We start from the raw sequence: 60948 nt of genomic DNA, 5'->3' as shown, positions 1-60948 counted from the left end.
TAGCTTCGCTTGGCGCAAACTGTATTGAAAAGTAAGGATAATTTAAAAAATGTAAATCAGCGATTGTATTAAGAATTAAATTGTCTATCAATCGCTGTCCACCCTATATTTTTTAGTCACGTTTATGAGTATTTATGTATACGACTAGATCACTGTCTAATATGGCGCACGACATTGTCTGACCAGCTGGGCAACTTTTGTCATTGTCTAACCATGATTTTGGTGGCTAAATATGCACATTTTCGAACAAACTGTATATGTATGTTGTAATGTGATGTTATGTATGTAAATATATATATGTAAATGTTACAGGAGTGTCATTGAAGAATTCTGAGAAGGTTAGTGAAATTTTTTTTTAAATATATTTTGGCGATGTTTACGTTATCGCTCTCTTTGGCTAGAATCAATGCTCTGGTAACGTTTGCATATGTGGTATGCTAATATAACGATTTATTGTGTTTTCGCTGTAAGACACTTAGAAAATCTGAAATATTGTCTGTATTCACAGGATCTGTGTCTTTCGATTAGTGTATGCTGTGTATTTTTACGAAATGTTTGATGATTAGTAATTAGGTAAACACGTTGCTCCATGTATTTATTCTATTCCATTTGTGACGGTGGGTGCAATTGTAACCTATGCCATCTACCTGAAATATGCACTTTTTTCTAACAAAACCTATCCCATACCATAAATATGTTATCAGACTGTCATCTAATGAGTTTTTTTCTTGGTTAGGGGCTATAAATATCTTAGTTTAGCCGAATTGGTGATAGCTACTGGTGTTGGTGGACAAATAAAAGATGGTGGATTATGCTAATGTGTTTTTAGGTAATAGATGTACATCTTTACATATTGTGTCTTCCCTGTAAAACATTTTAAAAATCGGACATGTTGACTGGATTCACAAGATCTGTGTCTTTCATTAGCTGTATTGGACTTTAATGTGTGAAAGTTAAATATTTTAAAAAAATATTTTTTTTGAATTTCGCGGCACTGGTTTTTCAGTGGGGGTGGGGGGGAGTGCCGCTAGCGGCACACTCATCCTAGACAGGTTAATAGACATTTTAATGACTCCACCTACATGTACATATTACCTCCATTACCTCAACACTGATGCTCTCGCACATCGACTCTGTACCGGTACCCACTGTATATAGCCCTGCTATTCTTATTTACTGCTGCTCTTTAATAATTTGTTATTCTTATCTCTTACTGTTTTTGTATTTTCTTAAAACTGCATTGTTGTTTAAGGGCTTGTAAGTAAGCATTTCACTGTAAGGTCTACACGTGTTGTATTCGGCGCATGTGACAGATCAAATTTGATTTGATATCTGTCCAGCCAAGCTTGGGTGAGGTTCCAGTTGAGTTGGATGGCACTCCTGGCTCTGGCCCACTTCATGTACCAGATGGTGGGAGCCACCATTTTCCAGATGCTGGAGAAAGAAGCAGTGGGCCACAACCACTTCCAGCTAGAGAAGCTGCACTTCCTGGCAAACTGCACCTGTTTGGATGGACTGCACATGGAGAGATTTGTGCAGGTCTCAATCAGATGAAAAAATGTATAATTGTGTTCTCCTTGACTATTTCCACTTCTTTTCTTTTCTTTCGATTTCCACGTACTTTCTGTTATATTTCTATTTCTGTTTATTTTCAAGGTTAAAACATCATGGGATATATAGCCTCGATATTGTATTTTTTTACTTTAGTTTATTTAGTAAATATTTTCTTAACTCTATTGTATTATAACTGCATTGCTGGTTAAGGCCTTGTAAGTAGGCATGCCTTATGCCAGGTTAATATGATACCTGAGTGAGAGTGACTAACAAAATCAATGGGGCTCCCGGAGGTCAGGGCCCATAGGCACGTGCCCGGTCGTTAATTCAGCCAAGTTTAGATCGCTTGCTAGAATACTTTAAAATTTCTTCAGGCGAAGGTCTATTTTTCTCAATTTCCGCCTGACTGACGTTCCCAAAGTAAAGGGCCTGTTGCTCAGGCCCTGAAGCCAGGATATGCATAAAATTTGTACCATAAAACACTCTGACATTTGTAGAAATGTTAAAATAATGTAGGAGACTATAACACAATAGATATGGTAGGAGAAAATCCAAAGAAAAACCAAATGGATTTCTTTTTTTTTTTTTGAGGGCCCATGCTCTTCCAATGGAAATGATTTAGAAAAATGCAATTCCTATGGCTTCCACTGGGTGTCAGTAGTCTTTGTTCAAGGTTTCAGGCTTGTTTCTTCCAAAATGAGGAAGAATAATGAGTTTTGATACAGGGACACAGACTTGGAAATGCATGTATGCGCACGCGAGGAAGAGGACACGCACATGCTAATATCGTTTTCCTCTTGAACATACTTCTTTCCGTATGAAATGTTATAGTTTAATTACATTTTAGGGCATCTGAGGATTGAATAGAAATGTATTTTGACTTGTTTTAACAAAGTTTAAAGGTAGCTTTTTGGATTCCTTTTTCTGCATGTTGAACGAGTGGATTACTCAAATTGATGGCGCCAACTAAACAGACTTTTTGGGATATAAAGAAGGACACTACACTACATGTTGTAGCTGGGACGCTTTGGATGACAAATCAGAGGAAGATTTTCAAAAAGTAAGTGAATATTTAATCGCTATTTGTGAATTTATGAAACCTGTGCCGGCGGATCTTTTTTTGTTGATGTGGTGCGCCGTCCTCAAACACTCGCATGGCATGCTTTCGCTGTAATGCCTACTGTAAATTGGACAGTGCAGTTAGATTAACAAGAATGTAATCTTTTAACCGATATAAGACACTTGTATGTATTTAAATGTTTAATATCCACAATTTTTATGATTATTTGAATTGCGCGCCCTCCAGTTTCACCGGAAGTAGTCCCGCTAGCAGGACACCTAGCCTTATTAACAATACATTTTTTTTTACTGGGGCTAATTGAGTGACTGTCAGTAAGTGACATAAAATTATTAAAACCGCTGCAACCAAGTTTTGAAATTGCACCTTGTGTATTCTACTATTCTAACTCTCAACAGTAAGTTGACCCTCCGACTGACTTCCCCCCCCAAAAATGCTTTACATTTGATAAAATTACAGCGGTTCGGACCGCACTGTCCTCATTTGTAGCTACAGCCCTGGTTGCTTTAGATCCAAAGCATTAATCTGTTTCTTAGACAGGCCAGTAGCAAGTACATTCAATGGCAAGTATGATTATCAGTAATTGTGGTTTAATCAATGCTTTTTATAATGTATAAATTGTTTATAACACACAAGTAATAGGCCTACAGTGGTGGATTTTAGCATGTAAATCTTGGTGAGTCAAAGCCACTACACAACACTAAACAATATATTAATTGCAATATAACGGTGACAAACGGTGCCCACAAACTGTTAGGACCTACATAACCTCTCTTGGGTAGGGGGCAGTATTTTCACCTCTGGATGAAAAGCGTGCCCAAAGTAAACTGCCTGTTACTCAGGCCCAGAAGCTAGGATATGCATATAATTGGTAGATTTGGATAAAAAACTCTAAAGTTTCCAAAACTGTTAACCTGTTGGGGATGGGGGCGCTGTTTAGACTATTTATGCTAATTTGGCAAATTTTTGAAACGGCTTCCCACAAAATCCTTGATCGTACAATATGCATATTATTATTATTATTGGATAGAAAACAGTCTATAGTTTCTATAGGAGTTGAAATTTTGTCTCTAAGTGGAACAGAGCCCATTCTACAGCAATTTCCCTGACATGGAGTCAGATTTGAGAAATGTTGGCCACTTTTCTGAAGTCAGTTAAAAGGGCACTGTCGTTGCTATGACTATACGGACACTTCTTACGTCTTCCCCTGGATGCCTTTACGTGATGACGATTCCAATGGGGTCGATTGCGCGTTCACAGGCCCTACAAATGAAAAAACCCTGAAGCTAGTCATTCTTTGGGAGCTGCGTCATGCGCCTAGAGGACATCGGCGCGCACCTGTTCCAAGCGTTAGTTTAGCCTGTTATATTTCTCCGGTCATCTTTTCACTCGTTATAGGAGTTAAAAACATCATAAGGTAGTTAATTTAAAGCGTTTTATAGCAATTTATATCCGTTTAGTGCGATTTTGGGACATTTATTTTTGCAACGATGTGAAAAGTTGGGCATGCTTTTCAGTTCATCCCGAACGCAGTTGACATTTCCACATGGCAAGAGGACAGCTTTCCACCAAAAGACGATTTCTCCCAAGAAAGGATCCTTTGCCCAAGATACTGATGGAAGAACAGCTCAAGGTAGGACATTTTTATTATGATAAATCGTGTTTCTGTCGAAACATTTTAGTGGCTTAGGACGCCATGTTTTTTGACGTAGCTTCGCTTGGCGCAAACTGTATTGAAAAGTAAGGATAAATTAAAAAATGTAATAACGCAATTGTATTAAGAATTAAATCGTCTATCAATCCCTGTCCACCCTATATTTTTTAGTCACGTTTATGAGTATTTATGTATAAGAGTAGATCACTGTCTAAGTGGCGCAAGGACTTTTTCTTTACCAGCTTGTCTACATTTCACATTGTCTAACCATGATTTTGGTGGCTAAATATAAACATTTTCGATCAAACTGTATATGCATGTTGTAATGTGATGTTACAGGAGTGTCATCGGAAGAATTCTGAGAAGGTTAGTGAAAAAATTAATATCTTTTGGCGATGTTGACTTTTATCGCTCACTTTGGCTAGAATCAATGCTGGGCTGCTAATTGCTATGTGCTAAGCTAATATAACGATTTATTGTGTTTTCGCTGTAAGACACCTAGAAAATCTGAAATATTGTCTGTATTCACAGGTTCTGTGTCTTTCGATTCGTGTATGCTGTGTATTTTTACGAAATGTTTGATGATTAGTAGTTAGGTAAACACGTTGCTCATTGTAATTATTCTAGTCCATTTGTGACGGTGGGTGCAATTGTAAACTATGCCATATACCTGAAATATGCACTTTTTTCTAACAAAACCTATCCCATACCATAAATATGTTATCAGACTGTCATCTAATGAGTTTTTTTGTTGGTTAGGGGCTATAAATATCTTAGTTTAGCCGAATTGGTGATGGCTACTGGTGTTGGTGGACAAATAAAAGATGGTGGATTATGCTAATGTGTTTTTAGGTAATAGATGTACATCTTTACATATTGTGTCTTCCCTGTAAAACATTTTAAAAATCGGAAATGTTGACTGGATTCACAAGATCTGTGTCTTTCATTAGCTGTATTGGACTTTAATGTGTGAAAGTTAAATATTTTAAAAAAATATTTTTTTTGAATTTCGCGGCACTGGTTTTTCAGTGGGGGGGGGGGGGGGTGTGCCGCTAGCGCCACGCTGATCCTAGACAGGTTAACCTCTTGACACTAGGGGGGCGCCATTTCGACTTTGTAAAAATTCGTTCCCAAATTAAACTGCCTCGTACTCAATTCTTGCTCGTACAATATGCATATTATTATTACTATTGGATAGAAAACACTCTCTAGTTTCTAAAACCGTTTGAATTATTTCTCTGAGTGAAACAGAACTCATTCTGCAGCACATTTCCTGTCAGGGAGTGAGATTTCAGAAATCGAGGTCCCTGTTCTGAGGTCAGTTTATAAGTCCCCATGTAAGGCATCGGCTACATGCACTGCATACGCCTTCCTCTAGATGTCAGTAAGCGGGGAGAATTTGAATGGAGTGGATTGCGCAATCTGGGGCCCTATATATGACCGTGGAACGGAAGTACCGTTCTTTTCAACGGGGCGCCTGGCGTATCAGGGACATCACAATGGCCTCCTGCAAAGCTTTCGTTTTAGCAGTTCTGTATCTCCGGTCATGTTTTTATTCATTATAGTTGTTAAAGACATCATAAGGTAGTTAATTTAAACCGACTTATAGCAGTTTATCTTCTTCTGGCTGCAAGCCCGAGGCCGCCCACAATATGACAACAGCCACTTCAAGTGCAGGGCGCGAAATTCAAAATATATATTTTTTAAATATTTAACTTTCACACATTAACAAGTCCAATACAGCATATGAAAGGTACACATCTTGTGAATCCAGCCAACATGTCCGATTTTTAAAATGTTTTACAGCGAAAACACCACGTATATTTATGTTAGCTCACCACCAAATACAAAAAAGGACAGACATTTTTCACAGCACAGGTAGCATGCACAAAGCCAACCTAACTAACCAAGAACCAACCAAACTAACCAACAAACAACTTCATCAGATGACAGTCTTATAACATGTTATTCAATAAATCTATGTTTTGTTCGAAAAATGTGCATATTTCAGGTATAAATCATAGTTTACATTGCAGCTACAATCAGAAATTGCACCGAAAGCAGACAGAATAATTACAGACACCAACGCCAAATAACTAAATACTCATCATAAAACATTTCTGAAAAATACATAGTGTACAGCAAATGAAAGACAGGCATCTTGTGATTCCAGACAATATTTCCGATTTATCAAGTGTTTTACAGCGAAAACACAATATAGCGTTATATTAGCTTACCACAATAGCCAGAAACACATGCCATTTCCCAGTAGCAAAAGGTTAGCGATCGTAACAAACCAGTTAAAGATATATAATTTTTGACTAACCTTGATTTTCTCCATCAGATGACAGTCCTATAACATCAGGTTATACATACACTTATGTTTTGTTCGAAAATGTGCATATTTAGAGCTGAAATCAATGGTTATACATTCTGCTAACTTAGCTACTTTCCCCCCCATGCCCGGATATTTTTCGGACACTTTTTCTGACACACATATTCTGACCAAATAGCTATTCATAAACATAACTAAAAAATACATGTTGTATAGGAAATGATAGATCCATTAGTTCTTAATGAAATCTCAGTGTTAGAATTCTAAAAATAACTTCATTACGATATGCAGCTTCGGTATAGCTAGAGTATCCAAACGTTGGGCGTCGGCGACTAGTTCACATGTACGACATATATATGAAATAGCATCATAAAATGTTTCTTACTTTTGCTGATCTTTCATCAGAATGTTGGACAAGGTGTCCTTTGTCAAGAACAATCGTTGTTTGGATTTAGAACGTCCATTTTCCCTCTCGATTTAGCAAGCGCACTAGCCAAGTGGCACGACTCTCTCCATGTCAACAAACGGAAGAGAACGGAACACGGCAAAACTCCCGAAAAATTTTCAATAATCTGATGAAACTATATTGAAAAAACATACTTTACGATGATATGGTCACATGTATCAAATAAAATCAAAGCCGGAGATATTAGTCGCCTATAACGACAGCTTTTCAAAAGGCAAATCCATGTCCCTCTTCGCGCCTGCCTGAAAACAGGAAATGGAGGACACGTCATTCCAGGAGCTGTAATACGAGTCCAGATCAAGTTACACAGTCCATTTCTTCTCTCACTCCTTGTCGCCATCTAGTGGAAGACGTATGAAGTGCATCTAAACTAATAAATAACATGGACTTGAATAGGCAGCCCCTGGAACAGAGACTCAATTTCAGACTTTCCACTTCCTGTCAGGAAGTTTGCTGCAGAATGAGTTCTGTTTCACTCACAGATATAATTCAAACGGTTTTAGAAACTAGAGAGTGTTTTCTATCCAATAGTAATAATAATATGCATATTGTACGAGCAAGAATTGAGAATTGAAATGGGCACCTTTTATCTGGCTACTCAATACTGCCCCTTCAGCCCAAACAGGTTATATCAGTTTATTGCGATTTTCCTGGATTTCTTTGTGATGCACTTTCACGAGTTGGACACCTCTCCAGTGGGTGGCTAACGTTAGCGGCTATTTCGACAGGACAATAGGATATCTTTCAACCAAAAGACGATTGTTCTGGAGAAAGGACACCATGCCCAAGATTCTGATGGAAGCTCAGCTAATAGTAAGCAGTCTTTATGCTGTTAATTCGTACTTATGTTGACAAATGTCAAATAATAATTCCGCCATGAATTATGGTGCGGTCTCGCTTTGGCGCACGCTGTATTGCGCAGTAACGTTAATTTTAAAAATCTAACACAGTGATTGTATTAAGAACTAATTTATCTTTCATTTGCTGTCCAATCTTTATTTTTTTGTCAAGTTTATGAATAGTTTTCGATTAGATTAGGTGCCTCTCCAAGATGGCGCAGGACAGATTGCTTGAAGTTTTGGCCACTAATCACATTGTATAACCACGATTTGTGCCGCTAAATATGCACATTTTCGAACAAACTCTATATGCATTGTGTAATATGATGTTATAGGGCTTCACGCCCCTTGGTAGACAAATATTAGGCAATTGAATAGGCAGGCCCTGAAACAGAGCCTCGTTTTCAGATTTTTCACTTCCTGTCTGGAAGTTTGTTGCAAAATGAGTTCTGTTTTACTCACAGATATAATTCAAACAGTTTTAGAAACTTGAGAGTGTTTTCTATCAATAGTAATAATAATATGCATATTGTCAGAATAGAGTACGAGGCAGTTTAATTTGGGCACAATTTTTTCCAAAGTGAAAACAGCGCCCCCCTATTGACAAGAAGTTTTAACCACTGATTCCTCGTCTGGTCTCTTCTCTGCACCTGGGTCCAATCTTACCATATCACACTTAGAAAAAAAGGTGCTAAGTAGAACCATACAGGGTTCTTTGGTTTGTCCCCGTAGGTGAACCCTTTTTGGTGCTGTGTAGAACCCTTTGCAGAGTGTTCGATCTAGAACCATCTATGTAGGGTTTTTCAAAGAACCTCTTGTATATGGTTCAACCAAGAACCATTTTATCATCTAAAGGTTCTTCCTAGAACCATCTGTGAACAGTTCTACCAAGAACCCTTTTATCCTTGGAGGGTTCTTCCTAGAACTAATTTCTATTGGAACTCAGCCAGAGTTAGGATATCCAACAAGTGGAATTGTTAATCGCCTGCAACCTGCATTCAGAATAAATGCCAGGGTAGGAAAGATTGAATACTGAGACTACCTCAATCATCTAAACTGGAACAACCATCTCAGTAACGGTTGCAATAAATCCAATTACTAACAGATTGGATTAGTTTAGAAGACGTATCAACCAAGCAATGTTCATGCAAAAACACATATATTACAATGAAACAAACAATTCTGAGAATCGCCCTGCAACAGAGTATGCTGGGAAATATTATATATTGTAGAACACCTTCTTGACTTTGTCACGACTTCCGAAGTTGGCTCCCCTGCCTGTTCGGGCGGTGCTCGGCGGTCGTCGTCACCGTCCTACTAGCCGCCACCGATCCCTTTTTCGTTTGTCTGTTTGTTTTGTCTTATTAGTTTCACCTGTGTTTCTGTTGTTTTCGTAAATGAGCTTCCCTATATTTAGTAGGTAGACCCGCCCTTGTTTTGTGCGGGATTGTCTTTATGTTACGCGTGTGTGTTTTGGGTTATCAAGTTGTTCTCTGCGCCGTGGATGTTTGGGCTTATCATTTTTTGTGCATTAGTAAAAGGAATATTTTTTCCAAGTGGATCTCTCTCTGCGTCTGATTCCTTCACCCACCTAGTCCCGCGTGACAGACTTCCAATGAATACTTCTTGTCTTCCAAAGAATCCTCAAAGAAACCTTTCTTCAAAAAACTATTCTTAGGATGATAAAGGTTCTAGGTAGAACCCTTTGCCTTACAAAGAACCCTTGATTTCCAAAAAAGGTTATTCTGATCAAAACACTTCTTGGTAGAACCCTATTCCCCCAAAAATAACCCTTTTGGAACCCTTTGCTCTAAGATTGTGGTGATGCTCTGCTAATCATCAGATGGGAGGAGTTAGGGGGCACACGTAGGTAAAAGTGGGGCCCTGCCTTGATTGGGTAACTGATTAATAAAAAAATTAAATAAAATGCATAATAAATACGTGACTGGTCTAATCAATTGTGTGAGTCATATTCCCAAGAACAGAAAACATATATATATATATATATATATTTTACCTTTATTTAACTAGTCAGTTAAGAACAAATTCTTATTTTCAATGACGGCCTAGGAACAGTGGGTTAACTGCCAGTACCATTAAAAAGTTTGAACACACCTACTTATTCCAGGGTTTTTCTTTGTTTACTATTTTCTACATTGTAGAATAATAGTGAAGACATCAAAACTATGAAATAACACATATGGAATCACGCAGTAACCAAAAAAGTGTTAAACAAATCAAAATATATTTTATTGTTTTGCATACACTTGGCATTCTCACACTTGGCATCAGCTTTGCACACACTTGGCATTCTCTCAACCAGCTTCATGAGGTAGTCACCTGGAATGCATTTCAATTAACACGTGTGCCTTGTTCAAAGTTAATTTGTTGAATTTCTTTCCTTCTTAATGAGTTTGAGTCAATCGGGTGTGTTGTGACAAGGTAGGGGTGGTATACAGAAGATGGCCCTATTTAGTAAAAAACCAAGTCCTTATTATGGCAAGAACAGCTCAAATAAGCAAAGAGAAATGACAGTCCATCATTACTTTAAGACAAGAAGGTCAGTCAATCCAGAACATTTGAAAACTTTGAAAGTTTATTCAAGTGTAGTCGCAAAAACCATCAAGTGCTATGATGAAACTGGCTCTCATGAGAACCGCCACAGGAAAGGATCACCCAGAGTTACCTCTGCTGCAAAGGGTAAGTTAATTAGAGTTACCAGCCTCACAAATTGCAGCCCAAATAAATGCTTCAGAGTTCAAGTAACAGGCACATCTCATCATCAACTGTTCAGAGGAAACTACGTGAATCAGGCCTTCATGGTTGATTTGCTGCAAAGAAACCACAACTAAAGGACACTAATAATAATTAGAGACTTGCTTGGGTCAAGAAACACAAGGAATGGACATTAGACCGGTGGAAATCTGTCCTTTGGTCTGATGAGTCCAAATATGAAATTTTTGGTTCCAGCCTCCATGTCTTTGTGAGATGCAGAGTAGGTGAACGGATGATCTCCACATGTGTGGTTCCCACCGTGATGCATGAAGGAAGTGTGAATGTGTGGAGGTGCTTTGCTGGTGACACTGTCAGTGACTTATTTAGAATTCAAGGCACACTTAACCTGTCTAGGATGAGGGTGCCGCTAGCGGCACTCCCCCCCCACCCCCACTGAAAAACCAGTGCCGCGAAATTCAAAAAAAATATTTTTTTTAAATATTTAACTTTCACACATTAAAGTCCAATACAGCTAATGAAAGACACAGATCTTGTGAATCCAGCCAACATGTCCGATTTTTAAAATGTTTTACAGGGAAGACACAATATGTAAAGATGTACATCTATTACCTAAAAATACATTAGCATAATCCACCATCTTTTATTTGTCCACCAACACCAGTAGCCATCACCAATTCGGCTAAACTAAGATATTTATAGCCCCTAACCAAGAAAAAAAATCATCAGATGACAGTCTGATAACATATTTATGGTATGGGATAGGTTTTGTTAGAAAAAAGTGCATATTTCAGGTAGATGGCATAGGTTACAATTGCACCCACCGTCACAAATGGACTAGAATAAATACATAGAGCAACGTGTTTACCTACTTACTAATCATCAAACATTTCGTAAAAATACACAGCATACACTAATCGAAAGACACAGATCCTGTGAATACAGACAATATTTCAGATTTTCTAAGTGTCTTACAGCGAAAACACAATAAATCGTTATATTAGCATAGCACATAGCACATAGCAGCCCAGCATTGATTCTAGCCAAAGTGAGCGATAACGTCAACATCTCCAAAATATATTAATTTTTTCACTAACCTTCTCAGAATTCTTCAGATGACACTCCTGTAACATCATATTACACAATCCATATAGAGTTTGATCGAAAATGTTTATATTTAGCCACCAAAATCATGGTTAGACAATGTGAAATGTAGCCCAGCTGGTGAGAAAATGTCCGTGCGTCATATTAGACAGTGATCTACTCTTATACATAAATACTCATAAACGTGACTAAAAAATATAGGGTGGACAGGGATTGATAGACAATTTAATTCTTAATACAATCGCGGAATTACATTTTTTAAATTATCCTTACTTTTCAATACAGTTTGCGCCAAGCGAAGCTACGTCAAAAAACATGGCGTCCTAAGCCACTAACATTTTTCGACAGAAACACGATTTATCATAATAAAAATGTCCTACTTTGAGCTGTTCTTCCATCAGTATCTTGGGCAAAGGATCCTTTCTTGGGTCTAATCGTCTTTTGGTGGAAAGCTGTCCTCTTGCCATGTGGAAATGCCAACTGCGTTCGGGATGAACTGGAAGCGTGCCCAGCAATTCACAGCGTTTCAGAAATAAATGTCCCAAAATCGCACTAAACGGTTATAAATTGCTATAAAACGCTTTAAATTAACTACCTTATGATGTTTTTAACTCCCATAACGAGTAGAAACATGACCAGAGTAATATTACTCCCTCCACTAATGCTTGGAACAAGTGCGGGTCGATGTCCTCCAGGCGCATTACGCAGCAAGAAAAAAGTTCCTAGCTACAGGGTTTTTTAATTTGTAGTGCCTGTGAACGCGCAATCGACCCCATTCAAATCGTCATCACGTAAAGGCATCCAGGGGAAGACGTAAGCAGTGTCCGTATACTCATAGCAATAACTGCGGCCTTTTAACTGACTCCAGATCAGGGGCCAACATTTCTGAAATCTGACTCCATGTCAGGGAAATTGCTGTAGAATGGGTTCTGTTCCACTTAGAGCCAAAATTTCAACTCCTATAGAAACTATAGACTGTTTTCTATCCAATAATAATAATAATATGCATATTGTACGATCAAGAATTTTGTGGGAAGCCGTTTCAAAAATTACACAATTAGCATAAATAGTGACAACAGCGCCCCCATCCTCAACAGGTTAACCAGCATGGCTACCACAGCGTTCTGCAGCTGTACGCCAACCCATCTGGTTTGTGCTTAGTGGGTCTACCATTTGTTTTTCAACAGGACAATGACTCAACACACCTCCAGGCTGTGTAAAGGATATTTGACCAAGAAGGAGAGTTATGGAAGGCTGCATTAGATGACCTGGCCTCCACAATCACCTGACCTCAACCCAATTGAGATGGTTTGGGATGGGTTGGACCGTAGAGTGAAGGAAAAGCAGCCAACAAGTGCTCAGCATATGTGAGAACTCCCTCAAGACTGTTGGAAAAGCATTCCAGTTGAAGCTGGTTGAGAGAATGCCAAGAGTGTGCAAAGTTGTATGTCGTCAAGTCAAAGGTTGGCTACTTTGAAGAATCTCAAATATAAAATATATTTTAGTTGTTTAACACTTTCTTAGGTTACTACATGATTACATATGTTTTATTTCATTGTTTTGATGTCTTCATTATTATTCTACAATGTAGAAAATAGTAAAAAAATAAAGAAATACCCTTGAATGAGTAGGTGTTTTTTTAATTTAATTTTTTTAAATGTGAGCATCACACAACAGAACACTTCAACTGGAACGACACTCTCAGTATTGGTTGCACAAAAATAACTGTGAGCCAATAGGGTCATTTTTCTGGGATCCGTGTCTTGACCTTTTTACTATTGAGCCTCCTTTCCCCTAACCTGCAACACATGCCCCTGTATATCCCTACATCTCTTCTCTCTTTATTTCCCTCACTCTGCGTCTGTCTACCTGGTCAGATTTGCATGCTAAACCTTTGGAGGTTGAAACAGGAGTGCGTGCGGGTGGGGATTAATTTGCCTGCAACGCATGGAAGGGGAAGGGAGAGCCAGGCCGGCTTGATTCTCACCACTTGTCTTTTAAGTTTGTTCGCTGAGGTAGAAGAACCCTGTCAGAAGTCTGAGGCAGTCCCAAGCCCTTGGTGTCAACATGGCTTGTCTCAGTGGGTTTAGCCTGTCTCGCATCCCCTCTATCCTGATGTTGGCGGTACTGTACGTGGCCTATGTGTTGATCGGAGGACTGATCTTCTGGAAGCTGGAAGGAGGTCTGGTCCGGCAGGATATAGCCCGTTTACTTGAGGTGAAGAGATCACTACTAGACACATACCCCTGTCTGAACCAAGAGGCCCTGGATGCTATGGCTCAGGTGAGTCAGTGTGAGAGCGAGTTGGTGCTAACATGTGTCCTTTGTCCTGATCTTCTCCACATTCTGATTGTGCACAAGTTTTTAGACAGTTAAAAAATGCATTGTGATCTGATTGAGATTGAGACCATTTAAAGCATAATTATCTTGACCTCTAAAATCATTGACAGGGGGAAAAATTTATGTATGGCATCAATATGTCTTTACATAAATAAATACATATTAATTTGAAAGAATATCTGTCAATAAATTTGAATACAGGAAGGGACCAGAAAATCTGGTCACAATGTGGACCAGAGTATACAACTGTTGTCTACGAAATATGTGACAAATACAATTTTATTTGACAGAGTGGACGGATAAGAGAGACATTTTAGTACCATGTGCAAATGTGACAAAACTTGATCACATAGTAATTGGATCACCTTGATCAGATCACAAAAACCATATGTTAGCATAAGGTGTAAACAAGACTTTAGAGTTAATGGCATATGTGTTTGGGAGAATATTCAACCTCCAATTAAGATTTTTTGATGTAGCCTTTTTCCATATTGCATTTATTTTTAAATTATTCCTTTTGTTAATATTATTATTTATTTATTTATAGACATAAAGGGGAGACATAAAGGGGAGACAGACATAAAGGGGAGACAGACTAGGCACATTATGAGAGGCAGGTAATAAATGACTAATGAAAGCAGAGTAGAGTTGTGGCAGTGTAACCCACTCAGCCACACTAAGACACCTTATTTACATTTCTACATACTGCCAAATGTCGACAAAACAAATTACGATAGACAAGATGGGATCTTTTTGTGTAAAATTAATGATGTGAGAAATGTCGGTGGAAATTGCAATATTGATATAAATAACCATCATATTGAACTTGGTGTTTATTATACTACAAATTAAGTAACTTATGATGAACTTTACAGGGTGGTGAAAGTGAAATGTGATGAGATTGATTGATGCTCCTTTCCAATAAATATCCAAGGTCTTATTCTGGTGACATGATGACCGATGCTTGGCTGCCGTTTGACAAATAAAAATAATCTTCCTCTTTTGTCCGTCGTAATCGCATCATATTGGCTATCCTATCCGCACTGTGTCTGCAAGCTGTTGGCTGGAGCATACTTGCCAATGCCTGAGTGGGCACACTCGCTATACATCACAACTTTTTGTCTGTGAGAAAACCATCAATAGAGTTGAAAATGCGAATTTAAAAGGTATTTTTATGTGCACTACGTCATCACGCACAGCCTTTTATCCGCAACAAGTCAAAATTGAATCTGAATCTCTGGTGGAAAAATGTGCATAGTGTTTTTATGCAGATTTTAGAACATTCAATATTCACATGAGAATCTGTTGCCAATTGGATGGAAACCTAGCTACTGGCCCATTTACAAGTTAAATTGAGGATAATACTAGTCTGTCAAGAGGTGCTGACTCACTGCTGGATTGTTGACTGATGTTTAAAAGGCAAGGAGGCAATCCTTTCCCATGCAAATTGAGGTACTTTTAACAATGCACTGCTTTGCCTGAGTGTCATCCCTTGACCTACATGGTCCGTGTTAAGATTTATTTAAGTTGTTCCAAAGTTCGCCTGGGTGTTCCCAAGTAATCCATTTTGTGATGGAAGAACTCTCTCAAACTTTATAGAAGGTTACAAAATGTTCTTGAATTGTCATTTTTTTATTCAACTTTTGTGCATTTATGTAAAGTGGCGGGTAGTTTTAAGGGGATTGATGTTGGGCATCTGTGGACAGGTATGTCAGTCTGCAGTCCTCTGGCAGCGGGTTCAAGCAGTGGCACATATGTGTGCAGTAGCGGGGCGTAGGTAAAATCAATAGGGAAGCCATATTACAACCTATGTGTTGTGATAATTGCATTGTTTGCTCGATAACCTGTTAGTTCATATGCCACCGTGATATACAGTGCCTTCGGAAAGTATTCAGACCCCTTGACTTTTTCCACATTTTGTTAGGTTACAGACAAACTAAATTATATATATTTTTTATTTCCTCATCAATCTACCCACAATACCCCATAATGACGAAGCAAAAACAGGTTCTTAGACATTTTGCTAATTTAGAAAAAAAAAAAAAAAAGATATTACATTTACATAAGTATTCAGACCCTTTACTCAGTACTTTGCTGAAGCACCTTTCGTAGCGATTATAGCCTACATTATTTTTGGGTAGGACGCTACAAGCTGGCATACCTGTATTTGGGGAGTTTCTCCCGTTCATTTCTGCAGATAGTCTCAAGCTCTTTCAGGTTGGATGGAGAGCGTTGCTGCACAGATATTTTCAGGTCTCTCCAGATGTTCGATCAGGTTTAAGTCTGGGCTCTGGCTAGGCCACTCAAGGACATTCAGAGACTTGTCCCGAAGCCTTTCCTGTGTTGTCTTGGCTGTGTGCTTAGGGTCGTTGTCCTGTTGGAAGGTGAACCTTCGCCCTAGTGTGAGGTCCTGAGAGCTCTGGAGCAGGTTTTCATCAAGGATCTCTTTGTACTTTGCTCTATTCATCTTTGCATCAAACCTGAGTCTCTCAGTCCCTGCTGATGAAAAACATCCCCACAGCATGATTCTTACACCATCATGCTTCGCCATAGGGATGGTGCCAGGTTTCCTCCAGATGTGACGCTTGGCATTCAGGCCAAAGAGTTCAATCTTGGTTTAATCAGACCATAGAAACTTGTTTTTCATGGTCTGAGATTATTTTAGTGAGGAGTGGCTTCTGTCTGGCCACCCTACCATAAAGGCCTGATTGGTGGAGTGCTGCAGAGATGGTTGTCTTTCTGGAAGGTTCTCCCATCTCCACAGAGGAACTCTAGAGCTCTGTCAGAGTGACCATCGGGTTCTTAGTCACCTCCTTGACCAAGGCCCTTCTCCCCCGATTGCTCAGTCTGACCAGGAGTCCAGCTCTAGGAAGAGTCTTGGTGGTTCCAAACTTCTTCCACTTAAGAATGATGGAGGCCACTGTGTTTTTGGGGACCTTCAATGCTGCAGACATTTTTTGGTACCCTTCCCCAGATCTGTCCCTTAACACAATCCTGTCTCGGCGCTCCACGGACAATTCTTTCGAACTCATGGCTTGGTTTTTGCTCTAACATTTTTATATTTCATCTATTTTAGAGTAAGGCTGTAACGTAACAAAATGTGTAAAAAGTCAAGGTCTGAATACTTCCCGAAGGCACTGTATAGGCCTAAGGTCTAGACAACAAGAAGACAACAGTCACACAGTGGCAGAATAAAAACGCTTGTTTCATCCCAAAACAGGAAGGCATCATCTGTCCAGTAATATCCACAAAGCATATTGTATGTAACAAACTGTTACATAACCTACAGCATGGTCAAACAAGTTCATGTTTCCGAAATGTTCAGACTACTAAATAACTGTTGAACCATGAAGAGTTACCGCAAGTCTCAAAGGAAACAGGAGCTGCTTCCACTATTCCAGCACTATTTCAACGTTAACATCATCACCTACGTTTAATCTAATACCAAAAAACAATTGCGTCCAATCAACGTAAGCTAAATATAAATGTGAGTGTGTGTGTGCGTGCAGGTAGAAAAAAACATGTTGACTCACCCTACTTGTAGAGGAACACTAATGCCTTCCTCCTCTCTTTCATGTGACCAAAACAGTCTATGACTGTCATACAGTACACACTTTTATTTTTGTTGTCCTAGGTTACCTGGTAAAAATGATGGCTCGCTAGCCTAACTTCCTTTCATGGGCAACGATGTGCCGGCTAGTTAACATTAGCCTACTACATCTAGGTACATATTGATCATCCATCCTCTCAGGCCAGGGGCACAATGTATGAATTTATAGTTGGATCAGAATCACTGTTATCATCATTGGCCAGTATGTTGAATTAAGTAAAACCACAAGTCCAAATCCCTATCTCCATCCAGGGCTAATTTAGTGAAGGGACAATTTTAGCTGCCTAGCTTGCCACCAGAGGACAGCAACACAACAATTTACGTTTTTCTTGTCAATGACGTTTTGCTTTTGATGTGAAGACAAATCCAAAATGGCTTCTCTTGACACTTTATTTTGATGCGTCAGGACCATTCACAGTTGATCCCACTCAATTTAGCTCAAAGCTGATTGGCTATTATTTTATTGTTTTTATTATCAAGGGAGGCTAAATGCTCCCTGGCTTCCCTTACTATTGAATTCAATGCTACAGGCATCAATAATGTCATATATTCAGCTTCTTGCAAATTGAAGGAAAAATATTTTTTTCTTGTTAACATCTTTGGGGAAGCCTGGCTTTCCTTGGCCTCCATGAATATACACCACTGTATGTGTGTACGGTATATGTGGAGTAACTGTCAAATTTGTGATGCTCCCTGCGAAGACGTTTATGTAATAGGCTGTGTCAACATCTTCATTCTGACACAGCTCTGAGACATACCTCACTGCAAGGGATTTTCAGGTCTAATGTACATCATCTTCTTGACAACTGTGGTCCATTGACCTAAAAGCCCAGAATGTAAAGAGATGAAACGGTGGTTACAGTCTGTCCAGCAAGTAAGCAAACTGTTATATAACCTTGACTTACAACAGAGTTAGCGTGGCTGTCTCGAGTAGGGGCCTTGAAAGTTGACCACTAGATTGCAGGGTTAAATTCTAGCTTTTCTTACCTAAGCAGGATGTGTTTGCTCTGTAAAGGGGAGACTGTTTACACTAGTTGACCTAGTGCCTTAGACTTTGGTAAGTAGACAAAATACTTTACTCCCACTTTGCCCCCTACTTCCATTTGCCCCTGGAGGCATAGAACTTGAACATATCTGAAATATGTTTTTTCTTTATTTTTACTATTTTCTACAATGTGGAATAATAGTGAAGACATCACAACTATGAAATAACACATATGGAATCATCTAGTAACCGAAAAAAAGGGTTAAACAAATTCAATTATATTTTATACTTGAGATTCTTGAAAGTAGCCACCATTTTCCTTGATGACAGCTTTGCACACTCTTGGCATTCTCTCAACCAGCTTCATGAGGTAGTCACCTGGAATGCATTTCAATTAACAGGTGTGCTTTGTTAAAAGTTAGTTGGTAAAAGACCAAATAAGTCCATATTATGGCAAGAACAGCTCAAATAAGCAAAGCGAAACGACAGTCCATCATTACTTTAAGACACAAAGGTCTTTGAAAGTTTCTTCAAGTGCAGTCGCAAAAACCATGAAGCGCTATGATGAAACTGGTTCAAATGAGGACCGCCACAGGAAAGGATCACCCAGAGTTACCTCTGCTGCAGAGGATAAGTTCATTAGAGTTACCAGCCTCAGAAATTGCAGCCCAAATAAATGCTTCAGAGTTCAAGTAACAGTATTCGTCGCCAGACCCATTGGCTCCAGGTCATCTATAAGTCTTTGCTAGGTAAAGATCCGCCTTATCTCAGCTCACTGGTCACGATAATAACATCCACCTGTAGCACACGCTCCAGCAGGTATATCTCACTGGTCATCCCTAAAGCCAACCCCTCCTTTGGCCGCCTTTCCTTCCAGTTCTCTGCTGCCAATGACTGGAACGAATTGCAAATATCGCTGAAGTTGGAGACTTATATCTCCCTCACTAACTTTAAACATCAGCTATCTGAGCAGCTAACCGATAGCTGCAGCTGTACACAGCCCATCCAATCTACCTACCTCATCCCCATATTGTTTTATTTACTTTTTGCTCTTTTGCACACCTGTATTTCTACTTGCACATCATCATCTACACATCTATCACTCCAGTGTTAATTTGCTAAATTGTAATTACTTCGCTACTATGGCCTATTTATTGCCTTACCTCCTCACGCCATTTGCACACACTGTATATAGACTTGTTTTCTATTGTGTTATTGACTGTACGTTTGTTTATTCCATGTGTCATTCTGTGTTGTTGTTTGTGTCGCACTGCTTTGCTTTATCTTGGCCAGGTCGCAGTTGTAAATGATAACTTGTTCTCAACTGGCCTACCTGGTTAAACAAAGGTGAAATAAAAAAACATTAAAAAACAGACATTTCAACATCAACTGTTCAGAGGAGACTGCTTGAATCAGGCCTTCGTGGTCAAATTGCTGCAAAGAAACCACTACTAAAGGACAGAAATAATAAGTAGAGACTTGCTTGGGCCAAGAACCACGAGCAATGGACATTAGACCGGTGGAAATCTGTCCTTTGGTCTGATGAGTTCAAATTTGAGATTTTTGGTTCCAAACGCTGTGTCTTTGTGAGACGCAGAGTAGGTGAACGGATGATCTCCGTATGTGTGGTTCCCATTGTGAAGCATGGAGGAGGAGGTGTGATGGTGTGGGTGTGCTTTGCTGGTGACACAGTCAGGGATTTATTTAGAATTCAAGGCAAACTTAACCAGCATGGCTACCAACGCATTCTGTAGCAATACGCTATCCCATCTGGTTTGTGCTTAGTGGGACTATGATTTGTTTTTCAACAGGACAATGACCCAACACACCTCAAGGCTGTGTAAGGGCTATTTGACCAAGAAGGATAGTTATGGAGTGCTGCAGCAGATGATCTGGCCTCCACAATCACCCGACCTCAACCCAATTGAGATGGTTTGGGATGAGTTGGACCGCAGATTGAAGGAAAAGCAGCCAACAAGTGCTCAGCATATGTGAGAACTCTTTCAAGACTGTTGGAAAGCCTTCCAGGTGAAGCTGGTTGAGTGAATGCCAAGATTTTGCAAAGCTGTCATCAAGGCAATGGCAGGCTACTTTGAATAATCTAAAACATCAAATAGACTTTTTTGGTTACTGCGTGATTCCATATGTGTTATTTCATAGTTTTGATGTCTTCACTATTATTCTACAATGTAAAAACTAGTACAAATAAAGAAAAACCCTTGAATGAGTAGGTGTGTCCAAACTTTTGACTGGTACTGTTTATATAGGCTGGGATTCAATCAGATCCTCGTTAGAACCACATTATGGCATACTTGACATTTAGAAAGTGATTTCCGATTGAGCTCTACAGGGTTTACCGAGAATGCAATCTCCACAAACGTCAGGGATGATGCCTTTAAAAGTCACGTTGTCAGCTGTCCAGTGAGCTGCACTAGGAATTAAATCCCACCCATAGTGGTTATGAAATTCTCTCGTATGTCCATATGTATTGTTCTAGGTAATTCGAGATTCTTCCAAGGTTGGGCTTAGTCTGAAAGGGAACCAGACCATGGACAGCTTCTGGAAGTTCACTAGCTCTGCTGTGTTTGCTGCCACTGTGGTCACCACTATAGGTGAGTTTTAAAGGGACAGTTCACCCAAATTAAAAATGTATCTGACATCTTAAATGGATAGTTCACCCAAATTACTAATGCACCTCATCTTATAGGGATAGTACCCCAAAAGATAAATTATTGATTTAATTTATTAGATAATTAAAAGTAGTAGGCTGCTCTAGCCGGAGACAACATCACATACATTTTAAAGGGAAAGTTTACCCAAAGTTCACACAAATTACAAATCTACCTAATTTTAAAGGAGTAGTTCACACCAGTTAGAAATGTACCTAATATTAGAAAAATAGTTGACCCCAAATTACAAATGTACCTCATCATGTAGCGTCTGCAAGTTCTTCATGCCTTGTCTTTATTTATGCCTCACATTCATCATCGCCAGGATATTCCTGTGCTATGTGCTTCTGCCTGTATTATAATTGAATATTACAATTGTTGGTCTCATTGTGTGTTCATCATAGAAACACACAGACCAAATAATTCCCAATGGTTGAGCCCCTTTGTTCTCCCTGTTCTAGGCTATGGCAACATGAGCCCCAGTACAACGGCAGGTCAGATCTTCTGTGTGTTCTTCGCTCTGTTTGGGATCCCTCTGAACATGGTGGTGCTGAACAGAGTAGGCAAGTACATGCTGGCCATAGAGAGGAACGCCTGCGATTTCATCCAGGGAAAGACCAATCACAGGGTAAGTGCTCAACCTATAGACTCTGAGATGGTAACTCTTTATTTTACAGCCTCGTATTTACCAGGTTACCAGCTGTGTTGTATTCTTTGAGGTAAGTACCAGGAAGTATCAATTGTGACGACATAGTTACTTAGGGCTAGATTCTATCAGATGTACACTAGCCGGCACCCGCAAAGCTGTTCTTTCGGCGGTGTCGGAAGTGGAACTGCGTAAGAACTGTGAAATCCACAAGCGGCTCCTTATGTTAGCTTATCGCAAACATGCCTTTGGATGCAACAAAACCACCTGATTTTACAATCCGACAAATTCCATCCAGTTACGTCAGAAGTTCATGCAGCCACGTTACAAGTTCAAACACTCAAATGTGTGATGTTCTATCGTCGCAACACCTCAATTAGACTGATAGGCGGTAAATATGCTTTAGCCTAAACTTTCTATCGCTGTTTGAGCTTCTAACACGGTACGGATAAAAAGGAAGGGAGTGGTTTGTGACACACAAGAGCCGCCGCTCACCTATTTGTCAGCTCATACCGCAGTTACACTTCCAACAATGCCAAAACATTCGATATGAAGATGTCTACCAATGCTGTTTAACGCTCGATATGATTGAATTGAGGCCTTAGTTAATACCATGTAAATATCAGGTAAGGTCAGCTTTAACCAGGCTGTATTATAAAGCATTACCCACCAGGGTTCTGGATTTAAATTGCAAAGTAAACTCAGTTTAAGTAACGTTCACAGAAATTATAAAAATTTGCATCTGATAGCCACAGACTGAAAAGGAGTGTGTTCCCTCTACCATTTTTGGGTTACATATTGGATATATGAGAACACAGAAAATGGTTAACTACCAAAATATGACACTAAAAGGATAATCCAATGGGAAAGTAATTATGCTTTGAAAGTTGATAAACTGGCCCTTGAATGTTTGAGTACCTACTGGAGAGGCTCTTCTTTGTCTGGACCCATTCAGAATTGTTCACACCCTCTTAAGCTTTAGCCCCACCCATATCTTTAAGGGTTGATCTGAGCATTCTGACCTAACAACAGAAGTCAAGCACCCAAGCTAACTGGGTAACGTTGGCTAGCTTGCTAGCTACTTCAAGACACAAATGAGAGAACAGCTCATTCTGACCAAATGTGATTTTCTGGATTTTTGTTTTAGATTCCGTCTCTCACAGTTGAAGTGTACCTATGATAAAAATTACAGACCTCTACATGATTTGTAAGAAGGGAAAACCTGCAAAATCTGCAGTGTATCAAATACTTGTTCTCCCCACTGTATTTATATATATTTTAAACCTTGTTAAGACAACTTTATCTACACATACTGACCAGCTCAAATAGACAGAAGCATTCTACGTGGCAGACCAATTCAAACTCATCTTTCGGATGTCCAGCCCACTCATTATATCAGCCAATCATGGCTAGTGGGAAGGCTGCTGGTTTATTCTGTGGCTAAACCAACTAGGCTCGTAATTTAACAATTTTATTTGTATTTACAGATGGCATACAAGTTTGTTATTAAGGCACATGAAAGTTCTAATGTTCCAGAAAGCGCACAGGAACTACCTGATCTAACGAGCACACGAGGGGACAGCTTTGTTAGAGGCCATACTGTTTCTAACTGTCTTAATCTCCCCCATGGAAACAACAGTGACAGCACCGTCAACAAAAACGGAAGAGATCTTTTGCAGCTCTGTAGAATCCTGGGTCTGTACTTTGTCAATGGTAGGTTACGGGGGACTCTTTGGGGTGATTCACCTACTGCTCACCTCTTGGCCACAGTACAGTAGACTATATGATCACAGACATTGACCCGTTCTCTCTCAGCTCATTCACTGTCAAGCCACTAACACCTCTGTCTGATCACAGCCAAATTACATTGTTCCTCAAAAGAACAGACATGGAAACAACCACACATTCACAACCCAGTAAGCTGTACAACATCAGAAATTCATACAGATGGGCCCAAAACAGCACAGAAGAATACCAGAAAGCAACCTGGAACCAAAATATCCAAACACTCTTAGATAACTTTCTGGATACCACATTCACATACATAAGGGACATCTGAGACGGGAGCCGTATGGTTAGTGAAGAAAGTCCCATTGCAAATGTACGGTCCCTTACCTGACGTCCGGCGACGTCGCAGAAAATCGCGGACGGCGTCGGGCCGGGGGCGGCGGAGAGCTCTTTCAGGAAGTCACCCAAAAATACGTCTCGGACTTTCGGTTTCCATTTTATAAAAATGACAAATTTTGGACTTTTTTCCGCATTCTCGAAAATTCCCACAAGAGGGAAAATAAATCATATTGCAAGCGCACGAGCACGTGGCAAACGAGCGCGGCCTTTTCTCCTAAACTGAAAATATTTCGAAGATGAAACTCGGCGAGCATAGGTTTGGAGTAATGGGCAGTTGGCCCCGAACGAGATGGCGTCGAGACCTCGGCGCTTTTTGAGTTATGGCCATTTTTCTGGGATTAAAGGGTTAAAACGCAAGTAGGGTGCTAATTTGACCGCTTCATGTCAAAGTACATAAGCATACGGTGTCAGGAAAAAAAGAACCAGCCATTTATCTATCGTAATTTAAGAGAAATCGTACATTAACCGTTTGGTGATGTTCACAAAGAGGAATTTTTTTTCTCCAAAAAAATCACAGATCCAGTTGCAGTGTGTTCAGACGTACATTTTTAAAGTGGGTCTCGAAGCTCTGCGAGAATCCTGTGATTTTATGTGATTTTATGAAATAACACACACTCATTTAACCCTCTTTAAATAAGTCAGTTCTTAACATAAAGACTTAAAACTCAATATTATATAAGAGCCTACCCCAAGGAGGGTATGTGTTCACTTTCAGCTTCCTATGTCAACTGGAAGTACCTTAAATGGTGCCATAGGGTCAGGTTTGAAGGGTTAAAAAGGTCAGAACTTTTCAAAACTTCATTTGTGTGATTAGACAACCCTCATGAACTGTAAATCATTCATTTCTCTAAGCAGATGTCAAAGGAAAGCTCTCTCACACACACAAACACACACACAAAGCAATGATGGAGTGAAAAAGTACGGTGCTTAATGACACACAAAGCCTGCAATGGCATTACTATTATCTCCAGGCCGTGCCGAGTTCAACGAGATGCCCCGCTTGACCGTAGCTCGCTCGGTCTGAGCGCAGCGACCGTTACAAGAGAACGGACCCAAATGACCCTTTGACCTCAATTTCAATTTTATTTGCTTTTGGGACACAGAGAAAGAACCGTTAACCTTTCACGGGTATCTACCCCGGATCCGGGATCACCCCCCACCCCCCCCACACTGATTAGCATCGCTAGCATAGCGTCACAATTAAATAGTAGCATCTAAATATCATTAAATCACAAGTCCAAGACACCTAATGAAAGATACAGATCCTGTGAATAAAGCCACCATTTCAGATTTTTAAAATGTTTTACAGGGAAGACACAATATGTAAATCTATTAGCTAAACACGTTAGCAAAAATCACCATTTTTCTTGTCCACCATTTTCTCTCAACATCAGTAGCTATCACCAATTCGGCTAAACTAAGATATTGATAGCCACTAACCAAGAAAAAACCTCATCAGATGACAGTCTGATAACATATTTATGGTATAGGATAGGTTTTGTTAGAAAAATGTGCATATTTCAGGTATAAATCATAGTTTGCCATTGCAGCCAGCATCACAAATCTCACCAAAGCTCCTAGAATTACTAGAGACAGCAACTTGTATTACCAATTTACTCATCATAAAACATTTCTTAAAAATACACAGCACATAGCAATGGACAGACACAGATCTTGTGAATTCAGACAACATTTCAGATTTTCTAAGTGTTTTACAGCGAAAACACAATAAATCGTTATATTAGCATACCACATACGCAAACGTTACCCGAGCACTGATTCTAGCCAAAGAGAGCGATATCATATCATCGCCAAAATATATTAATTTTTTCACTAGCCTTCTCAGAATTCTTCAGATGACACTCCTGTAACATCATATTACAACATACATATACAGTTTGTTCGAAAATGTGCATATTTAGCCACCAAAATCATGGTTAAACAATGACAAAAGTTGCCCAGCTGGTCAGACAATGTCGTGCGCCATATTAGACAGTGATCTAGTCGTATACATAAATACTCATAAACGTGACTAAAAAATATAGGGTGGACAGCGATTGATAGACAATTTAATTCTTAATACAGCAATTATAGCAATTTATACCCGTTTAGTGCGATTTTGGGACATTTATTTCTGAGACACTGTGAATCTCTGGGCACGCTTCCAATTCATGCCGAACGCAATGGGCATTTCGACATGGCAAGAGGACAGCTTTCGACCAAAAGAAGATTAGACCCAAGAAAGGATTCTTTGCACAAGATTCTGATGGAAGAACAGCTCAAAGTAGGAACAATTTATTATGATAAATCGTGTTTCTGTCGAAAAATGTTAATGGCTTAGGACGCCATCTTGTTTGACGTAGCTTCGCTTGGCGCAAACTGTATTGAAAAGTAAGGATAATTTAAAAAATGTAATTCCGCGATTGTATTAAGAATTAAATTGTCTATCAATCGCTGTCCACCCTGTATTTTTTAGTCACGTTTATGAGTATTTATGTATTCGACTAGATCACTGTCTAATGTGGCGCAGGACATTTTCTGACCAGCTGGGCTACTTTTCTCATTGTCTAACCATGATTTTGGTGGCTAAATATGCACATTTTCGAACAAACTGTATATGTATGTTGTAATGTGATGTTACAGGAGTGTCATCTGAAGAATTCTGAGAAGGTTAGTGAAAAAATTTATATATTTTGGCGATGTTTACGTTATCGCTCTCTTTGGCTAGAATCAATGCTGGTGTAATGTTTGCACATGTGCTATGCTAATATAACGATTTATTGTGTTTTCGCTGTAAGACACTTAGAAAATCTGAAATATTGTCTGTATTCACAGGATCTGTGTCTTTCGATTAAATCAGATTGCAAATGCACAAAACATATTCCTTAAGAAAAGTAAAGTAAACATTTAAAAAAAAAAAATGATAATAAAATGTGACTAAAGTATCTTCATATAGTTCTTACACATGGGTAATTGACCTAAATATCGAAAGAATTTCGAAAAACGGTCAAGAAAGTACTTTTTTAAAGGGGGTGATACATTTTTTCCAAATTTTGGACATTTTTGACTTTTGACTTTTGACTTCCTATGAAATCACATCCCAAATGCACAAAACATATTTCTTAAGTACAAATAAAATGTTCAAAAAAATTTGTTAATAAAATTTGACAAAAGTATTTTCATACAGTTCTTACACATGTGTAACTGACATAAAACTCGAAAGAATTTTGAAAAACGGTCCAGAAAGCACTTTTTTAAGGGGGTGATAAGTTTTTGCCAAAACTTTCAAAATCTCAAAATTTTACTCTTGGGTCTTGACTTGCGTTACAAAAGGCCTATGAAAAATTTAGATAGAACACACTCGCCCACTATAGGAGTTTTGGAGTGTTACACAGCTCATTTGCAGCATGGCATTTGCCATCAACTTTGGATGAAACACCGCCAGAAGTAGTGTATTTGTCCATCGTGTATATGCTCCGCTCGGTGCCAATAACTTGCCATGTTATTTTGTACAATTGGGGGGGACTTCCCTTACTCACAGTAAAGAAGGCATCAATCTAGCAGTAGAAAACATCAACTACATATTCAGGCAAACGGCAAAAGAAGCACAATTGAAATTGATAAAAACGAAAAAGATTACAGATGACACCTGGTTTGATGCAGATTGTAAAATTATAAGGAAAAACCTTAGAACACTATCCAACCAAAACCACAGAGACCCAAATAATGTGAATTACGCCTTCATTACTGTGAGACTTTAAAACTCTATAAACTTACTCAGAACCAAAAAAGTACAGTACAACAGCAAGCAGCTGACACTAATTGAGGAGTCCATAAACACAAACAACTTCTGGCAAAATTGGAAAAAACGAAAAAAATCTAAACAAGAGGAATTAGCGATACAAAATGGTGACATATGGACAACCCATTTTAAAACACTCTACAACACCGTTCAAATTGACACAAATGCAGAACAACGCCAAATTCATGAGAAGTTGAATGGACTAAAAAAAGCTATAAAGGTCAATGGATTTTGATTGGACTCCCCAATTTCTGACCAGGAGCTCTATACGAAAATTCAGGCTCTCAAATTTAAAAAAGCATGCGGACCTGATGGCATCCTAAATGAGATGCTCAAACTCACCAGTGCAAAATTTCAATTGGCTTTATTAAAACTGTTTTATTTGATCCTAAGTGTAGGTTATTTCCCTAACATCTGGAATCAAGGACTCATAACCCCAATCTTTAAGAATGGAGACAAATTTGACCCTAACAATTACAGAGGCATTTGTGTGAACAGTAACCCGGGGAAGGTTTTCTGTACTATTATAAATGTAAGAGTTCTAAACTTCCTTAATAAGCACAATGTTTTGAGGAAAAGCCAAATTGGATTTATACCAAAACATCGCACAACTGATCATATTTACACCCTACACACCCTGATAGATAAACATGTCCACCAAAATAATACCAACATATACACTTGCTTTATCAACTTCCAAAAAGTTATTGAAAGTGGTGTAAGGGCTAAAACATTTGACATATTTAAATCAATGTATACTAGCAATACGTGCAGCATTATAATTGGCAAGAAAATAACAGAATTCTTTAACCAGGGGCGGGGCCTTCGTCAGGGTTGCAATCTGAGCCCTGCACTCTTCAATATTTACATCGAATTGGCCACTATTCTAGAAATATCCTCAGCCCCTGGTGTTAGTCTCTACAATTCAGAAGTGAAATGCCTACTCTTCACAGATGACGAATGCCTGCTGTCACCCACAGCACATGGCCTACAACAGAGCCGGGACCTGCTAAAGCAGTACTGCCAAACCTGGGCCCTGGCAGTAAACCCCAAAAACACTAAAATAATGATTTTCCAGTGAAGATCCAGTGAATGAACTGAGAGAGAAAGCACGCAGGGCATTCTACGCCATTAAAAAGCTAATTCAAATTTAAATATACCTAATACCTATTAAAATGTGTCTAAAACTAATTGAATATGTCATTGAACCAAATGCACTTTATGGCAGCGAGGTGTGGGGTCCATTTGCAAAACAAGATTTCATCAAATGGGACAAACACCCCATTGAAACCCTGCATGCAGAGTTCTGTAAGATTCTCCTACATGTCCAGAGGAACACTACAAACAATGCATGCTGGGCAAAATTAGGTCAATATCCATTAATAATAAAAACTAAAAAAGAGCAATTAAGTCTTGGAAACATCTAAAATAGTAACCCCGTCTCATATCATTACCAAGCCCTGCAATGCCAAGAGCTGAGCAAAGAAAAGAGTCCCCTCATCCAGCTGGTCCTGGGGCTGAGTTCACAAACCTGTTCTACTAACACACTGAAGCCTCAGGACCAGAACATCCAATCAATCAAAATAAACCAAATTACAACACAGTCAAAACAAAACGACATTGCTTATTGGGAAACACAAACACAAAGCAAAATGCAGTGCTATTTGGCCCTAAATCGACAGTACACCATGGCTAACTATTTGACCATTGTTACTGATCAAAACCTTCGAAAAACCTACAAAGTACAGGCTCAGTGAGTGCAGCCTTGCCATTGAGAAGGGTAGACACAGGAAAACCTGGCTCCCTGTAGAGGAAAGGCTGTGCAACCACTGCACAACAGCAGAACCTGAGACGGAGCTGCATTTCCTGACAACATGTGAAAAATATAAAACAATTAGAGAGTGTCATTTCCCCAAATTTGAAACCCTTATTAAAGGTTTCAAAGACCTCTCTGATGAGAGTAGGCTACCCGTCCTGTTGGGGGAGGACGCAGAGAGCTGTGGGTTGGCAGCGCACTTCATTGCTGCCTGTTAAGTTGAGGGACAGTGTCTGACAGACCAATCAACCTGCACATGTACTCTACTGTATGCTTATTGTTATTGTTCAATGTATGGTTATTTTGACGCTTGGTTATTGTTGTTACTGTTGTCCCGTTGACAATTTTGATTCTCATTTTTTTCATATTGTAAATATCCAAAATAAGCTTTGGCAATATGTACATTGTTAGGTCATGCCAATAAAGCGAATTGAATTGATTACTTTTTGGGGGGTCCCCAGAATATAATGGACTTCATATTCTTTTAACTCTGTCTGTATGCAGTTTTCATAAATCAGTTAGCATGTACCAGTGACCGTCCAACTTGTAATTTGTTACCTGTTTGTCCTAAAATATGTGTGAATCTGAAATAGCTCCCAATTCCAATACATTGCACTACATTGACCAAAAGGAGTTTCTTACAGTATATAGGGAATAGGCCATTTGAGATATTGACTCTGTCTTCCCTTCTTTCTGTCTCCATTAGAAGTTAATCAGGTTCATGATCCACCTGTTGTCCTACCTCTCTGGAACGGCACTCTTCTTTGTGATGCCCATGGTGGTGTTCAAACAGCAAGAGGGCTGGAGCTACTCACAGGCAATCTACTATTGCTTCATTTCACTCAGCACCATTGGCTTCGGAGACTACGTCGCAGGTACACGACTCAATATGTAGGAACATGGAAGCTCCAGAAACAGTTCCGGGGTAACCCTTCATTTACAGCCGTTAATTACTATGTATTTACTAGGTAAATACATAGCAGCAAAATCTAAATCTAAATCTAATCTAATCAAAATCTAAAAATTTCTTCTTAAATGTACCAAGCAAGTAAGTACTACATACTTAATTAGTAAATACAAAGTATTTTTTATTATATAGGTAAGTAAGACAGTAAATCCAACTAAGCATCAGCGAATAACTATTTAAATATCTACTCACGTCACTATTTTAATATAATATATAAGAAACACCAAGGAACATAAGTAACATTCCAACAGTTTTCCCTCCAATCAGTGAATGGGAAATAGATCAAGTTGTGTATGTGATTTTAGAGTGTGGGTCAGAACATTCTTCTGGTGAAACTTTTGCCAAAGTCACAAAATGTAATCATAAAGTAATAAATGTTTGTCCCAAAAGTAAGTAAAAGTAAGAAACAGCTTACTACTATCTAAATGCATAGTCATACCAGTCTCTTTCAAAGTAGTGCCTAAGAAACACCAAGGAACACAGGCTACATGATCATTTATTTATCATGGATGTTCAGTCCTTGCATCCATAGCTCCGTCTATGAATTTGAGAGCGATTACATTTCTCCAGACTCATCCCTCAGCTTTTTACTGAAACGGGCGGGGAAAACGCTTTGTCTCTACTGCTGAATTCCGCTTTAAAAGGTCTGATTTTGGAGTTTTGATAGAATGGAAATAAGGGTATTTCCTTGCATTTGAAAAGCCAATTGAACATGGGGTTTTTATTGTATTGAACTGAGAAGGGAAATTACAACAAAGTCATTGAAACGTTATGGCTCTAAACCATTTATCTTATTTCTATTACACTTGATACTTGCAGAATAAATTCAACAATAGTTTCATTTAACTTTTGGTTAATGTATGAATACTTACTTGTGTAAGGTTTAATGAGAGAGGGGTCACTAGGTCGTTTTTTTTTAATCACACTTCAGATTGTCACCATTAGGGATTAATACCAGTAACCAGGATCCTGGGACTGAACCAGGATCCTGGGACTGTCCCAGGACCACTCTTCACATTGCCCAAAAAACATTGATGACAAGACCTGAGAAATTACAACATTTTCCTCCAATGTTGGGCTAATGGAATTTCACAAAATACACAATATGCGCAGCAGCAGCAGAACAGTCGACTATGTTGATTTAAAACTAGTGTTGAGAACAACACAGCGGGGGCATGCGCCAGAGGAGTGAGACAAGGAAACAGCCGTTTGGCCTAGAAAAAGCCCAGAGGAAAACTCACCTTAGTTATGATCAACTGAATGATGAACATACAGTTGAAGTCGGAAGTTTATATACCCTTAGGTTGGAGTCATTAAAACTTGTTTTTCAACCATTCCACAAATTTCTTGTTACACAAGTAATTTTTCCAACAATTGTTTCCAGACAGATTATTTCACTTATAATTCACTGTATCACAATTCCAGTGGGTCAGAAGTTTGCATACACTAAGTTGACTGTGCCTTTAATAAACAGCTTGGAAAATTCCCTAAAATGATGTCATGGCTTTAGAAGCTTCTGATAGGCTAATTGACATCATTTGAGTCAATTGGAGTCGTACCTGTAGATGTATTTCAAGGTCTACCTTCAAACACAGTACCTCTTTGCTTGACATCATGGGAAAATCAAAAGGAAATCAGCCAAGACCTCAGTAAAAAAATTGTAGACCTCCACAAGTCTGGTTCATCCTTCGGAGCAATTTCCAAACGCCTGAAGGTACCAAGTTCAATAGTATGCAAGTATAAACACCATGGGACCACACAGCCGTCACACCGCTCAGGAAGGAGACGCGTTTTGTCTCCTAGTGATGAACGTACTTTAGTAGGAAAAGTGCAAATCATTTGTATAAATAATCAATAATATTTCAACCGGACAATAGCGTATTCAATAGAAAGGAAAAACAACGAAGGGTGCGCACTCGGTCACGCATGCAAACCAGCTATGCATTCTTCCCCAGTCCCCTGACAAAAAGGTCTCATTCCTCTTAATTTTTCAGAAAACAAGCCTGAAACAATGTCTAAAGACTGTTGACATCTAGTGGAAGCCATAGGAACTGAAATCTGGGTCCTAACCCATTAGATACTCTATAGGCATTCAATTGAAAATACCCACATAAAAAAAATCCCACTTCCTGGATGGATTTTCCTCAGATTTTTGCCTGCCATATCAGTTATGTTAGGGTTAGGGTTAGGTGTTTCCTATCCAAATCTACTAATTTTATGCAGATGGGCACACTTCTCATCCAGACATCGAAATAGTGCCCCTAAGCCATAAGAAGTTAAATCTATCCCAATCATCATCCATTCGGTGTCAATGCTAGTCACTTACACAGGGTGGATCAGTGACACGCTTTCGAAGTTGAGTTTAACCTCACTAGGGTATGTGGGACGGTAGCATCCCACCTCGTCAACAGCCAGTGAAACTGCAGGGCGCCAAATTCAAAACAGAAATCCCATAATTAAAATTCCTCAAACATACATGTATTTTACACCATTTTAAAGATACACTTGTTGTAAATCCAGCCACAGTGTCCGATTTCAAAAGGGCTTTACGACGAAAGCAAACCAAACGATTATGTTAGGTCAGAGCCAAGTCACAGAAAAACACAGCCATTTTTCCAGCCAAAGAGAGGAGTCACAAAAAGCAGAAATATAGATAAAATGAATCACTAACCTTTGATGATCTTCATTAGATGACACTTATAGTCCATCATGTTACACAATACATGTATGTTTTGTTCGGTAAAGTTCATATTTATATCCAAAAATCTGAGTTTACATTGGCGCGTTCAGTAGTTCCAAAACATCCGGTGATTTTGCAGAGAGCCACATCAATTCATAGAAATACTCATAATAAACATTGCTAAAAGATACAAGTGTTTTGCATGGAATTTTAGATCCACTTCTCCTTAATGCAACCGCTGTGTCAGATTTCAAAAAAACTTTACGGAACAAGCAAACCATGCAATAATCTGAGTACGGTAAATGTTAAGTCAACAGAAGTCAGAATAGCATTATAAATATTCACTTATCTTTGACGATCTTCATCAGAATGCACTCCCAGGAACCCCAGTTCCACAATAAATGTTTGTTTTGTTCGATAATGTCCATAATTTATGTCCAAATTCCTCCTTGTTGTTCCCGCGTTCAGTACACAATCTAAACTCACGACGCGCGTGCAAGTACAGTGCAAAGTACAGAATAAAAGTCCAAAAAGTTAAATTACAGTCTGTAGAAACATGTCAAATGAAGTATAGAATCAATCTTTAGGATGATTTTATCATAAATCTTCAATAATGTTCCAACCGGAGAATTCCTTTGTCTGTAGAATTGCAATGGAACATTGTTCGCTCTCACATGAACACGCGAGACTTAGCTCGTGGCTCTCTGGCAGACCTCTGACTCATTCCCCTCTCATTCGCCTCCACTTCACAGTAGAAGCATCATACAAGGTTCTAAAGACTGTTGACATCTAGTGGAAGCCTTAGGAAGTGCAATTTGACCTCATAGACACTGTGTATTTGATACGCCAAGAGTTGAAAAACTACAAATCTCAGATTTCCCACTTCCTAGTTGGATTTTTTCTCAGGTTTTTGCCTGCCATATGAGTTTTGTTATACTCACAGACATCATTCAAACAGTTTTAGAAACTTCAGAGTGTTTTCTATCAAAATCTACTAATAATATGCATATTCTAGCTTTTATGGCTTTGTAGCAGGCCGTTTACTCTGGGCATGCTTTTCATCCGGACGTGCAAATACTGCCCCTACCCCAAAGAAGTTAAAGGAGGAACCACTGTAGGTAAACAGATACTATTGAGATATGGTCTGGAGAATTTTCCAGACCATGTGTGAATTATTAACCTAGCGGCACACCCCCCCCCCCCCCCCACTGAAAAACCAGTGCCGCGAAATTCAAAAAAAATATTTTTTTAAAATATTTAACTTTCACACATTAAAGTCCAATACAGGTAATGAAAGACACAGGTCTTGTGAATCCAGTCAAACATGTCCGATTTTTAAAATGTTTTACAGGGAAGACACAATATGTAAAGATGTACATCTATTACCTAAAAAAACATTAGCATAATCCACCATCTTTTATTTGTCCACCAACACCAGTAGCTATCACCAATTCGGCTAAACTAAGATATTTATAGCCCCTAACCAAGAAAAAAAATCATCAGATGACAGTCTGATAACATATTTATGGTATGGGATAGGTTTTGTTAGAAAAAAGTGCATATTTCAGGTAGATGGCATAGGTTACAATTGCACCCACCGTCACAAATGGACTAGAATAATTACTATGAGCAACGTGTTTACCTACTTACTAATCATCAAACATTTCGTAAAAATACACAGCATACACGAATCGAAAGACACAGATCCTGTGAATACAGACAATATTTCAGATTTTCTAAGTGTCTTACAGCGAAAACACAATAAATCGTTATATTAGCATAGCACATAGCACATAGCAGCCCAGCATTGATTCTAGCCAAAGTGGGCGATAACGTCAACATCGCCAAAAATATATTAATTTTTTCACTAACCTTCTCAGAATTCTTCAGATGACACTCCTGTAACATCATATTACACAATCCATATAGAGTTTGATCGAAAATGTTTATATTTAGCCACCAAAATCATGGTTAGACAATGTGAAATGTAGCTCAGCTGGTCAGAAAATGTCCTTGCGCCACTTAGACAGTGATCTACTCTTATACATAAATACTCATAAACGTGACTAAAAAATATAGGGTGGACAGGGATTGATAGACAATTTAATTCTTAATACAATTGCGGAATTACATTTTTTAATTTATCCTTACTTTTCAATACAGTTTGCGCCAAGCGAAGCTACGTCAAAAAACATGGCGTCCTAAGCCACTAAAATTTTTCGACAGAAACACGATTTATCATAATAAAAATGTCCTACTTTGAGCTGTTCTTCCATCAGTATCTTGGGCAAAGGATCCTTTCTTGGGAGTAATCGTCTTTTGGTGGAAAGCTGTCCTCTTGCCATGTGGAAATGCCAACTGCGTTCGGGATGAACTGAAAAGCGTGCCCAGCTATTCACAGCGTTTCAAAAATAAATGTCCCAAAATCGCACTAAACGGATATAAATTGCTATAAAACGCTTCAAATTAACTACCTTATGATGTTTTTAACTCCTATAACGAGTAAAAAGATGACCGGAGAAATATAACAGGCTAAACTAACGCTTGGAACAGGAGCGGGTCGGTGTCCTCCACGCGCGTTACGCACCAAGAAAAGACTTGCTAGCTACAGGGTTTTTTAATTTATAGTGCCTGTGAACGCGCAATCGACCCCATTGAAATCGTCATCACGTAAAGGCATCCAGGGGAAGACGTAAGCAGTGTCCGTATAGTCATAGCAATAACAGTGCCCTTTTAACTGACTCCAGAACAGTGGCCAACATTTCTGAAATCTGACTCCATGTCAGGGAAATTGCTGTAGAATGGGCTCTGTTCCACTTCCACAGACAAAATTTCAACTCCTATAGAAACTATAGACTGTTTTCTATCCAATAATAATAATAATATGCATATTGTACGATCAAGGATTTTGTGGGAAGCCGTTTCAAAAATTACCCGATTAGCATAAATAGTCTCAACAGCGCCCCCATCCTCAACAGGTTAATTGCAGAAGAGCTAGAAAGATGGGTGCACTCTATATGTGCTCTTGGTCATTAGACACCATTAGACATTCACCTGCCTGGGGTGTGGACACGACTGGTTATTCCTGTAACTGTGTTATGGCCTAATATGTACTGTTGCTATGGTTACACCTCTTGGGTCATTCCAGAACAGAGGAGATCAGAGGAGTTAGCAGGATTACATGTCTGGTTATTTCTGTAAAGTGCAAAGGACTGTTGCTATGGTCCTACATGCATGAACCTGTCTTAAGGCGAGTACATGTCTGTATTTTTGAACTATTGGTGTGGCTCTACAGTTTCCATGCCCTAATATGAAACCAAACTAAACTTAGTGCAAGGTAATAAGATAACTACTAATTATATGCATATTCTAGCTTTTATGGCTGTGTAGCCATATTTGGGCACGCTTTTCATCCACAATTCCCAATGCTGCCCCCTACCCTAGTGAAGTTAAGCAGGAGACGCTTGGTTAGAGGCGAGGTAGCTTGAGTGAAACCTACAAGTTTTGTATCGCAACATTCCGTTTTCAACCAACATTTTGCTGGGTCCACTGCCCCTTTGAGTTCATCCAGCAAAGTTTCAGATATGAGGGAAATTGTAAAACCCGAATCTATCAGAGCATCACAGGTCAAACAGTCCTTTAAGACTGCTTTAAGGATGTACAGCCTGTTCGAGCTGTTTTTTCTCGTCATATCCCAAACAAAGTGGAATGGATTGGAAGAATGGAGCAGGTTGTGTCGATTTTCAGGACAGATAACCCACCATTGTGACCCAGTCAATCAATCCAAGGAATATATTTCTGAAGCCATTTTTACATCAGCCGATGTCACAAAGTGCTATACAGAAACCCAGGCTGAAACCCCCAAAAGCAATGCAAATGTAGAAGCACAGAGGCTAGGAAAAACTCCCTAGAAAGGCAGAAACCTAGAGAGGGACCAGGCTCTGAGGGGTGGTCAGTCCTCTTCTGGCTGTGCCAAGTGGAGATTATAACAGTACATGGCCATGTTCAAACGTTCATAGATGACCAGCAGGGTCAAATAATAATAATCGCAAGTGGTTGTAGAGGATGCAACAGGTCAGCACCTCAGGAGTAAATGTCAGTTGTCTTTTCATAGCCGATCATTCAGAGTTAGAGACAGCAGATGCAGTAGAGCGATAGAGTCGAAACAGCAGGTCCGGGACAAGGTAGCACGTCTGGTGAACAGGTCAGGGTTCCATAGCCGCAGGCAGAAAAGTTGAAACTGGAGCAGCAGCATGACTAGGTGGACTGGAGACAGCCAGGGGTCATCAGGCTTGGGGTGTGAAGGTGGTTCTGAGGCATGGTCCTAGGGCTCGGATCCTCTGAGAAAAGAGAGAGAGTGAGAGGGAGCATACTTAAATTCACACAGGACACCGGATAAGACAGGAGAAATACTCAGACAGAAACTTTTGCAGCATAAATACTGGAGGAGGGAGGGGTCGGGAGACACTGTGGCCCTGTCCAACGATACCCCGGAAAGGGCCACCCAGGCAGGATATAACCCCACCCACTTTGCCAAAGCACATCCCCCACACCACTAGAGGGATATCTTCAACCACCAACTTACTACCCAGAGACACGGCCGAGTATAGACCACGAAGATCTCCCTCACGGCACGAACCCGAGGGGGGGGGGGGGGGGGGGGGGGGGGCGCTAACCCGGACAGGAAGATCACATCAGTGACTCAACACACTCAAGTGACACACCCCTCCTAGGGACGGCATGGAAGAGCACCAGTAAGCCAGTGACTCAGCCCCCGTAATAGGGTTAGAGGCTCAAGTGACACACCCCTCCTAGGGACGGCATGGAAGAGCACCAGTAAGCCAGTGACTCAGCCCCCGTAATAGGGTTAGAGGCAGAGAATCCCAGTGGAGAGAGGGGAACCGGCCAGGCAGAGACAGCAAGGGCGGTTCGTCGCTCCAGTGCCTTTCAGTTCACCTTCACACCCCTGGGCCAGACTACACTCAATCATAGGACCTACATAAGAAATTCGTTTTCAATAAAGACTTAAAGGTCGAGACCGAGTTTACGTCTCTCACATGGAGAGTGGGTCAGTGGGTCCTGCATCGGAACGGGAGAGGGAGGGGTCGACGCCATCCACCCCTCACCCGACGCCATCTTTTACAACTTTGCTTACCGTGTGTCTCCACATCTGTATCAAAGTCTATAGACAAAACCTGCGGGCTTGTGTCTAGAACGAGAGGTCCCTGGACAGGGATTTGAGTCAGGGCGGAGGTTATGGGAATGTTGACGTCCTCGCGAATGTTGTGAATTTTACGCCTAGTCATGATGACTTATCCTTGTCCTCTTGCTCAAATGTCTTCCGCTGAAGTACATCTCTTATCAGAGCTTCGATATTGTTTCGGTTAATGTTTAGATCGTTGTTGAACACTTTTTTTCCCTTGTTACGCTTGTTACCCTTCTGTTCTGACTCTTTGTGAGGGTTAGGTGCAGGGACATAGCAGCCAAGTTGATCTCTACAGGACCTATTAGGTTGGACGTTCATCATAAACAACAAGACAATGAACAACAAGACAGACAAAACCAAACGAAAGGAATCGGTGGCAGCTAGTAGACCGGCGACGGCGACCGCCGAGCGCTGCCCGAACAGGGAGAGGAGCCACCTTCGGTGGAAGTCGTGACAGTACCCCCCCTCTGATGCGCTGCTCCCGCAGCGCGCCGTCCTCGAGGACGACCCGGGGGGCGAGGCGCAGGTCAATCCGGATGGAGGCGGTGGAACTCAACCAGCAGAGATGGGTCCAAGATGTCCCCCACCGACACCCAGCACCTCTCCTCCAGACCGTACCCCTTCCAGTCCACGAGGTACTGCAAGCCCCTCACCGACGCCTAGAGTCCAGGATGGAACCTACAGTGTACGCCGGGGCCCCCGGCGATGTCCAGGGGAGGCGGAGGGACCTCCCGCACCTCAACGCCCTGCAGTGGACCAACTACAACCGACAGGTATGACCAAGGCCGCTGTGGAACGGGGAGGGGCTGTAAACTTCCCTCTAGGCAGGTGTCTAGGAGCCTTACACTGGTCGCACACCGAACAGGAGGATGCATAAACCCTCACGTCCTTGGCCAAGGTGGGCCACCAGTACTTCCCCCTAAGACCCCGCACCGTCCTATCAATCCCCGGATGACCAGAGGAGGGTAGCGTGTGGGCCCACCTGATCAATCTATCACGAACACCAAGTGGGACGTACCTTCGACCAGCTGGACACTCTGGTGGAGTAGGGTCTAACCGTGACGCCCGTTCGATGTCCGAGTCCACCTCCCATACCACCGGTGCCACCAGACAAGAGGCCGGAAGTATGGGGGTGGGATCGATGGACCGCTCCTTGGTATCATAGAGATGGGACAGTGCGTCGGCCTTAGCGTTACGGGAACCTGGTCTATATGAGATGGTGAAACTAAAATCTAGTGAAAAACATCGCCCACCTTGCCTGACGAGGATTCGGTCTCCTCGCCGCCCAGATGTACTCCAGATTACGGTGGTCAGTCCAGATGAGAAAAGAGTGTTGCGCCCCCTCAAGCCAATGTCTCCACACCATCAGAAGTTTTACCACAGCCAGCAACTCCCGGTCCCCCACATCATAGTTTCACTCTGCCGGACTGAGCTTCCTCGAAAAGAAAGCGCAGGGGCGAAGATTCAGGGCGTTCCCAAGTGCTGTGATAGTACTGCTCCAACACCAGCCTTGGACGCGTCCACCTCTACTATGAATGCCAAAGAGGGGTCCGGATGCGCCAATACGGGAGCATCGGTAAACAACGCCTTCAGACGACCAAAAGCTCTGTTCGCCTCCGCGGACCACCGCAAACGCACCGGCCCCCCATTCAGCAGTGAGGTAATGGGAGCAGCCACCTGTCCAAAACCCCCGGATAAACGTCCGGTAGTAATTGGCAAACCCTAAAAACCGCTGCACCTCCTTTACCGTGGTCGGAGTCGGAACATTACGCACGGATGCAATGCGGTCACACTCCATCACCACCCCAGATGTGGAAATGCGATACCCCAGGAAAGAGACGGCTTGTTTGGAGAACACACATTTCTCGGCCTTGACGTACAGGTCATGCTCCAACAGTCGCCCAAGTACCCTGCGCACCAGAGACACATGCGCGGCACGTGTGGCGGAATAGATCAGAATGTCATCGATGTAAACCACCACACCCTGCCCGTGCAGGTCCCTGAGAATCTCGTCTACAAAAGGATTGGAAAACGTCTGGAACATTTTTCAACCCATACGGCATGACGAGGTACTCATAATGGCCAGATGTGTTACTAACCGCGGTCTTTCACTCATCTCCCTCCCGGATATGCACCTAGTTATACGCACTCCTGAGATCCAGTTTTGTGAAGAAGCGTGCTCCGTGAAATGACTCCACCACCGTGGCGATGAGAGGTAGCGGTTAACTGAACCCCACTGTGATGGAATTTAGACCTCTATAGTCAATGCACGGACGCAGACCTCCCTCCTTCTTCACAAAAATAAACTTGAGGAGGCGGGTGACGTGGAGGGCCGAATGTAACCCTGTCCCAGAGATTAGGTGACATATGTCTCCATAGCCACAATCTCCTCCTGTGACAGAGGATACACGTGACTCCTAGAAAGTGCGGCGTTCACCTCAAGGTTTATCGCATAATCCCCTCCTCGATGAGGTGGTAATTGGGTCGCCCTCTTTTTACAGAAAGCGATAGCCAAATCTGCATATTCGGGGGGAATGCGCACAATGGGGACTTGGTCCGGACTCTCCACCGTCGTCGCACCGATGGAAACTCCCACACAGAACCCCCTGTTTCCACAATGTTGGGATTGTGATAAGCCAACCAGGGAATCCCCAGCACCACTGGAAACGCAGGAGAATCAATGAGGAAGAGACTAATCCGCTCCTCATGACCCCCCTGCCTCACCATTTCCAGTGGAACCGTGGCCTCCCTGACCAGCCCTGGCCCTAATGGTTGACTATCTAGGGCGTGCACGGTGAAGGGTTGGTCCATCTGAACCAAGGGAATCCCTAACTTAAGCGCCAACCCGCGGTCCATAAAACTCCCCACTGCGCCTGAATCTACTAGCGCGTTATGCTGGGAATGAGGGGAAAACTCAGGAAAGTAAATCAACACATACATATGACCAACAGGGAGCTCTGGGTGAGCCTGGTGCTGACTCACCTGAGGTGTCCGGGCAGTGCTCTGCCTGCCCTCTCGACTCCCAGATGAGCTCCTCCAGCACCAGTCAGCAGTGTGCCCTCTCCGACCACAACTGGTGCATGAGGAGGCTCCTCCTCCGGTAGCCTTAGCTGCAGCACCCCCTAACTCCATGGGTGTCGGAGTTGCAGTGCTGGGAGGTTGAATGAACAGAACCCGATCTGGACGCCCGCGAGCAGCCAGCAAGTTGTCCAGCCTGATGGACATGTCTATCAGTTGGTCCAGAGTGAGGGTGGTGTCTCGACAAGCTAGCTCCCTACGGACGTCCTCGCGCAGGCTACACCTATAGTGGTCAATCAGGGCCCTGTCATTCCACCCCGCATTGGTGGCCAGGGTCCGGAACTCCAGTGCGAAATCCTGCGCGCTCCTCATCTCCTGCCTCAGATGAAACCGCCGCTCACCCTGAACTCTGTGTAATGGTCCCTCGCCGAGTCTGGACCCTCCCAGACCGCTTTGCCCCCCTCCAGGGCTTTACCCGAAAGGCAGGAGACGAGGACGTTGACACTCTCCTCTCCCGAGGGAGTTGGGTGAACGGTCGCCAGGTGAAGCTCCAGCTGGAGCAGGAACCCCTTGCAGCTGTCCCATCGTACTCCCTCGGGAGCGCGAGCCGAATCCCGCCAGGGCTGGACGCCACCGGAGAAGGTGGTGGTGCAGGCTGGAGAGTGGCTGAAGACGGGGTAGGGAGGCCGCTCCTCTCCCATCTCTCAATTCTCGCCATCACTTGATCCATGGCCGTCCCCAGACGGTGTAGCATGGCTGTAAGCTGGAGTACACGCTCCTCCATGGACGGGGAGGGCGCGTCCGCTCCTGCTGACTCCATGATTTCGGTGCGGGATTCTGTCAGGTTTTCCCTAAGAGAGGTGGGTGTGGAGTCAGGCACAGGAGAGTGAGAATTGCAGAAAGGGCGTTTAAAGTCCAATAAAGAACAGGCACAGGACCACAACAGCAGCCACAAAAAAAACAGGAACGCAGTCCAGAAAAAACACCTGTTCAACAGAACAAACCAAACGCAACCCAAACAAATGACAGAAACACAAACAATCACGCACAAAACCTACAGGGTAGGGCGAGATTAAATACCCCACAATTAACCTAAACTCGACACAGGTGAACAACAAGAAAGACAAAACCAAACGAAAAGGGATTGGTGGCAGCTAGTAGAACGGCAACGACGACCGCCGAGCGCCGCTCGAACAGGGAGAGGAACCACCTTCGGTGGAAGTCGAGACAATTATAAATATTCACTTACCTTTGATGATCTTCATCAGAATGCACTCCCAGGAATCCCAGTTCCACAATAAATGTTTGTTTTGTTCGATAAAGTCCATAATTTATGTCCAAATACCTCGTTTTTGTTTGCGCGTTTAGTTCCAAAATCCAAATTCATGACGCGCAGGCTCGACGAAAAGTCAAAAAATTCCATTACAGTTCAAAGAAACATGTCAAACGATGTATAGAATCAGTCTTTAGGATGTTTTTAACATAAATCTTCAATAATGTTTCAACCGGAGAATTCCTTTGTCTGTAGAAATGCAATGGAACGCAGCTAACTCTCACGGGGGCTGAGCTCGTGGCAATCTGCCAAACCCCTGACTCAAATCAGCTGTCATCCCCTCCTCCTTCACAGTAGAAGCATCAAACAAGGTTCTAAAGACTGTTGACATCTAGTGGAAGCCTTAGGAAGTGCAATATGACCCCATAGACACTGTATATTAGATAGGCAATGAGTTGAAAACCTACAAACCTCAGATTTCCCACTTCCTGGATGGATATTTTCTCAGGTTTTTGCCTGCCATATGAGTTCTGTTATACTCACAGATATCAAACAGTTTTAGAGACTTCAGAGAGTTTTCTATCCAAATCTACTAATAATATGCATATCTTAGCTTCTGGGCCTGAGTAGCAGGCAGTTTACTCTGGGCACCTTATTCATCCAAGCTACTCAATACTGCCCCCAGCCATAAGAAGTTAAAGAAATAAGATTATTCAAGTAGCCACCCTTTGGCTTAATGACAGCTTTGTACACTCTTGGCGTTCTCTCAACAAGCTTCATAAGGTAGTCACCTTGAATGCATTTCAATTAACAGGTGGGCCTTGTTAGTTTATGTAATTTATTTCCTTCTTAAACTCTCTTGGGTAGGGGGCAATGTTTCCACCTCCGGAGGAAAAGCGTGCCCAAAGTAAACTGCCTGTCACTCAGGCCCAGAAGCTAGTATATGCATATAATTGTTAGATTTGGATAGAAAACACTCTAAAGTTTCCAAAACTGTTAAAATAATGTCTGAGTGTAACAGAACTGATCTGGCAGGCAAAAACCTGAGAAAAATCCATCCAGGAAGTGGAATTATTTTCATGTGGCTGTTTTTCAACTCAATGCCTATAGAGAATCCAATAGGTTAGGAATCAGATTGCAGTTCCTATGGCTTCCACTGGATGTCAAGTCTTTAGACATGGTTTCAGGCTTTTATTTTGAAAAACGACAAGTAAAAAGCCATTTTGGTCAGAGGAAGTATGCAGACCTGATTTGGGCTCGCTCCCGTTTGTTTTTTTTTCCTTTCTATTGAAAACGGTTATGTCCGGTTGAAATATTATTGATTATAAAGACAATAAACAAACTGAGGATTAATTATAAACATTGTTTGCCATGTTTCGACGAACTTTACTGATACTTTTAGTATGTATTTGTCTGCCTGTTGTGACTGCCTTGGAGCCATTGGATTATTGAACAAAACAAACATTTACTGTGTAACTGGGAGTCTTGTGAGTGCAACCTTATGAAGATCATCAAAGGTAAGTGATTAATTTTATCGCTATTTCTGACTTCAGTGACTCCTCTACTTGGCTGGTAAATGTTTGTATGCTTTTTTCCGTGGGCTCTGTCCTCAGATAATTGCATGGTATGCTTTCGCCGTAAAGCCTTTTGAAATCTGACACAGCAGCTGGATTAACAAGAAGTTAATATTTAAACCAATGTATAACACTTGTATTTTCTGTATTTTTAATTTGGCGCTCTGCAATTTCACTGGATGTTGGCCAGGTACCCTAGAGGTACCCTAGAGAGGTTACCCTAGAGAGGTTTTAATGCGTTTGAGCCTATCAGTTGTGTTGTGACAAGGGGGGGGGGGGTATACAGAAGATAGCCCTATTTGGTAAAATACCATTTCCATATTTCGGCAACAACAGCTCAAAGAAGCAAAGAGAAACGACAGTCCATCATTTCTTTAAGACATGAAGGTCAGTCAATAAGGAACATTTCAAGAACTTTGAATGTTTCTTCAAGTGCAGTTGCAAAAACCAAGCGCTACGATGAAACTGGCACTCATGATGACCGCCACAGGAATGAAAGACCCAGAGTTACCTCTGCTGCAGGATAAGTTCATCAGAGTTACCAGCCTCAGAAATTGCAGCCGAATAAATGCTTCACAGAGTTCAAGTAACAGACACATCTCAACATCAACTGTTCAGAGGAGGCAAAGGGTGGCTATTTGAATAATCTCAAATATATTTTGATATGTTTAACACTTTTTTGGTTACTACATGATTCCGTATGTGTTATTTCATAATGTTGATGTCTTCACTTTTTTTCTACAATGTTGAACATTTTGAAATGAAGAAAAACCCTTGAAGGAGTAGGTGTTCTTAAACTTTTGACCGGTAGTGTAGCTAAAGTAAAATACATTTTCATGTAGAAATTAATGCAATTCACGGTTGTTGTTTTGCTAGCTCTTTGATTTGATTGTAAATACAAATGTGTTTTTCCTTAGCTAAGCTTGTTTGGTTGATTTGAATTCAAAAAACTTCACTCTGAATTGTGTCTTTATTGTGAAAAATGTCCACATTTCTACAAACTGGATCCCTTAGTCATATTGTACTGGAGTAAACTTGAAAGTATCTTGTATTTAAATGGAATTAGAAACAGCTTAATTTTACTTCCCTCTTACCTCATATCTACCCTGTAATTGTTAAGGTGGTACCATGTAACAAAAGGGTAAGATTGACAGATTTGCTGTTGTCTTCATGGAATGGAGTCATAAAATGTGGTAATACTTCATAAGTAACTACATAGGTGACTCACCACCAGGATTCGGTCTTATGTAGCAACATTTGAATTTCTTTTTTTACATTGGATGAAAGAAGACTCAGAACTACAACATGTAGTTCATGTGTAGTTCATGTGTAACATGTGTATATCATATACTGTATTTGAGGAAACAATGGGAAAGCAATTCTGCTTTGAACTTTGATCAACTTGTAAATTCACTTTTGAGAAAACCGTCTTCGATGTTTTGGTACTACTTTTGGAGAGCCCTTCTTTGTCTACACCCATTCAGCATTGTTCACACCCTCTTAAGCCTTAGCCCCACCCATCTCTTTAAGGGTTGATCCAACTGTTCTGTACTAACTTTCCAGCTTCTCCCAGACATCTAAGAGAGAGAGAACAGCTCACTGAACATTACTCGACCTGTGGTTTCACGTTCAGAGCGCACACTGGACTCTCTGGCCAATAAGTAGGGTTGTTCCGAAAGCTCTGACCTCACAACTACAGTCAAGCACCCAAGCTAACTGGCTAACATTGGCTAGCTACTTACAGACACCTAATGAGAGAACACCCCACTCTGACCACTTTACTCGCCATAGCAGAGCTGGTTAGGCTTTTTTCATGTTATCCAGAGCGTTGGTGACTGTAACTGTGCTGCTGGCAACAATTGAATTTCGCTTTGTTGCCGACGTTTACAGACACCGGACATATTCAAGGGGTGTTGAGCGTTCAAAAATGCATTAGTTATTCTGTGCTCTGGCACACTAAGACGAGAGTCTTTTGTTAAGAAACGTAGCTAGATAGCTAGCTAGGTAAACAATGAATCCCAAGGCATGACGTAACGTTAGTTAGCGAGCCAGCCAGCTAACGTTAGCTAGCTAGCTAACAGTACACATTAACTTGAAATGAAAATACTTTGTATAAATTAGAGTGAAGACTTTTGTTAAGACATGTAGCTAGCTAGCTAAACAATGGACCATAATCACAACTCATGACGTTACTACCCTGCATGAATCTGCAGGTAGCTAACCAACCAGGTTATATGGCTATAACTAGTCAAGCAAATGTGTCTGAGGTACGAAGAATAAGATTATACACATAACGTTAGCTAGCGACCCAGCCAGTTAAAAGCTAACAGCTAAGAGTACACTTGAAATGACACCACATTCTGTCAAAATTAGAAACGTGTAATATCTGTAAATCTTACCAGTATACATCATGGTTGGACGTTTCTCCTGTCCTGTCTGATGCCATGCATGGTTGCCTTAGTTTGACGATGTAATCCAGACTGGTGTTTTATCCATCTCCTTAGCTACTGAATCATACTTGAATTCCACTGATTTCAAAACTCGGGTCCTCCAGAAACTGGAGAGCATACACATAAAGTTAGCTAGCAAGCCAGCCAGCTAACGTTAGCTAGCTAGCAGTACACTCTAACTTGACATTAGGTTTTTGCAGTTTTACTACGCAATAAAAAACATTTTTAAAGCCGCATTCGACACGATGACCTAAACATACGGACCAGCTCCAATAGACAGACGCCTGCTATATGGTAGACCAATCCAAACTCATCTCTCGGCATGTCCAGCCCACTCATTATCTCAGCCAATCATGGTTGCTCCTTTTTTCAGTGGCTAAACCAACTAGGCTCGTAATTTAACAATTTTATTCGTACTTACAGATGGCATACAAGTTTGATATTAATAAGGCACATGAAAGTTCACATGTTTGAGAAGGCATTTCTGCCCAAAAATACATTTAGATTAAAAAAAAATTATGTTCAAACAGCTCTCCTGTGAAGTTGTGACTTACGACATACGCCTAGATTCCTGAATCAGTTCACAGTATCTATTTGGAAACAGACACCACTTAATTTTATACCCCGCTTACCTCCTACCCTGTAAATGGGAAGGTGGTACCATGTAACAACAGGGTAAGATCACAGACATTTTTTGCTGTTGTCTTTATGGGATGGAGTCATCCAATGCAGTGGTACCATACAAGTAACTCCCACTCAGCTTTCTATTTCGCCCAAAAATATTAATCCCAAACTATGTTTAGTTCGTCTGTTTTGGTCCAGATTTAGCCGAAGATCAGCCTGACCGCTAGCTTGATGTACTCATTGAAACAGAAGATCCACGAAAATAATCATATATTACGTAGCCTAAATTAAATTAAATGATGGTGGCTTCATGGAAATATCCACAATAAAATATTCACAAAATATTTATTTTTGTTGACAAATTTAGGTGGTCAGATGTTCTGACACAGAATAGGACTGAAAACAGCCTGTAATCAATCTTATGACTGCACAGTTGAATAACTGAATTTTGTTACAATTTGAATTCAGTATTTAAAAAGCCATTTGCTTTGCTTCTGTGACATACAAGTGCAGGGAGAAAAAAGACGTGAGCAAGTCATTCGCGCCATTTGCTCCTCTCATGACTACACAAAAGCCACACAGCAACGACTTTGAAAAGGTTGAGGACAAGCAAGAGTGGGGACTGTAAGTACACATTTTTCTCCAAATAATTTTCTAAACATTAAAGTACCTAGCTACTGCTGGTGATTGGTGTGTGTGCATATACACTATATATACATAAGTATGTGGACAACCCTTCAAATTGGTGGATTCTGCTATTTCAGCCAAACCCGTTGCTGACAGGTGTATAAAATCGAGCACACTGCCATGCAATCTCCATAGACAAACAACAACAGTAACATGGCCTTACTGAAGAGCTCAGTAACTTTCAACGTGGCTCCGTCATAGGTCGCCACCTTTCCCAAAAGTCAGTTTGTCAAATTTCTGCCCTGATAAAGCTGCCCCAGTCAAGCTTCATGGAATGGATTTCTAAGGCCCAACAGCCACACACAAGCCTAAGATCCCCATGTGTAAAGGCAAGCATCGGATGGAGTCATGAATCACACTTTACCATCTGGAATTCTGATGGATGAATCTGGGTTTGGCGGATGCCAGGAGAATTCTACATGCCCCAATGCATAGTGCCAACTGTAAAGGTTGGTGGAATAAGAAAATTGGGTTAGGCCCTTTATCATGGTTTGGTCTAGGACCCTTAGTTCCAGTGAAGGGAAATCTTAACGCTACAGCATACATGACATTCTAGACGATTCTGTACATCCAATTTTGTGGCAACAGTTTGGGTAAGGCCCTTTCCTGTTTCAACATGGCAATGCCCCTGTGCACAAAGCGAGGTCCATACAGAAACGGTTTATTGAGATCGGTATGGAAGAACTTGACTGGCCTGCACAGAGCCCTGACCTCAACCCCTTCGAACACCTTTGTGGTGAATTGGAACGCTGACTGTGAGCCAGTCCTAATCGCCTAGCATCAGTACCCAACCTCACTAATGCTCTTGTGGCTGATTGGAGGCAAGTCCTTGCAGTATGGTTCTAACATACTTCCCAGAATAGTGAATGCTGTTATAGCAGCAAAGGGGAAACCAACTCCATATTAATGCCCATGATTTTGGAATGAGATACTCGATGTGCAGGTGTCCACATACTTTTGGTCATGTAGTGTAGGTAACGTTAGCAAAAAAAAAATTCTCTAGCAGCTCACGTTAATGTTAGCTAACATTAGATACTTTGGGTAACTTTATCTGCATTCAGATGCTAGCTAGCTAGTTAGCAAGGTGGAAAAGCATACAATGTCTTCAGAAAGTATTCACACCCCTTGACCTTTTACACATTTTGCTGTGTTAAAGCCTGAATTTAAAATAGATTAAATGGAGATTTGTCGTCACTAGCCTACAGACAATACCCCATAATGTCAAAATTATGTTTTTCGAAAAATGTTTACAAATTAATTAGAAATGAAAGGCTGAAATGTCTTGTCAATAACTATTCAACCACTTTTATGGCAAGCCTTAAATAAATTTAGGAGTAAAAAAATTGCATGGACATGATTTTTGATGACTACCTCATCTTTGTACCCCACACATACATGGTGCTGAAGAGGATGGCTTACGTTTTACATGCTGCTTACAAACTGTGCTATTTTGTTAGTTTTTTGTGTTGTTTGTAACTTATTATTTTACTTATTTTGTTCATAATGTTGCTGATACCGTCTCTTATGACCAAAAATAACTTCTGGACACTAGAAGAGCGATTACTCACCTCGAACTGGAAGAAGCTTTTTCCTTTTGCGAGTCCGACGAGAAGGATACACTGCTTTCCCGGGAACAGGCCCAAAGACGGAGAAAAAGGGGGCTGAGGTCGGGCTGCCTTCTGAGAATTCGTAGGCAAGCAAGTAAACTCCCACTGCCATCCGTTCCATTGTCTAACGTGCAATCATTGGAAAATAAAATTGATGACCTACGATCAAGAGTATCCTACCAACAGAACACTTAAAACTGTAATATCTTATGATTCACCGAGTTGTGGCTGATCGACGACACCTATAGAGCTGGAGGGATTTTCAATGCACAGGCAGAACAGAGAAGCTACGTCTGGTAAGACGAGAGGTGTGGGTGTCTGTCTATTTGTCAAGAACAGTTGGTGCGCGATGTCTAATATTAAAGATGTCTCGTGGTATTGCTTGCCTGAGGTAGAGTACTTTATGATAAGCTGAAGACCACACTATCTACCAAGAGAGTTCTCATCTATGTTATTCGTAGCCGTCTATTTACCACCACAGACCGATGCTGGCACTAAGACCGCGCTCAACAGCAAACAAGAAAATGCTCATCCAGAAGCGGTGCTCCTGGTGGCCGAGGACTTTAGAGAAACATAGAGAAATATTAACAATCTTTTCATTTTGGACAAAAATGATAAGTTATGAAAACTGGTTGTTTTGCAAATGTTTAACTTATAATATGGCTACTAATACTTGGAAAGCTAAATCAAAGTCCAAGTATACAGATCTGACGATATTCTTGCAGAAAAATGGAATGTGAATGAATGTGAATGTCTCCTTCACGATTTGCCCAAATGTACCTGGGGACTTCACACTAAAAGTCTTGAGGTTCAGTCATACTTCAAGTTATCCATCTGAAACTTTGCACATACACTGTTGCCATCTTGTGGACACTATCAGAATTACAACCAGAGTGATGGCTATAACTGTGACCGTTCTCTTGCATTTCAAATATGGTGGTAAAAAAACACTGGTTGTTTTTTTGTGGGTATTTTCTTCTACCAGATCTATTGTGTTATATTCTCCTATATTCTCCATTCAATTCACATTTCCACAAACTTCAAAGTGTTTACTTTCAAATAGTACCAGGATGATGCATATCCTTGCTTCAGGGCCTGAGCTACAGTCAGTTAGATTTGGGTATGTAATTTAGGTGAATATTTTAAAAAGGGGGCTATCCCTAATTAACACCATCTTCTCTAATAGGCAACAGCCTATGTATTAGTGGTAGATAGAGTTGAGCTGCCCACGAAGAGCTGCCCATCAAACCCATCACTCTTGTGTTGCAAGCACCATGCTGTTACATTCATAACAGTGTGGAAAGCATGAAAATGCATGATGTTCTTCACGTGTTTGATGTGTTTTTGACACGTTTACTCAAACGCTCGTTTCAAAGAATCCTAAAGAAATTGAAAGACAAACATGTGGTATTTATTATCTAACTAGCATTTTATTATGTAATTCCTAAATACATTTAGGCAAAAAAAAATGTTTTACTTTACCTTGCTTAATCACATGAGAGAACCTATCTGATAATGACTTCAGTAGAGTTGTTATCAAATACCACACAAATGAGGTTACGATTGCTATCTTATCACGGTGGTCAGGCCATGTTTGTGCTGCTTCTCCCCTTATACCCTGGTGAAGTCTATAGGCTGAAACACTTTTGTTTTTAATAATAAACCCAAAGTGTCTGTCAAGTCAATCTATATTGTCTTCCAAGTGTTGCTGAATATTTTGTTCACATTTTCTGCTCGGTTCTATAGACAGTAACCCCGACAAGTACTATCCAGAGTGGTACAGCGTCCTCATGGCCTCCTGGATCTTCTTCGGCCTGGCCTGGTTGGCCCTAGTCATCAACCACACCGGCGAAATCCTGGAGCGGCTCAACACCCACCTCAAACACTGGTGGAGCCCTGAGGAACCTAGCAACGCAGGACCGGTGGATGAGGTCAAGGAGCCCCCGGTGGACGGTTAAAAGAAATAAAGAGAATATTAAAAAAAACTGTCGGTGATGTCATCCAGACAAAGAAAGAGGTGGTTGCACCTAGACGCTAATCTTAGGGTCATTTTTGCATTTTCCTCATTAATGGTTAGGATTGGGGTTAGGATTGAGGGAAGAAGATTCTAGATCTGCATCTAGGGGAAACTAGCAGTGGGTCAGACCTGGGATAGAACATGAAGCAAGCAGGGGATCATGATGAACAGCAATGGGTTGGCAGTTTTTGTGGTTAGTGCTAAATGTTAATGCATACATACTGGGACCATGTCTATGTTCCCTCAGCCCCATGTTCCCTCAGCCCTATATCCCATCAGCCCAATGTTCCTCTCAGTCCTATGTTCCCTCAGCTCTATGTTACCTCAGCCCCATGTTACCTCAGCCCCATGTTACCTCAGCCCCATGTTCCCTCAGCCCCATGTTCCCTCAGCCCCGTGTTCCCTCAGACCCATGTTCCCTCAGACCCATGTTCGCTCAGACCCATGTTCCCTCAGACCCATGTTCCCTCAGACCCATGTTCCCTCAGACCCATGTTCCCTCAGACCCATGTTCCCTCAGACCCATGTTCCCTCAGCCCTATATTCCATTAGCCCAATGTTCCCTCAGCTCCATGTTCCCTCAGCTCTATGTTCCCTCAGACCCATGTTCGCTCAGACCCATGTTCCCTCAGACCCATGTTCCCTCAGACCCATGTTCCCTCAGACCCATGTTCCCTCAGACCCATGTTCCCTCAGACCCATGTTCCCTCAGCCCTATATTCCATTAGCCCAATGTTCCCTCAGCTCCATGTTCCCTCAGCTCTATGTTCCCTAAGCTCAATGTTCCCTCAGCTCAATGTTCCCTCAGCTCAATGTTCCCTCAGCTCAATGTTCCCTCAGTTTTATCTTCTAAACAAGGGATCAGCAACCCAAATGAGAGGAAGAGACATTTTTGAAATTCTCTCAATATTGAGTATTTTTGGGTCTGTACAGAATGTAATCTTGCCTAACCCATAACTAAAGTATTACGTACTTTGTCAGATGCTCAATTAAGTTCTGGGTCCATATGTGTTAAGAGAAGAGATAGAAAAAGGATCGGAACCAGAATGAAGAGCTCCACCCACTCTCTTTGAAAGTAACGGGCAAGTCTATAGGCCAAAATCCCCTCCCTTTACGAAATTCAAAAGATGCTATCATCCGCAAAATTGTGATTTGTCCAAAGCTCCGGAACTAATGCTGCTCATTATCTCACGCATCCCATTGTATCATGACAGATCTACTGTACCATTTATGTTTACGTAGTCTGTCCACGAGAGATTACACAGAATGACCCCTGTTTAAGAGGGGGGGGGGGGGGGTGGAAGAGAGGGCCATTATAGACAACTTGATGTTATGTGATAAGAAATATTTCACATAGCATATATTCTTCACACCCATGATGTACACAGGTATTTTGCCCTTACCAAAAAAACAGGCTTCTGGCAAATTTGCGGCAAGCTCATACATGCAAATTCGTTTTGTGGCAAACTGTTACGGCGAGTTGTGAACTTCGGGCAAACAATTCTGTGAAACTTGTGGCGAACATTCTACTGTTTGCTGCAAAGTTTGAATATGCAAATTACATCCATTTTTTGGTTACTTTGGGTTAACAACATTTAAATGTTGTATCTACATAAACCAAATCACATATAACTTTAAATTAACTTGCTTCTTACAAATAAAACTAAACATACTAAATGTACTAAATAGTCAGCTGTTACAAAGTTGCCTTGATGTTGCTATGCTTCTCACGGAAACTGGCATTCTATATATTTCTCATGAAGGAAACAATGTTTCTGGCTTGTATAAATGCTATATAAACAAACAATGTAGCTAGCATAAGCTGGGACATAGCCCTACTAAATCTACCTTTACATGTGTGGACAACTGTTCCTAGAGAGCCAAATTATACAAGATTTTTCTCCAGCTAAGCCTCAGCACAATTAATTCAAACTAATCAACAAATTATGATATTAAATCTAGACTGGAGACTTCATCATTAGAGACAGATGTCTACTAGTTGTCTATTTTTCCTGACTCAGGTGTATAAGGCTTGGGTTTAGGAAAAGCAACATCAAATTGAGTTATGCCTAATATGGCAATTCATATTATTTTTCCAAAATTAATTATTGTTAATTTACATGTCAAAGCTATATATGCAAGATCCTTGACCAGATGAGCACATATTTATCTTTCCTCAGATTGATTGAAGGCCTCAATCTGCCTTTTTGCCTTGTAACTGATTGCTTCTAGAAGGAGAGAAGGAACTATATATGATCAAGATGAGCTAGCTACTAGTTTAATGTAATGAAAGATCTAATTGTTACAAAGAAAGATTGTATGGGCTACATTTATGAGAATAATACATGCATCTTATCAAGCTTCAAGATGATACACTCATTTGTCACTCAAGAAAGGGGTTATGAGTGAGTGCACCACAAACATCTTTCCAGGGTTTTGATGCATCCTCCTTCCAATACAGCCTCTTCCAACACCATGGGTAGGGGAAAGGTATCCATCTGCAAAAGTGAAGTTTTGGTTTGCTGTCAAGTCAACTTATATTATTGCAACTTTAGCTGTTGTGCTAGCTAAGATGCTACTGAACAGTGGCACGAGCATATTTACATGCATATTGATATTAATAGACAGCAACATACTGTATTCACCTAAATAGTGTGTAGGCAAACCATGCGTTAGCTAGCTAGCTATCGCATGAATTGTAAAAAAAAATATGATAGCTAACATTAGCTAGCTAGCAAAGACGTAGCCAGTCAGTGACGTTGATAGATTGAAACTGGTGTCAACAAAATGTGTTTCACTCAAACAAGGCTCATAAAACATGGCATTGGTAACTAAGCATCAATTAGCTAACATTGTTATTTTAGGAATTTGAATAAATAAGTTAGACACTCACCGGGCAACTTTGGTAGGTAGCTAGCTATATAGATTGGTTTCCATTTTTCAACAGATTTTTCTAATCCCATGATTGGATGTCAACGGTTACTGGTCTTGGAACTCATGTGTTTACTAGAAATGGCTTCAGGTAAACTGTTTGCCACTAGTGGCAATAATGATTATTATTGCCAAAGGTTTGCCACAGATTCCCCACTAGTTCAAACAATTGCAAACTTCTGGCAACATTTTGTGGCAAATTTGCGGGATGTTTGCCGCAACAAAAACATTTGTGTAAGGGTGGTGAGTTGATCAACTGTTGCATGATTAAATAAATAAGGACCACGAATAACAGATGCATGTTTATTGTAACAATAAACAATAAAAACAATATCAATAAACGTGATGGTCAGGCCAGGCCACATTTCATTTTGACCTTTGGCCAAGGACATTATTCTTTTGAAATTCTTTGTCGTTCCAATGGCCTTGCTTATTTATGCCAAATAGGATCGAAATAGCTTCTGTAAATGCCAAGATAAATAACCACTTATTCAACTCTAAATGTGTTTGGGGTCACCAATGGTTCAATATTTCAGTGGGTCATAGGCCATATCATATCATCATACATACAGTGTATTTAAGCCAATCATTATAAAAACTACTTGAGCAGATGCTGAGATAAAACATCTCAGAAAATACAATTCGGGCTGCTGAAATATTGACAAAAGGTCAAGATGATTGAACATGTGCAGTAGGTCCCATATATGCCCTTACCTATGTAGGAGCTAAAATAATCAGCATTTTGTAACCTTATAACAATAAGCATTTGTGCTCATTTTGATTGAAATTGGTTTAGTGGGTACTGACGGACATAGGGCTGAGGGAACATAGGTTTAGGGAACATAGGGCTGAGGGAACATAGTGTGGACCCCAAAATACTGGCATTTACTTATGTTAGATTTTCTGGGGTTTACTGCACTCTGATTACTCAGAGTAATTTGAAAAATGAATCCAAACTTTCCTTAGTACTTGTACATCTCAAAAGAACATATAAATATACCTTCCCTGAAGAGCATTAGTATGAACAAGTTTTTGATTAATTGATATCCAATTTTCTAACATTTGACACTGGAACAAATTCCAGAGAGGCTTTTTGAAACTAATTCAGTTCAGCTTGTAACTTTGTAACTTTGTGGCATGATCCTTCATGCTTATCAAAATGATTGACTTGGCCAGGAGAGCTTTGGGACTAAAGTTCATTGAGAATATTGGGTCAAACCTTATAAAAGGCACACAAGTACAGTAGTGTCGTCTGTGAAAAATGTTGTGGGTCAACCTGGCTTTTTGGTTCTCGCTCTTTTGCCCTTTTTAGTCATAGTCCTTCCCTCACTCCCCTGACCACACAGAGTAACATACAGTTTAAGTCGGAAGTTTACATAAACCTTAGCAAAATAAATTTAAACTCAGTTTAACACAATTCCTGACATTTAATCCTCGTAAATATTCCCTGTTTTAGGTCAGTTAGGATCACCACTTTATTTTAAGAATGTGCAATGTTAGAATAATAGTAGAGAGAATGATTTATTTCAGCTTTTATTTCTTTCATCACATTCCCAGAAGTTTACATACACTCAATTAGTATTTGCAGCATTGCCTTTAAGTTTCGGGTAGCCTTCCACAAGCTTCCCACAATAAGTTGGGTGGATTTGGGCCCATTCCTCCTGACAGAGCTGGTGTAACTGAGTCAGGGTTTTAGGCCTCCTTGCTCGCACACGGTTTTTCAGTTCTGCCCATAAATGTTCTATGGGATTGAGGTCAGGGCTTTGTGATGGCCACTCCAATACCTTGACTTTGTTGTCCTTAAGCCACAAAGTAGATGTCCTAACCAACTTGCCAAAACTATAGTTTGTTAACAAGACATTTGTGGAGTGGTTTAATTAAAAACGAGTTTTAATAACTCCAACCTAAGTGTATGTAAACTTCCGACTTCAACTGTATTTGCCCACTCGGTAGTACAATATGGACCTCAGAGATACAAACATTTTGGGAATGGAGGTTGTTCAAAATACTTTGAAAGTCACTAAACAACGGTATCAAATATTTATATAAATATTGATAGGGTATTTTGATGTTTTCTAATAAGGATTCCTGTAAATATTGGGTTTGTTTTTAGAACACGTAAGCAGCCTTTACGCTTGCCGGTAGCCTACAGAAGTTTTTGTGTCCAACTTTGTTTTTGTTGTTGCATTATACATGTCCCGGATTGGTTGACCGGTCAGTCCTTAACTCTGAGGGTCTACTTATTGTTTACGGACTAATCTGTCCAACAGTTAAACACATGTGCTTTGAATTGATGTGGAAAGATGCTCATGAATGAATTACATATTTTACTTATTTTACTACGGCACATTTTCAAGTAAAGTCATGTATGTTACAGTAAATGACTAGCCCCCGACTGATTATATTTTCCAAATTATACAGATTATTATTATCATCATCATCATCATATCTTTCCATGATTTATGCTACATTTTTCAGATGCTTCAAACCCGAACATCTATCTTCACAATTGATACATGCATTAAATGTACAACATCTGAAGACATCAATATCAGCAATATTTTAATCCTTTATTTAAAAAATGTAAAACAGTCAACTGTATGCCAACTGTTTACCGCGTGAGGCCTTTTTGACAGCGACAGCCTCTTGATATGAAGTGGAATGCTAGAATGCTCTGTTCATTTTGTGCTGTAGTCAGTGGTGTAAAGTACTTCAGTAAAAATACTTTAAAGTACTACCTAAGTAGTTTTTGGGGGTATTTGTACTTGACTATTTATACTTTTACTCCACTATATTCCTGAAGAAAATAATGTACTTTTTACTCCATACATTTTCCCTGACACCCAAAAGTACTCATTACATTTCAAATGCTTAGCAGGACAGGAAAATGTCAAATTCACACACATCAAGAGAACATCCCTGGTCATCCCTGCTGCTTCTGATCTGGCAGACTCACTAAGCATAAATACTTCATTTGTAAATTATGTGTGCCCCTGGCTATCCATAAAAAGAAAAGAAAATAGTTCCGTCTGCTTTGCTTAATAAACTCAGCAAAAAAAGAAACGTCCTCTCACTGTCAAATGCATTTATTTTCAGCAAAATGAAAATGTGTAAATATTTGTATGAACATAACAAGACTCAACAACTGAGACATAAACTGAACAAGTTCCACAGACATGTGACTAACAGAAATTGAATAATGTGTCCCGGAACAAATGGGGGGGGGGATCAAAATCAAAATTAACAGTCAGTATCTGGTGTGGCCACCAGCTGCATTAAGTACGGCAGTGCATCTTCTCCTCATGGACTGCACCAGATTTGCCATTTCTTGCTGTGAGATGTTACCCCAATCTTCCACCAAGGCACCTGCAAGTTCCCGGACATTTCTGGGGGGAACGGCCCTAGCCCTCACCCTCCAATCCAACAGATTCCAGACGTGCTCAATGGGATTGGTTGGTGGCATTGTCATGCTGGAGGTCCATGTCAGGATGAGCCTGCAGGAAGGGTACCACATGAAGGAGGAGGATGTCGTCCCTGTAACGCACAGTGTTGAGATTGCCTGCAATGACCACAAGCTCAGTCCGATGTTGCTGTGACACACCTCTCCAGACCATGACGGACCCTCCACCTCCAAATCAATCCGGCTCCAGAGTACAGGCCTCGGTGTAACGCTCATTCCTTCGACGATAAACGCAAATCCGACCATCACCCCTGGTGAGAAAAAACCGTGACTCGTCAGTGAAGAGCACTTTTTGCCAGTCCTGTTTGGACCAGCGACGGTGGGTTTGTGCCCATAGGCGACGTCTTGTGAGGACCTACCTTACAACAGGCCTACAAGCCCTCAGTCCAGCCTCTCTCAGCCTATTGCGGACAGTCTGAGCACTGATGGAGGGATTGTGCGTTCCTGGTGTAACTCAGTCGTTGTTTTCATCCTGTACCTGTCCCGCAGGTGTGATGTTCGGATGTACCGATCCTGTGCAGGTGTTGTTACACGTGGTCTGCCACAGCGAGGACGATCAGCTGTCCATTCTGTCTCTCTGTAGCTCTGTGTTAGGCGTCTCACAGTACGGACATTGCAATTTATTGCCCTGGCCACATCTGCAGTCCTCATGCCTCCTTGCAGCATGCCTAAGGCACGTTCACGCAGATGAGCAGGGACCCTGGGTATCTTTCTTTCTGTGTTTTTCAGAGTCAGTAGAAAGGCCTCTTTAGTGTTCAAAGTTTTTATAACTCTGACCTTAATTGCCTACTGCTGCTAGTGTCTTAACGACCGTTCCACAGGTGCATGTTCATTAATTTATGGTACATTGAACACGCATGGGAAACAGTGTTTAAACTCTTTACAATGAAGATCTGTGAAGTTACTTGGATTTTTACGAACTATCTTTGAAAGACAGGGTCCTGAAAAAGGGACGTTTCTTTTTTTGTTGCGTTTATAAGGAATGTGAAATTATCTATACTTTTACTTGTATGTATAAATTCAACAATATCTTCGTAGGTGTTTACAACGTGTTTGCAGATGCATACGAAAATCAGGTAGTGAGAGACAGCCACTAGGTGGTGCACAAATTTTTATGATGCTAACAAAAGTCATCTAGCACTTCCACTCAAATGAAAAGCAAATACAGAAACGCCTGTGGAGTTTAGACATATATTTCTTACAGCAGAACAGACCACCATCAAATACATATGTCAAATACTTTTAAAGTTGAGGTGCACATCATTTAGCTTAGCTGATGGGCAGGGTTTTGCAGTTGGCACTTTTACGACAATTTGACCTGAAGATCTGCACCAGAGAAAAATGAATCACGGACATGTTGAAGTAAAAATATTGTTTTGAAATTGAATGTATTGTAAAGACATTAAATGTTACACTGTATTGCATTTGTATTTTCCATCTTTGCCCTTTTTTCCTTTTGCATGATTAAAAAGTCCTTGTTCAGTAGATTATGATTTAACTGGGTTTTAGATGTGGTTTTAAAGATACGTTTTGTAGGGACCCAGACATCAATTAAGCATGCATGCTTTCTTTGAGCCATTGGTATAACCGTTGCCTGAATTTCACACTAAGTATCTGCTTGCATCATTTCTGAAATGAATATGTAAGTATAAAATATTGAGATTGAGAATCAAATTGGCACACGCCGTATACACGCATATTTCACATTATAAATCACACCCGTCCTGAAACCGTGTGTGAGGGAACAAGCATTAAATCTCTGCCTGGAAAACGCCCTCCATTCAACATTCATGGTGACAATAACAGCCTTTAATTGCTGTATAATTTGGAACTATTGGAATTAGGCAACATCAGTTTCTAAAAGAAAGAGATAGCAAATTTCATCAAACATTTTTGGAGGTGTTAACCTAAATATGCTGAACGTTACAGCCTTATTCTAATATTGATTGTATAAAAAACAGTATAAAACAAAAATCAGAAATATCATATTCACATAAGTATTCAGACCCTTTACTCAGTACTTTGTTGAAGCACCTTTGGCAGTGATTACAGCTTCGAGTCTTCTTGGGTATGACGCTATAAGCTTGGCACACCTGTATTTGAGGAGTTTCTCCCATTTGTCTCTGCAGATTCTCTCAAGCTCTGTCAGGTTGGATGGGGAGCGTCGCTGCAAAACTATTTTCAGGTCTCTCCAGAGATGTTCGATTGGGTTCAAATCAAATTTCAAATCAAATCAAATTTTATTGGTCGCATACACATGGATTCAAGTCGGGGTTCTGGCTGGGGCACTCAAGGACATGTTGGAAGGTGAACCTTTGCACCAGTCTAAAGTCCTGGGCGCTCTGGAGCAGGTTTTCATTGAGGATATCTCTGTACTTTGTTCCGTTCATCTTTCCCTCAATCCTGGCTAGTCTCCCAGTCCCTGCCACTGAAAAACATCCCCACAGCATGATGCTGCCACCACCATGCTTCACCGTAGGGGTGGTGCCAGGTTTCCTCCAGAGGTGATGCTTGGCATTCAGGCCAAAGACTTCAATCTTGGTTTCATCGGAGCAGAGAATTTAGTTTTTCATGGTCTGAGAGTCCTTTACGTTCCTTTTGGCAAACTCCAAGGGGGCTGTCATGTACCTTTTACTGAGGAGTTGTTTCCGTCTGGCCACTCAACCATAAAGGCCTGATTGGTGGAGTGCTGCAGA

At 40.8% G+C, this 60948-nt stretch overlaps 1 protein-coding gene across 1 annotated transcript; it reads left to right on the top strand.

Annotated features, from left to right (window-relative positions):
* Window positions 1–1371: 1371 nt before the first annotated feature.
* kcnk17 (potassium channel, subfamily K, member 17) lies at window positions 1372–51802 on the top strand. The gene is made up of 7 exons (XM_055898868.1): window positions 1372–1504; window positions 3854–4049; window positions 13854–14046; window positions 21196–21310; window positions 21829–21995; window positions 30465–30633; window positions 51591–51802. Exons 1-7 carry the CDS (start codon window positions 1372–1374, stop codon window positions 51800–51802), a joined length of 1185 nt encoding a protein of 394 aa, XP_055754843.1.
* Window positions 51803–60948: the final 9146 nt, after the last annotated feature.

This window comes from Salvelinus fontinalis, chromosome 35, assembly GCF_029448725.1.
Source record: "Salvelinus fontinalis isolate EN_2023a chromosome 35, ASM2944872v1, whole genome shotgun sequence".
Lineage (NCBI taxonomy): Eukaryota > Metazoa > Chordata > Actinopteri > Salmoniformes > Salmonidae > Salvelinus > Salvelinus fontinalis.
Note: the sequence above shows the minus strand (reverse complement) of the source record. Positions and strands in the feature narration are given on the sequence as shown.

Excerpts from the sequence above, each read along its gene's own strand:
- kcnk17 (XM_055898868.1), top strand. The coding sequence starts at position 1,372 with ATGGCACTCCTGGCTCTGGCCCACTTCATGTACCAGATGGTGGGAGCC. Across the intron at positions 1,505-3,853 it reads CTTCCTGGCAAACTGCACCT|GTGATGACGATTCCAATGGG; the intron begins GTTTGGATGGAC and ends GGATGCCTTTAC. Across the intron at positions 4,050-13,853 it reads GGAGTTAAAAACATCATAAG|CCTGTCTCGCATCCCCTCTA; the intron begins GTAGTTAATTTA and ends CAGTGGGTTTAG.